Source organism: Miniopterus schreibersii (genome assembly GCF_964146895.1).
Source record: "Miniopterus schreibersii genome assembly, chromosome: X".
Lineage (NCBI taxonomy): Eukaryota > Metazoa > Chordata > Mammalia > Chiroptera > Miniopteridae > Miniopterus > Miniopterus schreibersii.
In genome coordinates this window covers 53740149-53801096 of record NC_138104.1, presented here as the reverse complement: position 1 = coordinate 53801096, position 60948 = coordinate 53740149, and the positions used below count along the sequence as shown (strand labels likewise).

At 38.6% G+C, this 60948-nt stretch overlaps 1 protein-coding gene and 1 pseudogene across 3 annotated transcripts; one reads left to right on the top strand and one right to left on the bottom strand.

Moving 5' to 3' along the window:
• Positions 1-371: 371 nt before the first annotated feature.
• LOC308550960 (ATP synthase subunit gamma, mitochondrial pseudogene) lies at positions 372-2860 on the bottom strand (annotated as a pseudogene). Its single transcript has 2 exons — positions 2851-2860; positions 372-1212 (listed from the first exon to the last, which is right to left on the bottom strand). The product of its transcript is annotated as an ATP synthase subunit gamma, mitochondrial pseudogene (transcript).
• Positions 2861-3902: 1042 nt separating this feature from the next.
• ZC4H2 (zinc finger C4H2-type containing) lies at positions 3903-49900 on the top strand. 2 transcript variants are annotated; one of them, XM_081125722.1, is made up of 5 exons: positions 3903-4135; positions 44354-44525; positions 46055-46227; positions 47073-47235; positions 48397-49900. In XM_081125722.1, the coding sequence occupies exons 1-5, from the start codon at positions 4083-4085 to the stop codon at positions 48508-48510; spliced, it is 675 nt and encodes a 224-aa protein (XP_080981848.1). In that variant the 5' UTR covers positions 3903-4082; the 3' UTR covers positions 48511-49900. The 2 variants fall into 2 exon arrangements, with proteins under 2 accessions (XP_080981848.1, XP_080981849.1); XM_081125723.1 differs by lacking the exon at positions 47073-47235 and having other exon boundaries at positions 3954-4135.
• Positions 49901-60948: the final 11048 nt, after the last annotated feature.

The following is a 60948-nucleotide window of genomic DNA, read 5'->3' as shown; positions in this document are numbered from 1 at the left end:
AATAAAGTAATGCATTAGAACTTCCTAGTAGCACAACTCTTAAATATCCTCTCATCTATTACAGATTTCTGATCAGTTGAGAGTTATTGAACACTTACTATAAGAAGGCTACCATTTTAGCTTGAAGATATTATTTTAAGCACTGCTTCAGGAGAGGGGCAGAGGCTATGGTTTCCTTTTATTCCCCTCTCTTTTTTTCTTACTGTAAGTTGTTTGGTGTAAGATAATTTACAAATATCTGTCTTCAGTAATTGAAACAATGGACCAATAATTTATTCTGACCAGGACAGCAGTAAACTAAAAATAAAATCAACTGGCTGATTCCCCCCCCCCCTTTTTATCTCTTGTGTGAGAATGACACTTGATTTTCATTAATCCAGAACTGCAGCAATGGAGATGATTTCAATCAACTATTTTGTGCTGAGAGCTTCGTGGGTGCGGTTGAAAGTCAAAGTCAATTTGTCAATCATCTCAGAAACATTCTTGCTAACATTGTCCATGGCCATCATCCTGGTGCTTTACTCACTCATGTTGTATTCCTTCAGAGAATAGTAGATGATGTTGGCCAGACTGTATTTCTGGTAATTCTGTAGCATGTCAGCATCAACGTAATTGTAGATACTCATACTCTCAGCACTTGCAATGGTATTAAGAGAAAAGATGGGCTTTTCTTCTGTTTTGTGGGAGATGACAGACCCAAACAAATTGATTAAAAATGATAGCCCCTTCCTCAAATTCATATCCAAAATTAAATAATTCCAAGACAATAATTGATGCATCTACAAAAGTAAATGGTTTTCTTCCCACTCTTTGACTCACTAGAAACTGGTCAGAATGAATCTTATGAAGTATACTCCTAATTTTATCACCAAATCCAACATCTTTCCTGGTTTCTGTGAGCATAGCCACCTCACTTTTCATCTGCTTAGCAACTGAAGAATAGATAACACCACAAAGCCTTCCATCTGAGGATACACTGATAAGGAGGTGTTTCTTATCTTCAGGCACTTTCATACAGAGCTGAAGATCCTGTTCCGTACACTCGAGCTGGTTTCAGCTTCCTCTTAGCTCATGCTGATGCTCCTATTTTCATATACTTGGTAATTTTCTGGAAGTTTTTGATTGACTTTAGTAGCCTGGTAATATCTTTCAAACTTGCCGTATTTTGAACTTATGGTTGCATAGCCCAGGCCGAGACCTCAACGATGCCCCCTTAACAAAACACAGTGGTACTGACCCTGCTGAAGGTAGGTCCCATTTATTCCCTTCTCATTATCTGTAATATTTTCCTTCCTCTCACTGTTAGCCTTGTTTCTTACAACTCAGCAAGGACAAGGTGACATCTGTTATTAAAGAGGTCAAGGAGCCAAGACAAAACCATGGAAGTTAAGAAGTTTATGAACCCTTTCCTTAATTGGACACCTTGTTACATATAGCACAAACCTTCCTTCAAGCTCTAGGTGCCTCCAAGGCCCCTTCTGCTACATCAACTGTCATCTCCCTTTAATGTCCATGGGACATAGCTTGGCCCTCAGCAGGTTCCATGTATTGGAGTGTACCATTTGGATGAAGTAACAGAGGCATTTGGATTCCATGGAGGCAGTAGCGTTCGATACAGGCTGTGTGGAGCTATGAAAACAGCAAAGGGCACTGAGTCAGAAGTCTTGTTTTTGTGTCAGACAGGCTGGATGACTTCGAATTAGTCCTTTGTTTCTTTTGGCCTGTTTCATTAACTATGAAATAGGGTTTTGATGAGGCTTGAAAGACAAGATATTTGCCAAATTACTCTTAAAATCCGACTGTAAAGCCATTAACACGTTTAAATTTAAACAGATACAAAGCCACATCTAGACCCTTACCAGACATGTGAACTTAGTGTTAGGTAAGATTCTAAAAAGAAGTAGATAGTAGAAGAGGCATCAGTTCTAAAACCTCAAAGGCCATTCCTAAATTGCTTCCCACACATCTCCATACATACCCTCTATTTCTCCTCAAACCAGAGTAAACTCATGTTGTAAAGCAATTTATGTTTGACAGAAATATATACATCTAAGGTCTCATTTTACTTTTAGAACTCCATATTTTTTTCATACATATTCCTTTCCTTAATCTGCGAGTAACTTGGTTTAATTTGAGCCCAGGCTTTAGGTTTGTAACTTACAGCATGGCCTTGGCCAAACCACTTTATGAGCCAGTTTTCTTTCTTGAAAAAAGGAATGAATCTACTTATACCCTTAAAAGTGGTTGTCAGGATAAAACGAGGGACTACACATACAGCTCTCAGCACAGTAGCTGGTACATGCCAGGCACTTACACGGACTTGTTCCCTACCCCCTCCTTTTATAGGATAGGTCTGGGGCCAGTTCTTGGCTCTAGACTCTATGGTTAGAGTAGCTCAGACTCACAGTCTTTATGACAATCCATTCAATAGTCTTCAAATGACTACTAGTAGCACTATAACACAGGGATCTTAAAGACCAACAGAAAATTGTTAGGCTAGAAACCAGGAAGAATTTCCTGGTTGTAAAAGTTATCATGTCTAAGATCTGAAGAAGAGAAGGGCTTAATTCTTCCCCTAGAGAGCTCTTAAAATCAGTGTGGATACCCAGAATGTCCTGAGACTCATGTTCCACGAATTTTTCTCCAGCTCCTAAAGTACATCAAGCCCTGTATTTAGCACCACCGAGGGCTAACTAGTTCCATTTTTCAGATGAGGGAACTGAGGACCAGAAAAAAGTGCAAGCTCAATCAGAGAGAGTTTCCACTCACCTTCAGTTGGGAGTGAGTCAGAGTCCCCCTTTTGTCCAAAACCTAGCTCTTTGGGTCTGTGTGTTCTTTCTGACCTCTTACCTGTTCTCATCTCCTCTAAATCATTCTCCACTTTGCCTGTAGAGTCACCTCCCTAATACATCCCTCCAATCTTAGCACTTCTGTGTTTGGAAACATTAAATAACGGCATTGTTTGGCATGCAGTAAGCAATTAATAAATGTGTATTGAAATGAATGTGTGCCTTATAGGATTAAGTATAAACTCTTTAGTGTGAAGTTCAAGGTCTTTTACAATCTAGCTCTAACCTACCTTTTCTAGATATATCTCCCACTTTTCTTTCCCACGGGCACACACCATATATGAGCCTTATGCTCCAGATGCCTCGGCCAGCTAGTCCTTTCCTTTCTATATGTGCTATATGGACTTCTGGGAAGTCCATCCTCCCCAATTGTCTGGCAAATTCACAGCCACCTTTTGAAACTTATTTGCATCTTCTCTACTCAAGTTACACCTTATTTGTTCCTTTATTATGGCAGCACAGTGCACTGCAGTTAATGAGTTACATTTCTGTCTCTCCTGCTTCTCAAAGGCAAGGACTTGCTTTTATTTATCTTGATCTCCCCCACTGCCTCCCGCAAAGTCTGAGCTCAGTAACTGTGGAATGGAGGTAGAGCCAAAAGAAACAAAGTCACCCTTCCAAGGCCCAGCTTTAGCAGCTGCTCCCTCCTTTCTCTCTCTCTCCGCTCCTCTACTCCCACCTCATCTCCATCTTAATGCTAAAGCCACTGGTTTCCCAAGCAGCAGCCTAAACACAACATCTCAAAGCCAGTCCGCATGAAGAGTTTCTCTCCAACCCGTGTCCACTAAGTAGCAACTTCTGATATCCTTTACTGGGTGAATAGTCGTGAGAGCCCCGGGGAGGGGGGGGTGGTGTATATCTCTCACCTTTCCAGCTGCTTTCTGGGGTAATTTTTTCTCATTTTTTTTCTACATACAGGACAGACAAATATCACCATTCTTTTGCACTCTTCACAACCTTTGACATAATCTGTGTGACAAATTGATTTAAAGTGCGGCTGCAGGAAGAAAAACAGGCGTGTCTCGCTTGGCCTTCTGGGATTTGTAGTCCTTCAGACTCCCAGGCCGCCTGTCTGGTGGTGGAGCTGCAACTACAGCTCCCAGGCCTTCTTCGAGTCCCTAACGCACAGACTCAGAGCCCCATGCCGCGAGGAGGTGGTTACATTGTGTCTATTGTATCCTTGGATTTGTGTGTTTGTACATTTCTCGGGACGTGAAATTGAGAGTGAAAAGCATGGCAGATGAGCAAGAAATAATGTGCAAATTGGAAAGCATTAAAGAGATCAGGTAAGTGGAATGTTGCAGCTCCCCAAGCCCCCTTGAAGTCCCCTTCCCAAATCCCTTGCTGAGGGAGAAGGCTGAGTTACCTTGTAAAGTGTCTATTGTTAAGCTACTTGCTTAGGGGCGTGGGAAAGGAACCCATGCACCGTGGATTTCAAGGATGGGAAGGAGTCTGGGTAGAGTTGAGACAGACTATATATAGAAAGAGAAACAGAGCCACTGACGGAGAGAAATCTCGCCAAATGTGGCTGAGAAAGGCAGATGGAGACATATGGTGTTGGGGGGAAGGTGTTGACCCCAAGACAGTTTTTTTCCTGGGGTGAGATGGCATTCTTGGACCCATTATTTTTTTCAGTGTTTGTTCGCTCCAACGTGTATTTGGCTCCTTGTGCTTTAAGTGTCGAGATTTTTTTCAGTCTCCCATTCAACTTCAGGACCTGGAGCTCGGGTGAGCGTTTTGAGAGCAGAATCTAGTGTGTTTGGGCTGGTGGCTGCTGCCAGGGACAGTTGGCTGGGAGTGCTGAGGCATCCCAGCAGGCCGGGGTTGGGAGGGTGGCGAACACTGGCTCCCGCGTGTGTATTTGTTTTCTACTCGTTCACCACTTTCTTCCCCTCCTATCCCGTGCTCCTGAAGGGGGATGGGAGCGATGGAGATTGGGGAGAAGGTTCCACATCTGTTGGTAAGATCCCAGCAGCTGCTTTTAGGCACCAGAAGTGAAGGGCTAGCAGGCAAAATGGAAGTTGCCTGGTGCTCCCCCTCCCCTTCCTTTCCTCTGGGAGTGGCTTTGGTTAGAGGATGATGTTGTCCTTGCTCAGAACACAATAGCACCTGGCAAGTGGACTGCCTGGGCTGGCACCAGGCCTTCCTTCACCTGCCCTCCTCTGCCAGAGCACCCCCCCACGAGCTTCCACCTTCATTTTGAGGGTGACATGGGCCCAGATATCTCCATTTAATGTTTTCCAGGAACCTAGAGAAAAAAAGAGGAGGATATCAAATGTGTCAATTTAAGAAATAAGACATTTACCAAAAGATTTAAATTAACCGTTAGAGTGAATGCTTAGAATGAGACTCACACTTTATGGTGGTAGTAGGGATGCACCTTGATTTTTTTGTCCTTTGGAGGGGTTATATCTTTATTTCTGCAAAAGAGTGAAAGGAAAGGAACTATTATTTATTGAACCATGGTGGGCCAAGCCCTTTGACTTTCTATCGCTCATTTCTGCAAGAAACTTGAGAGCTTCCTACACCTCTTTTACAACTGGGAAGATAAAGGCTCAGAAAATGTAACTTTTCCAGAGCCAATCATCTTGAAATGCCAGATTTTGACGGGAACCCAGTCAATCTGGATGCAGAGGCTTTAGTCTTCCCACTGTATCCCATAAAGGGTCTTAGAAAGGGTAGAGAGGGGACATGTTTCTGCAATTTTTTTCTGCAAAAGCATCAGGAGATAGGGAGTGAGATAACTTGGTGCAGGAAAAAGCCAGCTGTCATAATAACAACTTAGCTAATCAGAAGATTAGGTATGCAAGTGTAGAGCCTAAACTTTTAATCTTACTAGACTTTAAAGAAGCCCCTGCCCAAGCCCAGGAGAAGGAACACTTGGGAGCAAGGAAAAGTGATCCCTCACAGTGAAGACCAAATGGGATGTACGATTTCTACCCTCACCAGTTTTAAACCAGTCATTTCTACCACTACTAGCTGGGATGAGATCATCAAAGGCCTAGGGAGAAGGCTGAACTCCCATCCCCAACCAGCAGTAACAAGAAATCCCTACCCAATCTGGATGTCAACCAGAGACCCAGTGGAGAACCTAGACTTCTACTGGCTCCCTGCCCTTCAAAAGAACAATGTAAGAGGAAGCCTGCAAAAACAAAAGATTTAAAAGAGATCCAGAGTGTTCGAGCTTAATAAAAAAAGATCACTTGCCATACCCAGGTTATCAACTTAAATGACAAGAGAAAGTAAACATGCCAACATTGAGATAGCACAGATGTTAGAATTATCTGGCAAGAAATTAAAGCAGCCATCATTAAAAAGCTCCAATGAGCAATTGTAACACACCTGCAACAAATGATAAAATAAAAAATCACATCATATAAGTAGAAAGTCTCCACAAAGAAATAAAAACATTAAGAAGAATCATAGCCCTTGCCGGTTTGGCACAGAAGTTACAGCGTCAGCCCACAGACTGAAGGGTCCCTGGTTTCATTGTGGCCAAGGGCACATACCATGGTTGCAGGCTCGATCCTCAGCCCCAGGTCGAGGCATGTAGTGTATGGGAGGCAACCAAACATTGATGTTTCTCTTTCTCTCTCCACCCCCAACCCCCCGGTCACTTCCTCTCCTTTCCACTCTCTCTGAAAAGCAATGGGAAAAAAACATCGTATAGAAATTTGAGAACTGAAAATATATAGTAACTAAAAAAATCACCTTTAAAAACTCTAAAATCTCTTTTAAATTAAATTTATTGGGGTGACATTGGTTAATAAGATCATATAGGTTTCAAGTATACATTTCTATGATACATGATCTGTATATTGCATTGTGTGCCCACCTCCCAAAGTCAAATCATCTTCCGTCACCATATATTTGACCCCCTTTACCCTTTACTCACCCTCATTCCCATTCCCTCTGGCAACCACCATACTGTTATATATTTGGTTTTGCTTGGTTGTTTTTATTGTTTGTTTATTTGTTGCTTTCAGTTTCATATCTCATATATGAGTGAAATCATATGGTTCTTAGCTTTTTCTATCTGATGTATTTTGCTTATCATGATATTCTCAAGGTCCATCCAAGTTGTCGCAAATGGCAGTATTTCATCTTTTCTTATGGCTGAACAGTATTCCATTGTCTAAATTCTTGCTCATCAGAAAGACGGTGGAGACAGAGAAAAGAATCAAATAACTTAGCCCAGCCAGCTTGGCTCAGTGCTTGAGTGTAGACCCATGAACCAGGAGATCACAGTTGATTCCTGGTCAGGGCACATGCCAGGGTTGCAGGCTGGATCCCCAGTAGGGGGTGTGTAGAAGGCAGCCAATCAATGACTCTCTCTCATCACTGATGTTTCTATCTCTTTCCCTCTCCCTTCCTCTCTCTCTAAAATTAATAAAGTCATTTTTTTTTAAAAAAAGGATCAGACAACTTAAACATAAAACAACAGAAATAACCCAATATGAACAACAGAGGGAAATTAGATTTTTAAAAAAAGGAAAGTAAAAAGAAATCATTGAGCAGAGTTTCCAGATTTGTGGGACTATTTATATTCATGTTAATAGTTACATTTATGTTAACATTCATGTCAGCAGAGTATCAGAAAGAGAGAAGAAAGAGGTCAGGACTGAAAATACTTGAAGAAATAGTGCATAAAAACTTCCCAAATTGAGCAAAGGACATAAATCTCTAGATTCAAGAAGCTAAACAAACACCATCAGCATAAACCCAAAGAAATTCACACCAAAACATCATAGTCAACCTTCTTAAAGCAAAAGGCAAAGAAAAGATCTAGAAAGTAGCCAAAGAGAAACAAAACCTTACCTATACCTTTAGAAGGAAAAAAATAGACTAACAGCAGATGTTTCATCAGAAACTGATGAAGCTCTAGCAGGAAGAGGAACATTTTTCAAATGCTGAAGAAAAAGAATCATCAACCTAGAATCTTATGTCCAGTGATAATATCTTTCAAGAACAGAGATAGTCAAGACATTCTTAGATGAAAGGAAACGGAATTTATAGGTAGGAGGTCTACTCTATGACTAAAGTAAGTTCTTAAAACAGAAAAGAAACAATAAGATAAGGAACCTTGCAAGAAAGAACACAGTAGGCAAAAAACATGAGTAAATACAACAGAATATATCTGCCTCTTAAGTTGTCTTTTCCTGAATTATGTTTGATGATTGGGTCAAAATTTATCAGTTTCATGTTCTCATTGTATATAGAGGAAATATTTAAGACATTTATAGTGTAAACAGGGGATTGTAAAGGGATTTAAAAGGGATAAGGTTTCTATATTTCACTTGAATTAGTAAAATGATGACATCAGAAGACTATGATAAATTATGTATATATAATATAATTAATATAATATAGTATAATATAATAATATAATATATAATATAATATAATATAATATAATATAATATAATATAATATAATATAATATAATATAATATAATATATATAATATAATAAATATAATACTGACAGGAAACACTAAAAAAGCTATACAGAGAGATGTACTTAAAAGCATAGATAAACCAAAATGGAATTTGAAAAAATGTACAAGTCACCCACAGGAAAACAGGACAAAGAAGATAGAAAAACTAAAAACAGAAAGACCAAACTGGTAACAAAAAATAAAACAGCAGACATATCAAAATTATGTTGAATATAAATGGCTTAAATATACCAATTAAAAGACAGAGTAGACTTAAAAAAAATGACTTATAAACTGTCTACAATAAATTTACTTCAAATATAATGATCAAGTAGGTTGAGAGTGAAAAGAGTAGAAAAAGATGCCATACAAACAGTAATCAGAAGAAAGCAGGAACAGCTATATTAATATCAGTTATAGCAGATTTCGGATCAAAGAAAGTACCCAGGGACAAAGTCAGACATTACGTAATGAGAAAGGGTAAATCCACCAAGGAGACTTAAAAATTCTAAATGTATGTGCACCAAAAGTGATTTAAATTATCCTGCTTTTGACAATTTTACAGTAATATACAAAGTACGTCACTGGGTTTAAGAATTATTTCAAATTCCCTCATTTCAGGGGAAAGTACTACATATATGTACCTGATGTTCACACATGGACAGGTAAACGTGCATGGGAGGTAGAAAGAAGAAAGAAGCAAGAGAAGGGATAGAAGGAACTGGAGAAAGGAACTAACATTTGTTTAACAGGTACTAATTTCAAAGCTATTGGCTCATTTAATACTTAATCTTTCTAATGGAAATCTATGGTAGGAATTTTCCCCATTTTACAGATAAAGAGGTTAGGTAATCTATCTATGGTAACACATAAAGGAAAGAGAAAATATATCCTCCTATTCACATGGCATATGCATTTCAACAAATACTAATAATCTGATTAACCATTCAAAGTTCTTCAACTGTTCTACCCCTAAATACCTTCAAGGTATAAACAGAGCCACCTATTTCTGTTAAAAAAATAGTAGTAATGTTATTTCTGGGCAGAAGTAGCAGGGATAATGGCAATATCACTTAAGTACCTGATTAAGTCAAACTGAGAGCCAACCCCCCCCCCCCCCCCCAGGCACAGGCTCCGAAATGTACACATTCACACTCAGTTCTCACATACACCAATGGCAGAATTTGAAGTGGGAAATGTCTCAGGAGTGGATTCTCCCACCACAAACCATTCCCCACTCCTGACTCTGACCACATGCCCAGCCCTGTCTTTTCTCCCAATCCCAACCACACTCCAACAGTAAGCTCCAGATCTTATCCCACAAATTCCCCACTGGTCTATTTTGCCCATACATTCCTTAAGCTTTCAAGTGGTGGTGAAGGAGCATTTGGATATGTGGCAAGGGGAAGAAAAGAATGGTACAAAAAAAGGGAGATGAAAAAGTGGGAAGGAGAGGAGAAGAATCTCTGAGGCAGAGAAAGTGCAGCCACCCCTCGATGAACTAGAGCCTTCACTAGCTCCCCAAATGCATACTAATAGCTCCTCAACATGCACATCTATGCACACACATTGTACACACCCATGTCCCTATGCACATGTATTCATACCCAACGAGCTTCTCTCAGTTAAGAAAAGAAAAACTCATTTTGGAAGTAAATAATGTGGTGTTAAGTAGATCCTCTTAAGAATAAGTGTCTATCCTGGGTGCTCTCTTTTTCTCTCTACACATTCTCCTGGGTGATCTCTTGTACTTCCATGGCTTCAATTATACCCCAGGTCCCCAGTCTCTACCCCCTAACTTCCTTCCAGGCTTCAGCCCAATACATCCAATAGCCTATTGATCTTGTCCACCTTTCCACAGACACAACTCAAATTGGCTAACTCTTCAGATTTTTTCTCTCCCTGCCCCAATTCAGCTCCTCCACCTAAACCTCTGGTTTAATGCTATCCTTCTCTGCACAGTTCCCTCAGATTGAGACTTGAATGTCAATATTGATTACCCTTTCTTTTTATAACTCACCTCTTGGTCACTTAGCGGTTCCTACTGTTTCTACCTTCAACATCTGGCTCTAATTCCTGCCCCGCTCTTTGACTCCATACTCACTACCCCATTGTAGGCCTTCATCATGACTGTCCCGGATATTTGTAATTTTGTATCCATTTCTACCTACAGAATTATATTTTTGTCTTCATTCTCCTCCACCCCCACCCAGCCATCTTCCATGCCATCCATATTGCTATGAGAACAAGCTTCCTAAAGCACTGGTGTTATGTTGTTCCTTGAACACATTCATTGATTTCCATTGCCTGTAGCAGTATTTTTCAAGACACAGGTTATGAACCACTAGTATATCATGAAGTGAATTAGTCAGTTGCTAGTAGCATTTGCAAAAAAGATTATTTTGTGGTTCCTCAAAAAATTAAGAATAGAGTTACCATATGGCCCAGCAATCCTTCTTCTGAGTATCGAAAGAAAAACTTGAAAACATTTATTTGCAAAGATATATGCACCCCTATGTTCATTGCAGCATTATTCATGGTGGCCAAGACATGGAGACAACCAAAGTGTCTTTCAATAGAGGATTGGATAAAGATGTGGTACATACACACTATGGAATGCTACTCAGCCATAAGAAAAGATGAACTGCCATTTGCAACATGGATGGACCTTGAGAATATCATGCTAAGTGAAATAAGTCAGAAAAAGCTAAGAACCATGTGATTTCACTCATATGTGGGATATAAAGCTGAAACTCATAGACACAGACAACAGTGTGGTGGTTATCAGAGTGAAGAGAGTGGAGGTTAGTAAAGGGTAAAGGGGGACAAATACATGGTGAAGGAAGATGATTTGACTTTGGGTGGTGGGCACACAATGTAATATACAGATGATGTATCATAGAAATGTACTCTTAAAACCTATATAATCTTATTAACCAATGTCACTCCAATAAATTTAATAAAAAAATAAAAGAACAAGATAGAAAATATCAGCAAACATTGCATAAGAAATGGTAGGTATTCTTTGTGGAAACTTTTGTTTCTGTTTTATATCTGTGTTTGTGTGTATTGGATGACAATGTGAAATTCATTTCTCACTGTAGGTCATTTCTTGCTGTGTCTATTGGACAGGCATTTGCCTGTAATTGTTGCCATGGTATTCATGCCCTTCTTCCCCACAAGCCTGTCCCAGGTGAAACTTTCCAATCTTATCTGCTGCTACTGATTTTCATTTACCCTATCCTTTGTCCACACAGAAGTTCCTATTTCATAAATTTCCATTCTTCCAGGCCTTTGAGAATGCTGATCCTTCATTCTTGAATGCTCTTCCATCATTCCACAGCTCTAAAATTTTACTCATTCTTCCAGGAAAACCCAGAACACCCCTTCTTCTTTAAAAACCTTCCCAAATTCCACAGTCCAAATGAATCACTACCCTTTTGGGCCCTTACAGGGAGATTTATTATAGCACTCGTTATTTTGCCTTATGATAAAGTTTTGTATTGACATGTGTTTCTTTATCCTCCCTCCGTCCCTCCGTCCCTCCGTCCCTCCGTCCCTCCGTCCCTCCCTCCCTCCATCATTGTTGTAAAAGTTTCAGCAGGTTCCTCTGTCACCTGGCTTGAGTGCACACTTGAGAGCAAATCACAGGACAGCTGAGACCCCTGGGACTTAGGGATGGGCAGTTCAAGCCAAACAGTGCTGGCCACTGGATAGGGAATGGAAAAGAACTGGCATTTGGTAGTGAGCTATATAAGAAAGTCTTCAAGGTGAACTCTTCTAAGAAACCTGCTGTCTTCAAAGTAGCTGTTTTCCTAGACAAGCAAATAACTATTAAATGGAAGAACACCTGGTATTTAGGCAGTGTTCTCACCAGACTAGAGGAGGAAGGAAAAGCTGGGTTTTTCTTCATTCAGTGACATTTACAAAGCACCCGCTCTGAGCCATATACAGGGCTGGGATATTCTGTGGAAATCAGTAAGATGAATTAGGCCTGTTCTCAAGGATCTTAGAATTAAGGTGAATAGATCTGATCTCTCCTCTGAGTTCCAGACTCACATATTCAACTTCTCACTGAACTAGCCCCACTAGATGTATCACTGGAGTCTCAAACAGGCCCCAACAGAACCCTCAATTCTACCCCACCCCCAAATATTCTCCTTTTTAGTATTCCCCAACAGTAGTAAATGTACCCCCATCCCAAAATCTGGGATCATTCTTCATTCCTCCCTCTCCTGACCCCATACATCTGAAACATTAGCACAGTGGTTATCAAACTGGAGCACGCATTAGGCTTCACCTGGAGGACTGCTGAAACATAGATTGCTGGGTTTCATGTTGAGTCTGATTCAGTAGCTCTGAAGTAGCCTGAGAATTTGCATTTCTAACAAGTTCCTAGGCACTGCTGTTGCTGCTGGTCCAGGGATCACATTTGGAAAACCACTGCATTAGTAAGACCTGGCATGTTATACATACACAACGTATTCTGGATCTGTCCGCTTCTCACCATTTCCTTAGCTCATCAACAAATCTGAACAATTTTCCATCCATCTCTACTAGCCAATGTCTTCACTTGATCTGCCTATTCTCAAATCCTACATGTCCCAGCTGTCTTACCCTGCTTATTGAGTGAGTGTTGGGGCTAAGTCACCTCTGAAGCTGGGTGACAGATGATCCTGCCAAGTTTGCCCCAGGAATGAATGATCCATTGCCCCAGAACCTCTTTTCCTCTCCACTCTTCCTCCACATTAGCCAACAAAGAGCCATTAGAAAGAACTTAGCCAGTTGAGAAGCTGTGGCCTAGGGAGGTCCGAAATCCTGGATCAACACTTAAGTAAAGCTGTGGCCCCTGTGATTGTGAGAAATCCTAAGGAAATATCCTGTGGTTTTCCTGGGATTCTTTGGCCACACCAGCTGCATTTTAGCCTTTTGGGAGGATTTAATTAGGAAGTTTTCCACATAAAATCAGTCCTTTAATGACTTGGATGATTTCCTCACTTGTAGTGCCAAACATTCCACAGATTTCATCTCATGAAGTCATCCAACAACTCAGCAAGGCTACAGAGTCCCAATCCTCAGGCAGAACTTCCAAGGTTCTAAGAAATTCTATGATGTGCCCATTTACACCCTGAAATTGGTGACTGACCCAGGACAAGAATTTGCCTTATTGGTTTGTTTTCCATGGTTTGAAATGGATTATATGAGGAAAATTCCTTAGTATAGTGGAAAGATGGTTAGACTCAGCACACTGGATTTTCCACTTGGCTTTCTGATTTTGGGCAACTCATTTCACTTCTCCTAACCTGAAATTTTTCATCTGTAAAAATAAAGTTAACCACACCTTATTCATATGGTTATGATTAGGATTAAATTAGCATGTAAAGTATCTAGCACAGTTGCTGGAACATATAGACCCCCCCCCAAAATAATAATAGCTACTATTATTATTATTAAAAAAGGCTTTTAAAAAAAGTATCTTTATTGTTGAAAGTATTACAGATACCCCCTTTCTCCCCCCATTGACCCTCTCCTCCCCATCCCCTCCTCAGGTCTTCGCCACACTATTGTCTGTGTCCATGGGTTATGCATATATGCATATAAGTTCTTTGCTTAATCTCTTCCCAGCCCCCCAACCCTGTCCCTCTGAGATTCATCAGTCTGTTGCATGCTTCCATGTCTCTGCATCTATTTTGTTCATCAGTTTATTTTGTTCATTAGATTCCACATATAAGTGAGATCATGTGGTATTTGCCTTTCTCTGACTGGCTTATTTTGCTTAGCATAATAATCTCCAGGTCCCTACATGTTGTCTCAAAGGGTAATAGATCCTTCTTTTTTACCTTGTGTAAATGTACCACTTTTTCTATTTTTAAATTTTTAGTAGCTGATTTTATTTCATTTCATTTTCAGTGAGGTGTGTTTATTTATTTATTTAAAAAAAAATTTAATTGATTTCAGAGAAAGGGAGAGGGAGAGAGGGATAGAAACATCAATAATGAGAGTCATTGATCAGCTGCTTCCTGCACCCCCCCCAACTGGGGATCGAACCCAAAACCTGGGTGTGTGCCCTGACCAGGAATTGAACAGTGACATCCTGGTTCATAGGTTAACACTCAACCACTGAACCACACTGGCTGGGCTTGTGCCACTTTCCTAACACCGAATTTCTTCCCAGTTTTGGGCTCTTATAGACTCTTAATGAATGTTAACCGAATGAATAAAATCCCCCTAATGGTAATTTCTTTCTTCCTCTGAGTCTACTAAAATTACAATCAGTATCCTGGATTTACCACCTATTTGCATTTATTTTTATCCTCCAAATGTAATTTTTGATCCCCACTGATGTCCAAATCAGTGTAATAGATGACATGGAATTTTACAGAGAGAAATATGATATAGTGCCAGTCTCTAGATTACTCTTGTGTATATAATCATCTGGGTGTCAAATTGCTTTATGTGTAAGTCTGTACATTTAAGGATTCAGTTGACCATATCTGCTTGCTCTTGGGCTAGTTTCTTTCCCATTCTGGACATTTGTTTCTTCATCTCTGAAATGAAGAGGATGGGTTTGATTGATGGCTTGCAAATAATGTTCTGAGGAGCACTGGGAGTGTCAGGGAGTGCCTTGATAGTTGCACTCTGGCAGAGTCAGCCAGGGTTGGATTTGAAGAGAAAATAAGGACTCTAGGGGTCCCACTTACACTTCAACCTTAACAGTTATGATTTGGTCTCTTTTCTGTATTGAATCACAATCAATTATTTTTATTTGAAGAAAGGGGTCCTCTCATACATCACATGCAGGATCCATCACACAGTTGGGTAAACAGTACTTAGTTAATAAATTTGTTGTCTGCTTAATTGATAGAAAATGTAAAGAGAAGGAAGCTAGTGTGTCTCTGTGTGTGTGCATTTAAGCCATGTCTGGCATGATTCCCACTCTGTAGATTTCAGAAAGGAAGGGCTTTTTACTTAGATTTAATCTTAACGCAAACAACTCAGTTGCTGGACAGAGGGTAGAAGGCTGGGCATTAGATACTAAGCCTGAAGAGCACAGTAAAGACAATCAACCAAAAGGGCAATGAGTCCCCAATTTCTTTTTTTCATTATTAACCCTTTTCCCATTCCTCTTGGGGACCTCAGTTGACTAACTCAGTTAAAAATCTATTTCCTCTACACATGCCTTTTGATAAGTCATTTACTGTCCTGGGAAAACAAAGGCAGAGAAGTAGAAATGGTTTAGAATTTTAGTTCAGACAGTGGTATGGGTTTAGATTTAATTATGTGTATAGTAAGAAGCCATTAGAGGATATATTTTTAACAGCTTTATTGAGTTGTAATTTACATACCATAGAAACCACCCATTTTGCGTGTACAATACAATGACTTTTAGTAAAATTACAGTTTTACAACTATCACCACAATACAATTTTAAAACATTTCCATCATCCCCAAAAGAGCCCTTATGCCCTGTTGTCTACCCATAGCCCCAGGCAACTAGCAATATATTTTCTGTCTCTACAGATTTGTCTTTTCAGGGTATTGCATATAACCTAACATATTTTTTGAGGCTCATATACATTGTAGCATATGTCAGTATTTCTTTCCTTTTTATTTTTTAATTTTTAATTTGTATTGAATTTATTTGGGTGACATTGGTTATTAAAATTATACAAGTTTCAGGTGCACAATTCCACAACACATTATCTATACACTGTGTTGTGTATTCACCACCCAAAGTCAAATCTCCTTCGTCACCCTTTATCCCCCTTTATCTTCTTTTACCTCCTGCCACCCCCCTTTCCCTCTGGCAACCATCATACTGTTGTCTGTATCTATGAGGTTTTTGGGGTTTTTGCTTAATCCCTTCACCTTTTTCACCAAGACTCCAAAGGCCCCTCCCTTCTGATAAGTGTCAGTCTGTTTTTTCTGTATCTTTGAGTCTGTTTCTATTTTGTTTGTTCCATAGTATGGGTATACCACATATTTATTAACTCACCAGTTTACAAACATTTGGGATGTTTCCTCCTTTTGGCTCTTACAAATAATGCTGCTTTAAACATTTGCATATAAGTCTTTGCATAGAAAAATGTATTCACTTCTCCTCATTAGATTCTCAAGAGTGAAATTTCTGGGTCATATGACAAGCACACACATACCTTTTTAAGATACTGCAAAACTTCTCCAAAATGGTAGTGCCAATTTCCATCCCCAGAAATGGAATATGAAGGCATTAGTTTTTCTACATCTTCAACAAAATTTGTTGTGTGTCTAAAAAGGGCATTATAGCCACCCCAGTGGTGTGAAGTGGTACTTCTTTGTAGTTCATTGTAATTTTAACTAGTATTTCCGTAATGACTAATCTTGTTGAGCATCTTCTTTATGGGTTTATTTGCCACCTGTATATCTTCTTTGGTGAAGTGTCTATTTAAACCTTTTCCTCATTTATCAATTGGGCTGTTTTATATATTTATTGTGCATTTTGAGTGATCTTTATATATTCGGGGTATAAGTCCTTCATCAGATACATGCTTTGCCAAGATGTTCTCCCAATCTGTGATTTGTCTTTTCATTCCCTTAACAGTGCCTTTTGAAATGCAGAAGTTTTTTTAAGTATAAATGAAGAAGTCCAATTTATTGGTATTTTGTATGGAGTGATTTTGGTATCATATAAAACAAATATTTGTCCAAGCTAAAGTCACAAAGATTTTCTCTCATGTTTTCTTTAAGAAATTTTATTTTTTGCCCGGCCGGGCGTGGCTCAGCGGTTGAGCATCGACCTGGGATCTGGGTGATCAGGGTTCGATTCCCGGTCAGGGCACATACCCAGGTTGTGGGCTCGATCAATGACTCTCATCATTGATGTTTCTATCTCTCTCTCTCCCTCTCCTTTCCTCTCTCTGAAATCAATAAAGATATATTTTTTATAAAAAAAAAAAGAAAGAAATTTTATTTTTAGGTTTTACACATAGGCCTATGGTCCATTTTCACTTAATTTTGCATATGATTCAAAGTATAGGTTGAAGTTTATATATTTATTTATTTTTCCTTGTGAATATCAGTTGTTTCAAGACTGTTGAGTAAAAAGGACATTCTTTCTTTATAGCATTGCCTTTGTGTCTTTATCAAAAACCCGTTGTCTATATAACATTTGTGGGTTTAGTTCTGACCTCTATTCCTCTCTATAGGTCTATTTGTGTGTCTTTATGCCAATACTTCACTGTTTTGATTACTGCAACTGTATAACAATTCTTGAAATCTGGCAGAGTGAGTTCTCCAATTTTGTAATTCTTCTGCAGAGTTTTTTAGACTACTATAGACTATGCATTACTATATGAATTTTAGATTCCAGTATCAATTTCTACCAAAAACGGCATGTTTAGATTTTGATAGGATTGTTTTGGCTGTATAGGTTAATTTGTTGGATTCTACCAGTGTTTCAAATAATGTCCTTTTTCTGTTTTAGAATCCAATCCAAGATACCACACTGAATCTAGCCAGCTTTCTTTTGAATAGTGATAGCATGGTGTGTGTTCATCCATCCTACTACTTGTTTGTTTATTTTTAAAGTGAGATTATTATAGGTAGCCCATACCCTTGTTTTTGCTTTTCTAATCCAGTCTATCTGCTTTTTAATTGGGTGTGTTTGGACATTTTATATTTAATGTGCTTGTTGATAAGGTCAGGTCTAAATCTAACACTTTGTTGTTTTCCATTGATCTCATTTGTTTTTTGTTCCTTTTTCTATCCCTTCCATCCTTTCTTTTGGATTATGTATATTTTATGGTTCCATTTGATCTCTTTTTCTGACTTCTTAGCTATCATTCTGTTTTGTTATTTTAGTGGTTGATTTAGGGTCTATAATATATATCTTTAACTTGTCAAAATTTATCTCATACTACTGCAGATATAGTCCCCAATTTCTGCAGATATAGTGTAATAAACTTACATTATATTTTTATTTCTCCCTTTCTAGCCTCTGCTAATACTTTGATGTACTTGATTTAAACTGTTGATTCCCTTTATATTTTTTTATCATCTTTTATTTTTCAATTACAGTTTACATACAATATTGTATTAGTTTCAGGTGCACACCCCAGTGATGATTAGATAGTACAAAACTTATTAAGTGATCATCACAATAAATCTCGTACCCACCTGACACCACACATAGTTATTAGAATATTATTGACTATACTCCCTATGCTGTACTTTACATCCATCCCCATAACTATTCTGTAACAACCAATTTGTACTTCTTAATCCCTTCACCTTTTTCACCCATCTCCCCAACCCCCATCCCATCTGGCAGCCTTGAAAATGTTCTCTGTATCTATGAGGCTGTTCCTGTTCCACTTTTTCATTTATTTTTATTTTTATTCAGTTATTGATAGGTGCATACTTGTTGCCATTTTATTATTCATCTTTTTTATCTTTTTTATCTTTTTCTTCTTTCTAAAGAAGACCCTTTAACATTTCATGTAATACTGGTTTGGTGGTGATGAACTCTTTCAGCATTTTCTTCTCTGGGAAGCTATTTATATATCCTTTGATTCTAAATGATAGCTTTGCTTATTAGAGTAATCTCAGTTGTAGGTCCTTACTTTTCATCACTTTGAATATTTTTTGCCACTCCCTTCTGGCCTACAAAATTTCCATTGAGAAATCAGCTTATGGGAGTTCCCTTGCAGGTAACTAATTGCTTTTCTCTTGCTGCTTTTAGGATTCTCTCTTTGTCTTTAACTCTTTGGATTTTAATTATGTGGTGTTTTGGTGTGGCCCTCTGGATTCATCTTGTTTGGGACTCTCTGCACTTCCTGGACTTGTATGTCTACTTCCTTCACCAGGTTAAGGAACTTCTCTGTCATTTTTTCAAATAGGCCTTCAATACCTGGCTCTCTCTCTTCTTCTTCTGCCACCCCTGCGATGCAAATGTTAGTATGCTTGAAGTTATCCCTGAGGCCCCTTACACTATGTGCATTTTTAGGGATTCCTTTTTTTTCTTCTTTTTTTTTCTATTCTTATTGGGTGATTTTTGCTTCCTTATATTCCAAATCGCTGATTTTATTCTCAGCTTCATCTACCCTACTGTTGGTTCCCTGTAAATTATTCTTTATTCCAGTTAGTGTATCCTTCATTTCTGACTGGTTCTTTTTTATGATTTCTGTACTTTTTCATGCTCTTGAAGTTCTCACTAAGTTTCTTAAGGACCTTATAACCATTGTTTTGAACTCTGTATCTGCTAGTTTGCTTCTGTCGATTTCATTTAGTTCTGGGTTTTTTTTACTGTTGACACTATAGCAGACATCTCTATTTCCCCGTTTGCCTGCTTCCACCCAGCACCCACCCCTCTTCCCTCTAGCCATCACTACACAGTTGTCTGTGTCTATGGGTTAGGTATATATGTTCTTGGATTATCCCTTCACCTTCTTGCATCCAGTCCACCTCTCCCCCTTCTCCTCTGACAGCTGTCAGTCTGTTCCATGCATTCATGTCTCTGTTTCTATTTTCTTCCTCAGTTTATTTTGTTCATTAGATTCTGCATATAAGTGAAATTATATGGTATTTGTCTTTCTCTGACTGGCTTATTCAACTTAGCATAATAATCTCTAAATCTTTTCAGGCTGTCTTTTTTACAACCATGTAGTTTTCCATTGTGTAAATATACTACACCTTTTTTATCCATTCATCTATTGATGGGCATTTGGACTGCTTCAAGATCTTGGCTATTGTAAATAATGCTGCTATGAACATAGGGATACATATATTCTTTCAAATTGGTGATTTGGGATTCTTAGAATATATTCCCAGAAGTGGGATCATTGGATAAAAAGACAGTTCCATTTTTAATTTTTTGAGGAAACTCCATACTATTTTTCACAGTGGCTTCACCAGTCTGCATTCTCACCAACAGAGCGTGAGAGTTCCCTTTTCTCCACATCCTCAGCAAGTCTTGCTTTTTGTTGATTTATTGATGGTAGCCATTCTAGCAGGTGTGAGGCGATATCTCATTGTGGATTTAATTTACATTTCTCTGATGATTTGTGATGCTGAGCATTTTTTCATATGACTATTGTCCATCTGTATGTCCTCTTTAGAGAAGTGTCTATTCAGGTCCTTTGCCCATTTTTTAATTGAATTATTTGTCTTTATGATGTTGAGTTGTATAAGTTCTTTATATATTTTGGAAATTAACTCTTTATCTGATATATAATTGGGGAAAATGCTCTCCCATATTGTGGGTTGCCTTTTCATTTTGTTGATGGCTTCTTTTGCTGTGCTGAAGCTTTTTAGTTTGATATAGTCCCACTTGTTTATTTTTTTCTTACTTTCCTTTGCTTTATGAGACATATCCACAAAAACATTGCTACAAGAGATATCTGAGATTTTAGTGCCTATGTTTTCTTCTAGAATTTTTATGGTTTCATGACTTACATTTAAGTTTTTATCCATTTTGAGTTTATTCTTGTGTATGATGTAAGTTGGCGGGCTATTTTCATTTTTTGCATGTACCTGTCCAATTTTCCCAGTACCATTTATTGAAGAGACTGTCTTTACCCCATTGTATGCTTTTGCCTCCTTTGTCAAGTATTAATTGACCATATAGCCATGGTTGACTTCTGGGATCTCTACTCTGTTCCATTGATTTATATGCCTATTCTTGTGCCAGTACCAGGCTGTTTTGATTACATTGGCCTTGTAGTATAATTTGATATCAGGTATTGTGATCCTTCCTACTTTATTCTTCTTTCTCAAGATTGCTGAGGCTATTGTGGTCTTTTTTGCATCCATATCAATTTTTGAAATGTTTGTTCTAGATTTGTTAAATATGCCACATGTATTTTAATAGGGATCATATGAATCTATCAATTGCTTTGTGTAGCATAGACATTTTAATGATGTTAATTCTTCAACCCATGAACATGGTATCTTCTTCCACTTGTTTAAATCTTCCACTTATTTGTATCTTCCTCAGTTTCTTTCTTCAATGTCCTATAGTTTTCTGAGTACAGGTCTTTCACCTCTTGGTTAAATTTATTCCCAAGTACATTATTTTTTGTTGTTGTTAAAATATGTAAAAATGATTGCTTCCTTAGTTTATTTTTCTGATAGTTCATTATTGATTATTGGTTAATGGAGATGCTACAAATTTCTGAATATTAATTTGTATCCTGCTACTTTACTGAATTCAGTTATTAGATCTAGTAGGTTTTTGGTGGAGTCTGTAGGGTTTTCTACATACAATTTCATGTCATCTACAAATAATGAGTTTTATTTCCTCCTTTCCAACTTGGATGCCTTGTGTTTCTTCTTTCTTTCTGATTTCTCTGGATAAGAGTTCCAGTAACATGTTGAATAAGACTGGTAAAAGCAGACATCCCTGTCTTTTTCCTCATCTTAAGGGAAATGCTTTCAGTTTTGCCCATTGAGTATCATGTTGGCTGTGTTTTTGTCATACATGGCCTTTATTACATTGAGGTGTGTTTCCTATATTTCCACTTTGTTGAGAGTATTTTTCAAAAATGGGTGCAGGATTTTATCAAATGCTTTTTCTGCATTTATTGATATGATTATGTGGTTTTTATCCTTCATTTTCTCTATGGTGTATCACACTTATTGATTTGACAATATTGTACCAACCTTGCATGCCCAGAATAAATTCCACTTCATTATGGTGTATGATTATTTTAATATATTGCTGGATCTGGTTTGCTAATATTTTGTTGAGGAATTTAACATCTATATTCATCAGGAATATTGGCCTATAATTTTCTTTCTTTGTTCTGTCTTTATCTGGTTTGGGGTGTAGGATAATCCTGGCCTTGTAAAGTGAGCTTGGTAGTTTCCCCTCCTTTTGAATTTTTGGACTAGTTTGAGAAGAAGAGGTATTAGTTTTCTTTTAATGTTTTGTAAAATTCACCTGTGAAGCCATTCAGTCCAGGACTTTTATTTGTTGGGTGTTTTTTTATTACTGCCTTAATTTTACTGGTTGTAATCTGTCTATTCAGATCCTCTGATTCTTCCTGATTCAGATTTTGGAGACTGTTTCTAGTATTTTTTTAAATTTTTTTCAGATTGTCCAGTTTGTTGGCATACAATTGTTTGTAATATGTTCACACAATCCTTTTATTTCTGCGATGTCAGTTGTTGATTCTTTCATTACTGATTTTTTTATTTAGGTCCTTTCTCTGTTTTCTTTCTTGATGAATCTGGTTAACGGTTTGTTTATCTTCTTTATCTTTTCAAAGAAACAGCTCTTGGTTTTATTGAGCTTTTGTATTATTTTTTTAAGACTCTATTATCTTTATTTCTGCTCTGATCTTTATTATTTCCTTCCTCTTACTCAATGTGGGCTAAGTTTGTTGTTTTATCCTCGTTCCTTTAAATGTAAAGTTAGTTTATTTGTGTTGTTTGTTTGTTTCTGTTTCCTGAGGTATGCCTGTAATGCTATAAATTTCCCTTTTAGGACTGCTTTTGCTGTGTCCCATAGATTTTGGATTGTTGTGTTCTTATTTTTATTTGTTTCAAGGTAGCTTTTGATGTCTTCCTTGATCTGTTTGTTAACTCATTCATTGTTTAACAACATGTTATTTAGCTTCCATGAGTTTATATGTTTTTCAGTGTTTTTTTTCTGTGGTTGATTTCTAGTTTCATACCATTATGGTCAGAGAAGATGCCTGATATGATTTCAGTCTTCTTAAATTTATTAAGACTTGTTTTGTGTCCTAACCTGTGGTCTGTCTTAGAAAATGTTCCGTGTGTACTTGATAAGAATGTATATTCTGCTGCTTTGGGGCAAAATGCTCTGGAGATATCAATTAATCCATCTAATCTAGTGTGCCTCTTAAGGCCACCATTTCCTTGTTGATTTTCTGTCTGGAAGATATTTCCATTGATTTCAGTGGAGTACTAAAATTCCTTACTATGCCTGTGTTGCTGCTAATCTCTCCTTTATGTCCATCAAGATGTGCTTTACATATTTCAGTGCCCTTATGTTGGGTACATAAATGTTTACCAGAGTTTTATTATTTTGTTGAATTGCTCTTTTTATCATTATGTAGTGTCCTTCTTTGTATCTTACTATAGCCTTATTTTAAAGTCTATTTTGTCAGATATAAGTATGTTACCCCAGCTTTTTATTTGCATTTGCATTAAATACTTTTTTCATTCCCTTTACTTTTAGTCTGTGTGTATCTTTTGTTCTGAGGTGGGTCTCTTGTAGAAAGCATATATATGGGTCTTGCTTTCTTATCCATTCAGCTACCCTATAACTTTTGACTGGAGCATTTAAGTCATTTACATTTAAAGTGATTATTGATAATTACATATTTATTGTAATTTTATTCTTTTAACTCTGTTCCTTTTTTTCTTCTTCCTCTTCTACTTCTTAAAGTAAGCCCTTCACCGTTTCTTGTAATACTGGTTTTGTGGTAACAAACATTTTTAGCTTTTTTTTTGTCTGGGAAGCTGTTTATATCTCCTTCAATTTTAAATTTTTTCCTTGCTGGGTAAAGTAGTCTTGGTAGTAGGTTTTTGCTTTTCATCACTTTGAATATTTCATGCCAATCACCTCTGCTCTAAAATGTTTCTGTTGAGAGATCAGCTGCCAACTTTTTTTGTCATGATTATTTTTATTCCAATGTGATCAGTTTTACATTTGCTTTTAACATGATTTCAGGAGTAATTTTCTACTTGTTTCAAGTTTTGTCAGTATCCAGTTTCCAGATGCTTGTATGAAAATATGTCTGAGCTTGCACCTATATTTTCACATGAAATTAGACCATTAAACCTAACTTCAAATACCCAGCTCAGTGATTCTTTTTCTCTGAGAATATCCAAATTCCCTGCCACCAATTTAAAGTCTTCTATCAGCTGTCAATCTTATGGGAGCTCCCTTATCAGTAGTTAATTGCTTTTTGCTTGCTGCTTTTAAGATTCTCTCTTTGTCTTTAACATTTTTCATTTTAATTATGATGTGTCTTGGTGTGGGCCTCTTTGGGTTCATATTTTTTGGGACTCTCTGTGCTTCCTAGACTTGTGTATCTTTTTACTTTACCAGGTCAAGGAACTTTTTGATCATTATTTCTTTGAAAAAGTTCTTGATCCCATGCTCTTTGTCTTCTCCTTATGGTACGCTTATGATGCAGATGTTGTTCCACTTCATATTGTCCCAATATTCCCTTCAACTATCCCCATTCATTTTTAATCATTTTTTCTTTTTGCTGCTCTGATTAGGTATTTTTTTTCTACCTTCCAAATAACTGATTTGATCCTTTGCTTCATCCAACTTACTTTTTATTCCTTCCATTGTATTCTTGATATCAAAGGTGGTATTATTCATTTCCAACTGAAATTTTTCATGGTTTCAAACCTTTTCATGTTATTGTAGCTCTCACTAAGTTTCTTAAGCATCCTTATCATCATTACTTTGAACTTTATATCTAATAGATTGATTGCCTCCATTTCATTTGGCTCTTTTTCTGGACATTACTCCTCTCCTTTCATTTGGGGCCTCTGTCTTTGTCTCCATATTTTGGCTGCTTCCCTAAGTTTGTTTCTATGTGTTAGGTAGAGCTGTTATGTGTCCCAGACTTGGTAGAGTGGCCTTGTGTAATAGGTGTCCTTTAGGGCCCAGTGGCACAGCCTCCGCAGTCACTCGAGCTGGGGGCTCCTGGTGCACCCGTCTCTGGGCTGTGTCCACTGCCCTGTTGTAATGGAGCCTTTATTGTTGTTGGTGTCACTAGAGGGTTTAACTCCCAGGTTTATTGACTGCAAGGACCAGCTGCTATTACAGCAGAAGAGCTACTGTGCAGGAGCCTACTCTATGGGGCAGGACTTGCTTCAGTGGGGTTTTGGTGCTCACTAAGTCCACCCCTTGTGTGTGTCATTTGTGGGTATTGTAAGATTGTAATCTGGCGTGGTATGAAGCTGTCCACCAGGTGTACTGGCTCTAGGCTCACCAGGAGGTGCAAGGTCAGCCACTGCCTGTACCCTGCTTGGGGTCACCTGGCATGAGGTACAGAGTGATAATCAGATGTCTACTACTTGGGTTGTTCCTGGCGGTCCCAAGGAGAAACCAAGCTGTGAACTGAGGCCGACTGCCTCTGATGCCATGCCTGGCGTGACTGCAAGTGGTATAGGGTACACAGAGGCCAGATGCTGCTTATTGAGAGACTTTAGGAGAGTCTGAAGCATGAGGCAAGAGTGTCTACTTGTATGGTAAAGCCACTGAAATGGCTTGAGTGGGTCTGCAAGTTGGGTACAGTGAGATATCTTGGAATCAGCAGGGTGGGGAGAACAGTGTGAACCAGGTTATGAAGACTCAGATATGGCACTCCCCTGCTGGCTCTGTGTGTGGTGGGGTCTCAGAAAAAGAACAATGGCTTCTGTCAGCTCTTTTGTCTCTCAGAAAGCTGCTCCCTCATTCAGCTAGATTTCAGGCAGTTCTGACTGGTGCTTGTTCTGTACTTGAGTTGTAATTTTGATGTGGTTGTGGGAAGATTCGAGTACCAAATTTATCTATACAGCCATCTTGACCAGAAGCCTTGATTATCTTTTGGAAGTAATTTGAATAATGAGAAAAATGTCATTATATTTTGCCATGTTCAGTGCTCAATATTCCACTGTTGTCATTTTCCTTCTACTCAAAAGACATCCTTTAACATTTATTGTAGAGTGTTTGCTGGCAATGTAGAATTCCAGCTTTTCTATGTCTAAAAAGTCCTTATTTCACCTCTGCTTTTTCACCTTTCTTTTTGAAAATTATTTTCACCGTGTAAAGAATTCTATATCGGCCAGTTTCTTTCCCTCAGTACTTTAAATATGATGCACCACTGTTACCTTGATTTCATTGTTCTTTGTTTCTCTATGGGTAATGTGCCTTTTTTCTTCAGGCTGCTGTTAAGATTTTTCTATTTTTCACTTGTTTTTAGCAATTTGATTGTGATATTGGTATATTTTTCTTCTTGTTTGCTGTGCTTGAGGTTTGTTGAACTTTTTGATTTGGTGCACGTATAGTTTTTATCAAATTTGAAACTTTTTGGTGACTTTTTCTTTTTTCCCACATTCTTGCTCTCCAGTTACCTTTCTTTTTAGCCACTTGAAGTAGTCCCACAGTCTGCTGATGCTGATTTTCAAAAATCTTTTTTTCTCTACTTGTATCATTTGGGAGTTTTTCTATTGTTTTGTCTTCATGTTCATTAATCTATTTTTATTGTCTTAATTGGCTAATGTAGTTTTCTTTTTTTCCTTTTTTTAATATATCTTTATTGATTTCAGAGAGAGGAAAGGAGAGGGAGAGACAGAGATAGAAACATCAATGATGAGAGAGTCATTGATTGAGCCCGCAACCCGGGCATGTGCCCTGACCGGGAATTGAACCCCGATCGCCTGGATCCTAGGTCGATGCTCAACCACTGAGCCACGCCCAGCCGGGCTAGCTTTCATCTTAGATATTGTAGTTTTCATCTCTCAATATTTTATTTGCTTCTTTTTCATCTTTCCCATGTCTCTACATGATGTGGCCAATATTTTCTCAAGCTTTGTGAAACTATCAACTGCATTCATAGTAACTGCTAGTGTCCTTGGCTTCTACTTCTATCAACCATGTGACAATGTAAAAAATATCCAAGTCTGTAGAATATTTTTATGAGTTTCTTTGATCCAAACTGTCAACAATTTCTGGGAAGCAAAATCTCAAGGGATTGAGATAATGCTCTAGAGAATGGTAGTTTTGTACCTTATTTTATACATTACAATCAAAAGAGAAGATATAAGTGGATTACATAAAATCCATTCATGGTTAGGGAGGCAGGAAAAAGGAAAGTAGAGAAACCTCTGGGAATGGATAAAAAGTAAAATGGTAGACATATACATCTTTTATGTAGTTAGGTATAGGATAACCGTCAACAATTAACACTTGATAACAACAACAAGGGGATTTAGAGTCTCTGCTATGGTGTGGTGGTTGTCCCCTGCTGGGTCTGGAAAAGGGGAAGTTACTTGAAATCCCCAAGGTATGTAGATGCCAAAGACAATAGACAGGCTCAGTTAAGGTAAAAGTTGACTTTTTAAAAAATTTATCTTTATTGTTGAAAGTATTACAAATGTCCCCCATTTCCTCCCCATTTATCCCCTGTCCCCTGTGTCCCTTCCCCAGGCCTTCACCACACTATTGTCTGTGTCCATGTGTTATGCATATATGCATATTAGTTCTTATGTTAATCTTCCCCCAACCACTGATCCACTCACACCTTTCCTCTGAGATTCATCAGTCTCTTCCATGCTTCTATGTCTCTGGATGTGTTTTGTTCATCAGTTTATTTTGTTCATTAGATTACACATATAAGTAAGGTCATGTGACACTTGTCTTTCTTTGAATGGCTTATTTCACTTAGAATAATGCTCTCCAGGTCCCACCATGCCGTCTCAAAGAGTAAGGGGTCCTTTGTTTTTACAGCTGCATAGTATTCCATGGCGTAAATGTCTGGGAAGATGCATGATATGATTTCAATCTTCTTGAACTTTAAGAGACTTGTTTTGTGTCCTAACATGTTCTCTATTTTTAAGAATGTCCCACGTGCACTTGAAGAGAGTGCATATTCTGCAGCTTTGGGGTGAAATGTTCTGTAAGTGTCAATTAAACCCATATCATCTAGTGTGCCATTTAGACTCACTGTTTCCTTGATTTTTGGTCTGGAAGATCTATCCAGTAAAGTCAGTGGGGTGCTAAAGTCCCCTACTATGACTGTATTGCTGTCGACCTCTTCTTTAAAGTCCTCTAGAAGTTTGTTTTGTTTTTGTTTTTTCCAGCCTGTGTGTCTTTTTCTGTGAGGTGGGTCTTTTATAGACAGCATATGTTTGGGTCTTGTTTACTTATCCATTCAGCTACCCTATGTCTTTTGATTGGAATGTTTAATTCCTTTACATTTAAGGTTATTATTGATAGGTACTTATGCGTTGTCATTTTATTTCTTTACTCCTACGATTCTTATTCTCTCTATTTCAACTTATGACAGCAGTCCCTTTAACATTTCTTGCTATACTGGTTTGGTGCTGATATACTCCTTTAGCCTTTTTTTTTTTGTCTAGGAAGCTCTTTATTTCACCATCTATTTTGAATGAAAGCCTTGCTAGATAGAGTAGTCTAGGTTTCAAATCCATGTTTTACATTACCTTGAATACTTCATGCCATTCCCTTTTGGCCTGTAGAGTTTCTGATGAGAAATCAGATGACAGCCTTATGGGAGATACTTTGTAGGTAACAGATTGCTTTTCTCTTGGTGCTTTTATGATTCTCTCTTTGTCTTGAATTTTTGGTATTTTAATTATGATATGTCTGGGTGTGGGCCTCTTTGGGTTCTTCTTGCTTGGGACTCTCTGTGCCTTCTAAACTTGTGTAACTTTTTCCTTGACCAAGTTAGGGAAATTTTTTGTCATTACTTCCTCAAGCAGGTTCTCTGTCCCTTGCTAACTTTCTACATCTTCTGGAACTCCTATGATGGGAACGTTGTTATGTTTCATTTTGTCCTACAACTCCTTTAATCTGTACTGATTTTTAATTGTTTTTTCCTTTTTGGATCTCTGATTGAGTGATTTTTTTTTTCTGTCTTGTCCTCTAATTCGCTGATCCGATCCTCAGCTTCCACTAATCTGCAGTTTATTCCTTCCAATATTTTTTTAATTTATACTGTCATTCTTAATTTCCTTCATAGTTTTTATTTATTTTCTCATGCTGTTGAGCATCCTTATGATCAGTATTCTGAACTCTATATCTGATAGATTGCTATTGCTTATCTCCATTTCATTTAGCTCTTTTTCTGGAGAATTATTTTGTTCTTTCATTTGAGACTTGTTTTTATTTCCCTATATTGGCTGCTTTTCTGGATTTGTTTCTATATATTAGGTAGATCTGCTAGGACTCCTAGTCTTTTGGATGGCCTCTGGGGCAAGCCAGTGGCAGACTCTGTTTGTGTCTGGCCTTGAGTACCCTGTTTGAGGTTTTCCACATTCCACTGCTGGTAGTTCCCTCTGCTGAGGCTGGATGTGTTTGGACAGAACCAAGATGCACACCACAGTGGGCTCTTCCAATTCCTGGGTTCAGAAGCAAATCAGGCAAAGACTCAAAGCACCCAGAAGCTGTCATTCAATCTCTTATTGAACCTCAGGCTGTAGAATCTCCACAGGATGGAGCAAGAGGTTTTCTAGCAGGGTAGGGCAATTCCCCCTCAGGCAAAAGCTGCTTGGAAGGTAAATGTCTGCCTAAGAAAGATGTCCTTTGCTGTATGGGGGAATGACTCAGCACTGGGGTCCAGATGGGTGCCCTATGAGCTCTATTCCTCCAGACAGCTTCCCTAGATTCTCCTCACACAGCTCTAGCCCACTATGACTTCCCTCCGCTGGAGCCCAAATGAACAACTGTACATGAAACTGCGCGTTGGCCCTTAAAGAAGGTGCCTGCATTTCCAGCTGTCTCTCCCTGGCAGACAGAAACCCTGTTGCTTTTCACAGCCAGATGTTATTGAGTACCTTTCTCAGTTTTGGTGCTCTAGGCTGGGGAGCCCAGTTTGGGGTTTAGAACCCAAAGTTCTCAGTGGGAACTCCCCACAGCTGAGATATTCCTCAGTACTTTCAGCTGCTGCCTGTGGGAGCCCAGCCAGGCCTCTTGTGCCTCTGCACTTCCTACCAGTCTCTATGCAGTCTCTGCTTTTCACCCTTGGTTATGAAGGCCCTCTCCAGCTTGTCTTCAGTTGCAGTTGATTATTCAGGATATTTTTCTATATTTTAGTTGTTATTCCAGTTTGGTCCTGGGAGAGTGTCAGTGTAGCTTCCACTCAATCCATCGCCACCTTGGAAATCCAGATTGACTTTTGTCTGGAAAGAGTCTAACCTAGGACATGACTGCCCACCACGACCTCCTTTAGCTAGAAAGTTTTAATTTCAGACTATCCTATGTGGTTACTTTAGGTCTCTGAGTTTGTATGGCAGCCACCCAGACCTCCCCCGAGCTTGTCTGGTTTAGTATATGGCTCCTTTTCATCCACACAAAGCATCTCTTTGTTAGTTTTATTATTCTCCATGTTTTGGGTTGCATTTTTCCTGCTTAATTGCACACCTTACAAGGTTTGGTTGGATGCCTGACATTGTGAATTTTTCCTTGTTGATTCTTCATATTTTTACATTCTTATATATATTCTTGAGCTTTCTTCTGGCACATCATTAAGATACTTGGAACCAGTTCTCTCCTCCTGGGCCTTGTTTTTCTGCTTAGTTAATGGAACCATAGCAGCATTTTGTGTTGGGCTTATTTTCTTTAGTAGTAATGCAAAACTTTTTCTTTGTACTTTAATGCTTTCTGAATTGTGAAATTTATCCACCGTAGCTGTTTAGAACAGTCATAATTCCCAGCCTTGCGTGGGCACTGAGCACTCTTCCTTGTAATCCTTTTCAGCGGTTCTTTTTTTGGCCTTAGGTAGTTTCCTTATACATATATGCTGATTAATGCTTAACTGAATATTTGAGAAGGATCCTCTGAAGCTTGTAACATCTCTCTCCACAGGTCTCCCCTCTCGAGAACTTTTCCAGAAAACTCCAGATACCTTGGGTTCCCCAGACTCATAGCTCCATTTCCTCAGTTGAGGTAGACTGCCCGGCTGTGTGTGAGTTCCCCATCCCTGCTTTCCAACCTAGAATATTTATCTAGGCAGAAAGATAGGATAATCTTTAGGCTCATCTTAGCTTTTTCTTGTCTCAGAAATCACTGAGTTTACTTGCCTGATGTCCAGTGACGAGTATTGTTATTTCATATATTTTGTCTGACGTTTTTGTTTGTTTTGTTTTAGTTTTTTTGTATGAGAAAGTATGTCTGGCCCCTGTTACTCTGTCTTGACTAGATGTGGAAGTCAATGTTATTCCTCAAATTTGGTTTTAAAATATCAGATCTCACCATTTAAGACACACATATTTTATATTTTACAAATCTAAAGTCATGAGGTGTCTTAAATATAATGCTACTTTTCTATCATTGTTGGTCAAGTGGTAATTGTGTTGTTATCAATGCATGAGCACATATGAACTTGTCCATGGCTGTTCATATTATCATCCTTTTAACTGACTTATTTGAATTATTGCCATTGTATGTGCTTAATTTTTCATTTAAAACATCTTCAAAAATATTTCATCTTGGTTCTCTCTTGAAATGAAAAGTTATTATGTAGGAGGAATGAATCACACTATAAACTTCAGATGAAAATATCCTAAATAAGTCTATAAGAACTCTTTAAACAAGTATTAAATTGACATTTAAATAATAAGAAGACATTTTGTCATAATATAATTTGGTAACATATTTTCTTAGTAGTGCATAAAATAATGTGTACTTTATCTTCAGTAGCATCTTAAATTCAATTTAATAAAATAACCAATTACTCAGGATATTAGTAAAGCTAATCCAACTGTGTTCCAAAATAACAATGGTTAAAATAAGAAAGAAAACCTAGCCAGTTTGGCTCAGTGGTAAGAGTGTCAGCTCACAGACTGAAGGGGCTCAGGTTCAATTCCAGCCAAGGGCACGTACCTCACTTGCAGGCTTGATCCCTGGCCCCAGTCCAGGTGCATGTGGTAGGTAACCAATAGTTGTGTCTCTCTCACATCAACATTTCTCTCTCTCTCTCTCTCATCCCCCTCTCCCCTTTCCACTCTCTCTGAAAAAGCAATGGAAAAAATAACCTCGGGTAAGGATTGAAAAAAACACACCCAAGAAAGAAGATCATTTTTCACTCACGTTATCAGTCTGGAAAAAGCTACTTATGGTTTGTGTGGTTACTCAGTGTTGGGGACTCAAGCTCTTTTTATCTTGTCTCTTCACCATGTACAGGGTGTTGCCCTCATCTACATGGTTCAAGATGGCTTGACATGTACACATTTTAGGCAGCAGGAAGAAGACAAAGAGAAAGTAAATGGCATGCTTCTTTAGAGTTACAGCCTACAAATTGCACATATCACATGTGTCTTCATCCCATTGACCAGAGCATTGTCACATGGCCACAAACAGCTGCCAAGTAGATGGGGAAATATGGTCCTTATTCCAGGCCCAGAAGAAAAGCAGAGGTTCTGCTACTATCAAAAGAAGAGTGAATGAATTTTGGGGAGACAAGAAGTATTTGTGTTCTGCGTGACCCTATGGTTTTCAAACTGTTGAGTTGCCTATAGATGGAATGAACTATCTAGAGAAGTAATGAGATCTCCATGACTCAGTTGTTCAAAGAAAGCCTAATTGAATACTTGGCAGGGACGTTTTAGGAGGCACTTATGCAGTGGTTGGGGAAGGAACAGCAGATGCCTTTGAAGGTCTTTCTCAGCCCGCAGATTCACATGTGCTCAGGTCCTACCCACATTGGTCTTGGAGTCTTTGGAACAACTTGATGTGTATGAATCACTTGGCTGCTGTCAGCGTCCAGCATTGCCCCATATTTGACTTCACTGCAAACGCCCAAATAAATAGAGACCTTTAGAAATCATAGATAAGGCGGTGGGGCCATACCTGGAATACTTAGGCAAAACTCTTAATCAGATCTTGTTGCTGGTGGAGTAGAGATACGGGTGAGTTGGGCAGAGGTTATCTAAGAGAGAAATGAGACTAGCTCAGAATGCATTCTGTTACAGGTGTCCAATTGGGTAGATCCCCCAAGTTTCCCTATTGCTCCTGCTTTATGAGTACAAACACAGATACAGGAAGCCACATGATCTACTGGTAGGAGTATAAACTGGTATAGCCATTGCAGAGCAAATTGGCATTACTTAGATAAAAATATGCATTACCTGTGTTCCAGAATTTCCCCTCTTGGGACACACCTCCTTAAATTTACTCAGAAAGATACAAAGATATACATTGAAGTGTTATTTGTGGAGGAGAGAAATGAAAGCAAAGTGAGAGTCTATCTTTGAAAGAGTGAACAGGTAAAATGTGGTGGATGGCCACACTTAGAAACAAGGAATTCTGGATGTCAACAGAGTGCTACCTGAAAATATATATATTATCATTTGTCTATACTGTGTGTGTGTGTGTGTGTGTGTGTGTGTGTGTGTGTGTGTGTGTGTGTGAAATTGGGGTGCCACAATGAAATAAGTCACTGTGTCTTTAACAACAGGCATTTATTTTATCACAATCCTGGAGACTAGAAGTCTATTGTGTAGTGCCAACAATTTTGTTTTCTGGTAAGGAATATTCTTATCTTGTAGATCACTGCCTCTATCCTGTGTCCTCACATGGCATTTTCTATGTTCTAATATGGAGACAGAAAGAGCTCACATCCCTTCCTCTTCTTATAAATGCACCAATATTACCATTTTGTACCAGACTATGATGACTTATTTTATCTTTATACCTCCTAAATGTCCTCTCTCTAAAGAGAGTCACATTGGAGAATAAGACTTGGACATATGTATTTTAAGGGAACACAGTGCATTCCATAACATTCCACCATATTCCCCACCTATGCATGTCTTCTCACATACAAAATTCATTCACCATTCAACAGCCCCAAATATCTTAACCCATTACAGCATCAGTGTCCAGTTCAAAGTCCCATCTTAATATCACCTAATTAGATTGGGGTGAGATTTGAGTAATGATTCATACAGAGGCAAAATTCCTTTCCAGTTGTGAAACCAGACAAATTATCTGCTTCCCAAGTATAATGGTAAGACAGGCATAAGACAGACATTCCCTTTTTAAAAGGAAGAAATTGGAAAGAAGTTAAGGATGACAGGTCCCAGAAAGAAACTGAAAAAGACACAAATAAATGGAAGGATATATCGGGCTCATGGATACGAAGAATTAACATCATTAAATGCCCACACTACCCAAAGCAATCTACAGATTCAAAGCAATCCACAGATTCAATGCAATCCTTCTCAAAATACCAATTACATTTTTCTCATAACTAGAAAAAATAATCTTAAAATTTATAAGAAATAACAAAAGACCCCGAAATGCCAAGGCAGGCTTGAGAAAGAAGAACAATGTAGGAAGTATCAGCTAACTGATATCAAACTATACTACAAGACTGCAGTAATCAAAAGAGCATGATATCAGCATAAAACACACACAGATCAATGGAACAGATTAAATAGCTCAGAAATCAACCCTTCCCTACATGATCAATTAATCTGTGACAAAAGGAAAAATTATACAGTCTCTTCAATAAATGGTGTTGGGAAAACTGGACAAATACATGCAAAAAAAAAAAAACACAAAAAACTAGACCACTTTGTTACACCATATACAAAAAAAAAAAACCCTCAAATTGTATTAAAACTTAAATGTACGACCTGAAACCATAAAACTCCTCAGAAAAAACACACACAACATAGGCAATAAACTCTTTGGTACTGCTGTTAACAATATTCTTTTGGATATGTTTCTCAGGCAAGAGAAACAAAAGAAATGATAAACAAATGGGACTACATCAAACTAAACAGTTTTTGCATTGCAAAGGAAACCAACAGAACAAAAAGACAGCCTACTGAGTGAGAGAAGATACTCATCAATGATCCTTCTGATAAGGGGTTAATATCCAAAATATATAAGGACATCATATGACTTAAAACCCCACAAAAAATCCAATTAAAAATAGGTAGAGGAACTGAACAGACATTTCTCCAGAGAGGACATTTAGATGGACAACAGACATGAAAAGATGTTCAATGCCACTAATCACCAGGAAAATGCAAATTAAAATCACCTCACACCTGTCAGAATGGCTATCATCAATAAATCAACAAACAGCAGGTGTTGGCAAAGATGTGGAGAAAAGGGAGCCGTTATGTACAGTTGGTCGGATAATAAATTGCTGCAGCCACTGTGGAAAACAGTGTGGAGGTTCCTCAAAAACTAAAAAGCAAACTACCATTTGACCCAACAGTTCCACTGCTGGTTATTTATTAGAAGAAATACAAAACACTAATTTGAAAAGATATATTACACCCCTATATTTATTGCAGCATTATTTACAATAGCCAAATGTGGAAGCAACCTAAGTGTCCATTGATAGACCAATGGTTATAGAAGATGTGGTGCATATATACAAAGACTATTTCTCATTCATAAAAGAAAATGAAATCTTACCATTTGGGATAATATAGATGGACCTAGAGGGCATTATGCTAAGTGAAATAAGTCAAAGAGAAATATGACATTATTTCACTTACATGTGAAATCTGAAGAAGCAAAAAAATAAATGAACGAACAAAACAGAAACAAACTCATAGATAGAGAAAAATTGGTGGTTGCCAGATGGGAAGGGAATTGGGAGACTGGGTGAAAGGGTGAAGGGATTAAGAACAAGTTGGTAGTTTCAAAATAGTCACAGGGATGTAAAGTATGACATAGGGAATATAGTCAGTAGTATTATAGTAACTATGTATGGTGCCAGGTGGCACTTGAAATGATTGAGGATCACTTTGTGAAGTATATGATTGTCTAACCAATATGCTGTACACCTGAACCTAATACAAAATAATATTGAATGTAAACTGTAACTGAAAAAACAACTATAATGAAAAAAACTCCCCAAATTTGTCAAAAGATATACATCACCTGATTCAAATAACTTTATGAAATGCAAACAGGGTAAACCCATAGGAATCCATACCATAACACATCATAGTTAACGCATGAAAACTAGAGAAAAACAATTTCTTAAACCAATTAAAGAGAATTAACACTTTATATATAGGTGAAAACAATTTGAATGACAGTACTTTTCTCATCAGAAAACATAGAAACCAAAAAGAAGTGACACATGATTTTTCAAGTTCTGAAAGAACAGAACTGTATGTTGCAAAAACAACCATGAGGCAGAAATTAAGACATTCTCAGATGAAAGAAAATTAAGAGAATTTGTCACCAACAGATCTACCCTGAAATAATGGCTAAAGGAATTTCTCTCAAAGGAAAGGAAACAATAAAAGAAGCAAGCCAAGATTTGGAAGGAGCCCAAGTGTCCATCAGTAGATGAGTGGATAACAAAGTTGTGGTACATTTACACAATGGAATACTATGCAGCTGTAAAAAAAGAAAGATCTCTTACCCGTTGTGACAGTATGAATATACATGGAGAGCATTATGCTAAGTGAAATAAGCCAATCAGAGAGAGACAAGTACCATATGATTTCACTCATATGTGGAATCAAATGAACTAACAAGCAAAATAGAGGTAGACTCCTAGATAGAGTAGGCTGACTGTTGTCAGGGGTAGGGTGGGATTGAGCAAAAAAGAAAAACTCATGGTTACAGACAACAATGTCATGATTGCTGGGGGCATGAGGGAGTGGAGGAAGTGGAGGAGGGTATAAGGAGATGTATTACATAATGACAAAAGTGTCAATCCACCATGAAGACCTAGTAATCTTAAATGGGTATACACCAAACAGTAGAGCTGCAAAGTGTGAAGAAAATCTGACAGAACCAAAGGAAGAAATAGACAAATTCACAATTACAGTGGAATCTTTAACATGCTTCTATCATTTGATATAACTAGACAGAAAGTGAGTCAGGGTATAAATCTCCATAATATCATCAATGACAAGATCTAATTACCATTGATAGAACACTCCACCCAATAGCAGGATGCACATGCTTTTCAAGTCCCTATGGAACACATACCAAAATAGGTAGACCATATCCTGGAATACAAAATAATCTTCAACAAATTATAATAATGGAAATACAAGAGTGTGTTTTCTAGCATTAATAAAATCAATATTGAAATTAAGAAGTCAGGAAAAATATACAAATATTTGGCCAGTACACAAAGTATTTCAAAGATAAAGTCTCAAGGGAAATGATACATGAAACTGAGTGAAAGTGAAAATACAACATATTCAAAATTTGTGGTATACCACAAAAACAGTGGTAAGAAGGAAATTCTTAGAACTAAATGTTTACATTAGAACACAGGAAATGCCTTAAGTTAATAATCTAAGTTCACAATTCAAGAAACTAATAAAAAGATAAAATAAACCCAAAGCAAGTGCAAAACAGGAAATACTACAGATAAGTATAGAAATCAATGAAATTAAAAACAGAAAAACAATAGAGAAATCAATGAAACAAAAAGTTGACTATTTGAAAATTATATAAAACTGCAAAACCTCTAGCAACACTAAGTGTAAATAAAAGACACAGATTAGATCAGGAGTGAAACAGAGGATAATCACTAGACTTCACAGACTTCAAAAGGATAGCAAGGGAGTACTATGAATAACACTATTCATGTAAATTGGACAAGTTTCATGGAATAGACTGATTCTCAAAAAACTCAAACTACCACAATTCACCCAGCATGAAACAAGTAATTAGAATAACCCTGAAACTGTTTAGAAAATTGAGTCTGAAATTTCACAACTCCCAAAACCAGAATCTTCACTGAAGAATTCTACCAAGTGGTTAAAAATAATTAATACTAATTCTTAACAATCTCTCCAGAAAGTAGAAGTGGAAAGAACACTTCCTAGTTCATTTTATGAAGCCCTTAATACCCTGATACCAATTCCAGGCAAAGACAGTACAAGAAAACTACAACTAATATCCCTCATGAATATAACAGTAAAAATATCAAAATATTAGCAAATTGAATTCAGCAATACACACAAAAAATTATACACCATGACCAAGTGGGCTTTATTCCAGACATGCAGGGCTGGTTCATTTTTAAAAATATATTGATGTTGCCTGGTCAGCGAGGCTCAGCAGTTTAGCATCGACCTATGATCCAGGAGATCACAGTTCGATTCCTTGTCAAGGCACATGCCTGGGTTACAGGCTTAATCTCCAGTGCAGGGCGTGCAAGAGGCAGACAATCAATAACTCTCTTATCATTGATGTTCTATGTCTCTCTCTTTCCCTTCCCTTCTCTGAAATCAATAAAGACATATATATATATACACACATATACATAGTATATATATATATATATATATATATATATATATATATACATAGTATATATATATATAAACATATATATGTTTATATGTATAAAATAAAGACAAATTTTGTGTATATGTATATATAAACATAAGGCTATAGACAAAAATCACAATATTGTGTAAATTTATATAGATAGAGCATTTGACAAAGTTCAGTGCATGTTTATGATAAAATCTCTTTTAAAACTAGAAATGAGGAGAACTTTCTCAACCTGATGAAGTGCACCTAAAAACCCTCCAGTAGCTAATATTACACTTAATTGTGAAAGAATGAACGCTATCCCCATGAGATCAGGAACAAGGCAAGGATACTCATGCTCAGCACTGGATATTTTATGCAGGACAATTAGGCAGGAAAGTAAATAAAAGGCATACAAATGAAAAGGAAGAAATAAAACCATCACTGTTTGCAGATAAGTGATACTCTATGTAGGAAATCCCAATAAATCCTAAACAAAACTAAATGAACAAAAATCCCCTCCTAGATCTAATAAGTGAATCAGTAAGGTTGCAGGATATAAGATCAACACCCACACATTAAAAAATAGCAATAACTGAAAATAGGCCAAGTGCCCATCAGTGTATGAGTGGATAAAAAAGCTGTGGGACATTTACATCATGGAATACTATGCAGCTGTAAAAAAGAAGGAACTCGTACCCTTTGGGACAGTATGGATGGACCTGGAGAATATTGTGCTAAGTGAAATAAACCAGTCAGAGAAAGACAAACATCACATGATCTCACTTATATGTGGAATCTAAAGAACTTAATAAACTGGTGAACAGAATAGGTTCAATGACATGGAAGCATGGATCAGACTGATGAATCTCAGAGGGCAGGAGGGGGGTAGATGGGTGGGGGAGGAGATTAACCAAAGAATTTATATGTATATAAGCATAACCCAAGGACACAAACAATGGTGTGGTGAGGGACTGGGGAGGAGAGTGGGGTGGGGTGGAAGGGGTCAATGGGGAGAAAAAGGGACATCTGTAATATTTTGAACAATAAATAAAAAATAAGATGCAAAAAAACCCAAAGCAATAAGGTTGCTGAGAAAGAGGTTTTTTGCCTCCTGAAATGTTTCTTTTTGACTTGTTTTCCACTCCTTTTTTCCTTTATAAAAAAAAAAAAAAAGTACTGACTTAAGAATCTTTCTGCTTTTTTATATTTTACATTACTGTCTGAGAGGCCATGGGGATATGAGTGAAAATACACTTGTTACTGGCCTTATGGCCAAGGCAGTAAATCTGTAACAAAAATAGTGTCAGCATGTCAAAATCTAGACCTGAGAGATACAGCCTTCAGTGTTTAAAATAAATATGAATCTTAAAAAATATAGCAATACCATGTGAAAACTATAATTAAAAATACAAAACCATTTACAATCCCATAAAAAAACAAAATTCTTAACTGTAACAAAGATTTTTAAAAATTTATCTTTATTGACTTCAGAGAGAGGAAGGGAGAGGGAGAGAGAGATAGAAACATCAATGATGTGAGAGTCATTGATCGACTGCCTCCTGCATGCCCCCTACTGGGGATCGAGCGTGCAACCCAGGTATGTGCCTGGACCAGGAATTGAACCTGGATCTCTTGGATATTGATGCTCAACCACTGAGCCACACAGGCTGGGCAGTATAACAAAAATTTAACAAAACGTGTACAAGACTTTTATGCTGAAAACTACAAAATGCTAATACAAGAAATCAAAGGAGATCTAAATAAATAGACGTGCTATATTCATGGTTTGGAAGACTCAATATAATAAAGATGTCAATCCTCCCAAGTTGATACACAAATTTAATAAAATTTCCATCAGAATCCCAGGATTCATTTTGAAAGACATAAATAAGATTATTGTAAAATTTATATGGCAAGACAAAAGAACTAGAATAACTAAAAGAATTTGAAATACAAAAATAAATGGGAGGAATCACTCTTCCTTATTTCAAAACTTATATAGCAACAGCAATCAAGACTGTGCTGTATTGGCAAAGGGACAGACACATAGATAAGTAGAACAAATTGAGAAGCCAGAAATTAACCCACACACATATGGCCAACTGATTTTTGACAGAGCAGCAGAAGTAATCCAGTGAAGAAAGGAGAGACTTTAGAACAAATAGTGATGAAACAATTGGATATCCATAAGCAAAAAACTGAATCTCAGCTTAAACTTCATACTTTATATAGCCTCCTTTCAAAGTTTTGTGGCCCTTTCATTTAGGCATGCTTCAGATAGACTTAAAGATCCTTAAAACTGTACCCCTGCCAGTTCCTTTTCTTGTTTAGTCACATGCATGTGTTTTGAAATTGAAATGTTAGCATAGGAGATTAAAGATGGCGGTGGACTGTGTGGAAGCTACACTGACACTCTCCCAGGACCAAACTGGAATTACAATTTAAATATAGAAAAACTATCCTGAATAATCAACTGCAACTGAAAACGAGCTGGAGAGCACCCTCATAACCAAGGAGGAAAAGTGGAGACCAAATAGAGAATGGTAGGAAGTGTGGAGGTGCAAGAGGGTTGGCTGGGCTCCCAAAGTCAGCAGCTGAAGGTCCAGAGGGATGTCTCAGCTGTGGGGCGTTCTTCACTCAGAGGACCCTGGGGCCTAACCCCAGGCTGAGCTTCCCAGCCAAGAGCACCAGAACTGAGAAAGGTGCCCACATAACATCTGGCTGTGAAAAGCAGCTGGGTTTCTGTCTACCAGGGAGAGATAGCTGGAAATGCAGGCACCATCTTAAAGAGCCAATAGACAAAGTTTTGTGTGCAGCCACTCAATTGGGCTCCAGCAGAAGGACAGCAGAGTAGACTGGAGCTGTGTAAGGAGAATCTAGGGTTGTGGGCTCTGGAGATAGAGCTGAGAGAGCACCCCTCTGGATTCCTGTGCCCAATCCTTCCCCCATATTACAGAGGACGTCCTTCACAGGCATACGTTTACCTTCCAAGCAGCTTTTGCCTGAGGGGGAAGCAATTGCCCTGCCCTGCTGGAAAACCTCTTGCCCTGCCCCTTGGAGTTTGTATAGCCTGAGGCTCATTAAGAGAATCAGGTTAATCAGCTTGCAGGCAGAGGCAGACCTCAGAGTGCTTTGAGTCTTTGCCTGATCTGCTTCTGGACCTGGGCCTTGGAAAAGCAGACTTTGATGTGCATCTTGGTCCTGTCCAAATGCACCCAGCCCCAACAGAGGGGACCTCAAGCCGTGGCTTGTTGATAGCTCCAAACAGGGTACTCGGCCAGTCAGAAACAGCGTCTGATATTGGCCTGCACCAGAGACCATCCAAAATCACTTGAGAGTCCTAGTGGGCCTACCTAATATATAGGAACAAACTCAAATAGGCAGCAGAAATGGAGAGACAAAAAAACAAGCCCCAAATGAAAAAAAAATAAAAGTCTCCAGAAAAAAAGCTAAATGAATTGGAGATAAGCAATCTATCAGATAGAGTTCAGAATACTGATTGTAAGGATGCTCAAGAGCATGAGAAAAGATATGGAAACTGTGAAGGATGACATAGCAAAAATAAACAATACATTGGAAGGAATAAACAGGAGATTAGAGGAAGCTGAAGAGATTGGATCAGCAAATTAGAACACAGGGTAGAAAAAAATTAATCAGAGATCCAAAATTAAAATTAAAATTAAAATTAAAAAACAGGAGGACAGTCTAAGGGAGCTGTGGGACAACATGAAATGTAACAATATTCACATCATAAGAGTGCCTGAAGATTTCAAATGTAAGCAAGGGTTAGAGAACCTGTTTGAAGAAATAATGGCAGAAAACTTCCCTAACCTGGTGAAGGAAAAGTCACACAAGTTCAGGAGGCACAGAGAGTTCCAAGCAATAAGAATCCCAAGAGGCCCACACCCAGACACATCATAATTAAAATGCCAAAAATTCAAGACAGAGAGAATCTTAAAAGCAGCAAGAGAAAAGCAATCTGTTACCTACAAAGGAGCTCCCATGAAGCTCTCAGCTGACTTCTCAACAGAAACTCTACAGGTCAGAAGGGAATGGCATGAAGTATTCAAGGTAATGCAAAACAAGGATCTGAAACCCAGACTACTCTATCCAGCAAGGCTATCATTCAAAATAGATGGTGAAATAAAGAGCTTCCCTGGCAAAAAAGGCTAAAGGAGTTTATCACTACCAAACCAACATTGCAGGAAATGTTAAAGGGACTGCTGTAATTAGAAGAAGAAATAGAGAGAGAAACATAGGCATAAAGAATTAAAATGGCAATAAATAAGGTCCTATCACTAATAACCTTAAGGAATTTAAGGGAGAGTTCAACAGCAATACAGTCATAGTTGGAAACTTTAACATGCCACTGACTTCACTGGATAGATCTTCCCGACAAAAAGTTAACACAGAAACAGTGACTCTAAATGATATACTAGATCAGGTGGATTTAATTAATATTTACAGAACATTTCACTCCTAAGCTACAGAATATACATTCCTCTCAAGTGCACATGCTTCATTCTCAAAGATAGACCACATGTTAGGACACGAAACAGGTCTCTACAAGTTCAAGAAGATTGAAATCATATCAAATATCTCAGATCACAATGGAATGAAATTAGAAATTAACTACAGTAAAAACACTCAAAAACATTCAAAAACCTGGAGTCCGAATAGCATGTTATTAAACAATGAATGGGTTACCAATAAGATCAAGAAAGAAATAAAAAACTTCCTGGAAACAAATGAAAATGAACATATAACAACTCGAAATCTGTGAGACACAGTGAAAGCAGTCCTGAGGGGAAAGTTCATAGCACTACAAGCCTATCTCAAAAAGCAAGAAAAATTTTAGTAAACTATCTAACCTTATAACTTAAAGAATTAAAAAGCTCCCTGTGAAGCCCTCCAGACCAGGGCTTTTGTTTGCTGGGATTTTTTTTTTTTTTTAATTTCTGCTTCAATTTCATCAGTTGTTAGCCTATTACATTTTCTGATTCTTCCTTTTTCAATTTTACATCTCACTCATATGTGGACTCTAATAAACAAAACAGACTGAAGAACAAAATAGATCTAGAGACATACAAGCATGGAACAGACTGATGAATCTCAGTGGGAAGCCATGGGTGGGGAGAGATAAATCAAAGTAATTATGCATATATGCATAACCCATGGACACAGACAATCGTGTGGTGAAGGCCTGGGGTGGGGGGCAGATAAGGAGTGGTAGGGATCAATGGGGAAAAGGGGGAGATATCTGTAATACTTTCAACAATAAAGATAAATATAAAAAAAGAAATGTTAGCCTAAATACTTTTTCATTGAGTCACAGCATATTTTCAATATTTTTCAAGTCACAAGTTTTCATAATGATTCCCTTTAATGGCTGCCAAATATTCCAATTTTGCCCATAGCCCAGAAAGCACATTCCTGTGTATTAACTTTTTTGGTTCCTTGAATTATTTTCTTAGAATAAGTTCCAAGGTGTGTGGGATTACTGAGTCAGAAAGTATGCAATTGGAATATAATAATCAGAAATAGGTTTTAGTTTTCTAAGAAAAGAAATGAGCTATAGTTCTTTTTCTTTGCTCTTCTGGAACTGATGCATTGACCTTATCAAGCTGTGCTGTCCAGTTTGAGCGCCATTAACCACATGTGGCTGTTTAAAGTTTGATTAATTAAAATTAGATAAAATTCAAAATTTAGTTCCTTAGTTGCACTAGCCACATTTCAAGTGCTCAGTAACTGAATGTCTGGTGGCTACTGTATTGAAAAGTATAGATACAGAACATTTCCATCATTGTAGAAAATTTATTGAACAGTGCTGCTCTAGAGTTTCTCAAGAAGTCATTGTTGGCATCTTGAGTGGGAGCTAAAACCTGTCCCATGTTTGCAAATGCCCCATAAAGTAGCAAAATTATATCCATTTGAGACCCACCGAGCTTTTATCTCAGAAGAGAGGATCTCCTAACTTTTTTTGTAATGGCCTTAGGTTGGCTCTTCTTGGAGAGAAGGATGATTAGAAAGATTGCCCTGGCTCAGAGTCTAGCTCTATACTCCATTCTCATTTTCCTCCCTTCTTCTTGTCTGTATCCTGGTTTGGGGGAATTCCAGGAATAAGACCCTGCAGATGGAAAAGATCAAGGCCCGTTTGAAGGCTGAGTTTGAGGCCCTTGAATCAGAGGAGAGACACCTGAAGGAATACAAGCAGGAAATGGACCTCCTGTTACAAGAGAAGATGGCCCATGTGGAGGAACTTCGATTGATCCATGCTGACATCAATGTGGTATGTGGCTGGCTGCCTAAAACCTACCTCTGGGCCCTTTGAGAAATAGGTAATGGTGAGTGTTGTAGCCTCACCTTAAGGTGTAGCTGTGGCCAACTTGAGGGAGTAGGCATTGGGCTGTGGTGGAGTGGAAGAATCCAGGAATTCTGGGATCCAGCCTGACCCTGTCACTGACTGTATATCAGTGGACAAGTCCCTTCTTCTTCCTGGGCCTTATTTTCCCTCTCTGTACTATGAGAGGAATTCAGTCACATCTAAGATCTCTTTCAGCTCTGATGTGCTTGTTATTAGTCTGGGAATTAGGATCTAGCCTTGGTGAAAAGCAGAGCAGACCCTCTGGGGTCTAGCCTAATGGGCTCCAAAGCTTCTGTAACTAAGCCAAAAAAATCACCTCTGCTGGCCTTCCAAAGTGGGGCCCTTCATTAGAGTCTCTTTTTTGGAGATTCTCTGAAAATGGCAAATGAACTGTGCTAATGTGATAAGTTCCCAACTTTTCAGAGTTACTCAAGCAGAGTCTGAATCATCACCTGTCTGGACTGTGGTATTGATGATTCCTTCACCAGGAGAGATGTTGGAGGTGTTGACCTTTAAGGTCCTTTCCAAATCTTAAAGCCTATGACAACAAGAAGCCTTTTTTTTTAAAAAAAAATTACATTTGAAGGAGTTTCTGTTCTTGGGAAACTCACTTCTGTGGCAATACTTATTTTCTGAATGCAATTGGAACAGTAGGTATTTGGAATTTTTGTGTCATAAGATCACATGATTCCAGGGTCTCATGAGGAGTTGGTAGTTCTGCTGCCAGCTAAGTCAAGGATACAGAGTCAATGAAATGAAGGAGATATTAGCCACAGAGGGGCTGAGAAGCTAGGTGATATCAAACTTGAATATTCATCAGAGTCACCCCAAGGGCCCACTAAAGCAGGTTGTTGAACTCTGCCCTAAAGTTTCTGATTCTGTATGTCTGAGGTGGTGCCTGAGAATATACATTCCTAATGAGTTCCCAGATGATGCTGATGCTGCTGATCTGGTAACCACATTTTGAGAACCATTAATTTAAGAGAAAGGCCACTGGCCTGGGAGGCAAAAGCCCTGATTTTTATCTAGGCTTTGCCCCTAAAAAGTATTTCTCTGAGGAAGTTCCTTCTCTCTGAGTCAATTCCCTGATTTTTAAAATGGTGGTGAGGTATACTAAATGAGCTCTAAAGGTCATTCCAGCTCTAAGATGCTGCATTTGAATAATAACTACCATTTATTTAGTCTCTACTCTGTGTTGCCCCTGTACTGGGAGCTTTATATAAATTCATTCATTGAATCCTCACCAAGATTATATGAGTTAAGCACTAATATTATCACCATTATACAGATGAAGAAACTGAGGCTTGACAAGAGTCACATAGAATACATAGCAGATTTAAGACTGACCATATATTGGTCTGGCTCTGGAACCTGTGCTATTATTTACTCACCTATACAGCATCATCAAGAATTTTAGGGTCTTTTCTCTGTGCCTACCTCACTCTGTGTTCCAGATGGAAAATACCATCAAACAGTCTGAGAATGACCTGAACAAGCTACTGGAGTCTACCCGCCGGCTACATGATGAGTATAAGCCACTGAAGGAACATGTGGATGCCCTGCGCATGACTCTGGGCCTGCAGAGGCTCCCTGACCTATGTGAAGAGGAGGAGAAGCTCTCCTTGGAGTAAGCAGTCTTCCCCCTTTCCTACAACATACACAAACCACACCCACACCCACCCACCCACCCACCCACACACACACACACACACAAAGGCTTGGCCTGACAGTCAGTTCTGGCCTCAGGCCTGTCCATGGCTGACTCATTGCGTGACCTTGGGCATGTTCCTGTGCTGAGCTGTTACAACAAAAGAAGGATGATTAGACTAGAATTACTAGACAGTTTTTAACATTCTTTGTGCAGTTTTAACAATACAAGACTATGTCTATGATGTGTGTGTGTGTGTGTGTGTGTGTGTGTGTGTGACTCTTAAGAGGTTACTTTCCAAGTCAAGGTCGAGAAGGGTGTCCAGCAACCTTTGAAAATACAGAAAGCTGAGCTTTCATGGTCTCCAGGGGCTAGCCTGGAACTTCATCTTAAGACCCAGAGGTTTACCATACAGAGAGACACAGTTCAGTTTAGCAGAATGAATCATACTTCCTTAAGGGAGAGCAGGCTGCCTGTGTAAGTGGTCAGTTTCTTATTCTTAGAGGTATGCTAAAGACTTGAGGACACAATAGAAATACTGCAAAAGAACATGAGATGAGGATAAGTGAATGCTCTTTGAGGACTTTGCTAACCCTGGGATTTCTTTATTTTCTGGGTCTGTCAGAGCAAGTAGCAAGAGGATTACCCTTCCCAGCAGACAATGGATCTGGTACCCAGGGAGAAGAACCTTGTGCTGGGGAGGGTAAAGGAACCTTCTATAGTGAGCCACAGCCCAATCTCCTTGGTTCTGTGGCATGGATTCTTTAAGAGGGGCAAGCTTCTTGTTTTCAGAATGATCCAGCTAATATCTCTCATCTCCAAAGTTACTTTGAGAAGCAGAAAGCAGAGTGGCAGACGGAGCCTCAGGAGCCCCCCATCCCTGAGTCCCTGGCCGCTGCAGCCGCTGCTGCCCAACAACTTCAAGTGGCCAGGAAGCAGGACACCCGGCAGACAGCCACCTTCAGGCAGCAGCCCCCACCCATGAAGGTGAGTGAGCTAGGTAGGGGATGTGGAAGAAATGTTTATCCTTATGCTACCTTGTGGAAGGCTGGTTTGGAGATATTTGCTTTACATATTTGGGGCCTTTCTAAAAATGCCTTTGTTTGGGATACAGAAGAAAGTGTGTATGGGGTGTGTGCTGGAGCGGACCTGCTTGTTTTGTTACCTCACATTCCCAGAGGAGTTAGAATGCAGGGAGACTGTCAGGCTCTGCTAAACTATAATTTAAAAAAAAAAATGTTAGAAACATGACTGGTACAAATATATAGTAATCATGTATCTTTAATGATGGAGCCTACAGATTACAAAGCTGGTTCCAAGAGCATTTGAGGAACATAATTATATAGTCAGGAAAGGAAAGGAATGCTGAAGTAAATTTGTGAAGTTAAACACAACTGGTTTATGTCGTACAGGGCAATAAAACTATAACACTTGTGATTATCTTTTCTTCATTATCTTTTCTTCAGAACAGAAATAATCTGCATCTCTATTGAACAAAAACCATTTGTAGTTTATCAGCATAAGTCACAGACTTTGGGCCTTGATCAATAGTAAATAGTAAAAAAAAAAAAAAAAAGTAAATAGTCAAACAAAGAACCACTCTCCAAGAACAGGGGATAGCAAACTAGAGCCCACAGCCAAGTCTGAACTGTTTCTTGGCTTTGTAAATAAAGTTGTATTGGTCTATATGCATGCCTATTGATGTATTATCTGTAGATTCTTTCATGTAAAACAGATAGTATTGAGTAGTTACACCTAAGACTATATGACCTGAAAAGTCTAAAATATTTACTGTTTTGACCTTTACAGAAAATGTTTACTGGTACCTGTCTAAGAGAATTGATACTTGAGTGGGTCTGTTAAACCATGCTCCAGTATAATGCTAAGTAGATATACAATTCTCATTTTGTCTTATTTCCAAGTTTTGGACATTTTTCCTCAATACCCCTTTTTGACTCTTACTCCTTTATAACCTTTACATCCCTTACATCCAGCACTGATCTCTTTTCTTGGTTGTCACTCACTGATTACTGCTCCTTCCCATTAGGAAAATCACAATTGTTTTCTGGAACCCTGGGAATCAAAATGCGGAACTACAGCCTAGAAAAATCTGACCACTAACATTCTTTGTTCTGTATACCCCACCAGGCCTGCTTGTCATGTCACCAGCAAATTCATCGGAATGCACCTATATGCCCTCTGTGCAAAGCCAAGAGTCGGTCCCGGAACCCCAAAAAGCCAAAACGGAAGCAGGATGAATGAAGAGAGGGAGAACACATAGAGCTCTGCTGCTCATAACCCCTCCCCTTGGCCAGTGATCGATGTCCTGATGTGAAACAACCCTTCCCCACCTCTACCAAGTCTCCTATTTAATGTGATGGAAGCACAAACCCTCTCTCACTTTGCTGGTCTTGGGGTTTCTCGTTCAGGAAGAGATGTGGTTCAGGTGCTAATAACAGTATGTCTGATAATACCTTCTCTCCCACTCACATTTCAACCCCTGCTCTTGTTTGGAAGCTAAGGATAGGGCAGAAGGCCCAGATGTGATTCTCTGTCTCTTCTGCCTGAAGGCTGGGACCTAAGGTCTGAAGTTTGGGGGAGGCCTATATCTTGTTTCATGTAAAATGTGCCCCTTCTCTGTACTTTTGCATTAGGCTTTGAAGGAGCAACAATCTTCTTGCTGGACTTTCCAATAGGCTTGGTGCATATATCTTCCCAACCCTCATCTCATCCTCAAGGCCCAGAGGAAATTTAGACAAGCCCTCTTTTTTATATTCATTTTGGAGGCCTGGCTGTTATAGAGTTCACCATCCACCCCAGTCTTCCAGATATACAAAAGTTCTCAGGTATCAGACTATATGTCTGGGGATCCTGAGATCAGCAGGCCTTTCTCCCATAGTCCTAGTTTTTGCAAATCAGTAGTAGAAGTTCCCCACAGTGAAATCAGGGAACTGGAGCTATACTGATTTCATAAGTCCTGCCTAACTCACTGCCTAAGTCATTGGGCTAGGACTCTGCTATAGGAGCTGCCTTAGGCTTAGATGGGCCCCAGTCTGACAACTGTGTTGCCTTTTGTTCAGAACTATTACTCTGGCACGTACTCAATTGTATATCTTAGGGGTCACAGGAGTGAGTTGAGATTCAAGTGAGTGGCAATTACTTTACCCATGTGAGTTGGTGGGACTTCTCCATTCATCCCTCCTTCTCTCGAGTCTTCCCTCTTCTGTAAGGCAGCCTCAGCTCAAGTCAGCTGCTGGCTATCCTCTTTCCTGTGGATTGTGCAGGTGGCCTTCCATCCCCAAAGAAAAGTGACCAGGGTCGCCAAGCCCTACAGCTCTATACTCCACCAAAGCCTGATCTCTAATAAAGTCACTCTCAGACTTTAGGGACAGGGATGGGGGGTTGACTGACTGAAAAAGTTTGAACTCCAGGTCTCAGTCTCTGCCTGGGAAGGAGAGATATTTTCCTTCCTTCCTTCCCTATCTGCAGTTTTAAGTTTCCACAGTGTCTGTGTGTTCACAATATAAGAGATTCCTCTGCTCTTTGAAAGTAAGAGTGTTATGTCTATACAAATTCTTTTAAATAAACATGTGTTCATTGGAGTAAATACTGACTGAGTGCCTATAAGTAACAGGCAATAAAAAAAGATGTAATGGCCTTTCCTCTTCCCAGTAGCTCTTCTTGACTCTTCTTCACTCCACCCTACAAATGAGGAAACCAGGCACAGCACTGCACAGCAATTTATTTTGCTATTATAATAATTTCCATTTATTCAGTACTTACTCTGTGCCAGGTCTCTATACAAAGTGCTTTATATAATTGAATTTGATATTCAAAACAACCTTTCAAGCTAAGTATTCTTTTTTTAAAACCTAAATATTTTATTGCATGCCTCTATCACTCAAGAAGTACTTTATTTATCCTCACCTGAGGATATTTTTTCCATTGCTTTTCAGAGAGAGTGGAAGGGAGGGAGAGAGTGAAAGAGAGAAACATCAACATGAGAGAGACACATCGATTGATTGCCTCCTGCACGAGCCCAGACTGGGACTGGAGATCGAGCCTGCAATTGAGGAATTGAACCCGAGACCTTTCAGTCTGCAGTCCAATGCTCTAACCACTGAGCCAAACCAGCCTGGGCAACTGGCTAGGGCTCAAGCTAAGTATTCTTATTGCCATTTTCCAAAAAGGTAAATTGAAGTTTAGAGAGGTTAAATAATTTGTCCATAGTTAACAAACAGCTAGTAAGAGAACTTTCAAGATTTAAACCCAGGTTTGTCTGGTTTCAGAGACCATTTTTATTCTACTTTTTGTCCATAATCAATTTTTCTCCCTTTTGGGATGGCATGATGATAGGAGTAGTTGAAATAACTATGAACTAGAAATCAGGAACTAGGAATCTAGGGAATGATGCAGGAATATAAAGGCCTGGTCCCCTGTAGAGATACAATAGGGAATAACTGAAGGGCCATTCCAGCTTCAGAGATCCTCATAGGGAGGACTGAGGTTTGCATGCAGTTCAGCAGCTCCATCTGTCCAATCCTGCCTCATTCTCTTCCCTTCTCTTCTACAAGTGTTGATTCCAAGCGCTCTCTGATTAATATCCTGAACATTAAACTGCCTTAGTGCCTCCCAGAAACCCAACAGTTGATAAAAACTTCTCTATGCCTTAGTGTCCTCAAATGGAAAATGGGGAAAATAATAGTACCTACTTCTGAGACCATTGTGAGCAATGCCAGGCGCATAGTAAGCACTCAGTAAGTATGAATTTTCTTTTTCCCCTTGTGTCTCTGGCACCAGGTAGATTGGGTTACAGTCAAAAGAAATACTATTTATGTTATCTGATATTACTCTATCACCCCAGATTTTGTTCAGCTACAAGCCTGCTTTTGAGGTAGCTCAGGATCATTCTAAGCAAAGAGAGCACATTCAGCTGTGTGACTTGGAATGCACTGTATAAGCCCCAGTAGGTCTCTGTAAAGTATAGGGTTGGGGTTAGGAGTGGTCATTCATCTGCACCTGTGGAACACTGGAGGTTAGATCTGTCAATTTAGTTGTAGCACCACTAGCCAGGTCAGTCATTTCTGAGGTACACTTCTGATTGGCAAAAGAGCAATCGTGTCTTGAATACCTATACCTTCCTGTCACTGGGTGGGGTGTACTATCTCATTTATTTTTTTCTGGTTCATTTATCTACTGTGAAACAAACCACTCCAAAACATAATGTCTTAATACAGTCACCATTTGTTTGTTCATGATATTGCAATTTGATCAGGATTTTCCGGGAATGGCTTGTCATTTCATGTGGTTTTGCCTCAGACAGCTTGTCTGGAACTTGAGGATCCAAAATATCTGCACTCTCATATATGGGAACTCAGCTGGGGTGGCTGAAACTGCTGTGGGCTGACTTGGCCCCATACCTCACCTTATAGTATATTGCCCTCTCTTTCTTTATTTGGCATCTCTCTCCAAGTAGAGTAGTTAGACATTTTTTTAACCTGGTAGCAGGCTTGCAAGAAGATGAAAAATGAAAGCTGCAAGGCTTTTTGTGTCATAAGACCAGAAGTTATACAGCAACACTGTTGCTGTACTCTATTGGTCAAAGCAAGTCACAGAGCCAGCCAAAATTTAAGGAGTGAGGCAAAGAGACTCCACCTCTTGATGGGAGGAGCTACATTTATGTCAGAGATGGGAGGAATTGTTGGTCACATTTGCAGACTACATCTTTCAACAACAACCATGTAAGGAAGATATGTGTGTCCATTTTTACAGGTGGTAAAACTGAGACACAAAAAAGATAAAGTAATTGCCCAACAATATCTAGGAAGGGGCCAGGAGTAAGATTCAGATTTGTCTGCCCCTAAAACCTGTGTTTCTTCTGCCTAAGTGCAGTGCTGCAGTTAAGTCCCAAACCTGGTTAAGAAAGAATAAAGAAGAAGGGAAGAGAAAGAACAAAAACAGAGTGAAAAAAGACAAGTGGGATGAAAGAGAAAGAAGGAGGAGAGTAAATGAAGTTGTCACGTTGGTAAAGTGCTTTACACTTAAAGCACCTTCTTCAACATTCTTATTTGATGCTCACATTAATAACCTCATACTGTTAGTAAAGCATGCGTTATTATTATTATCCACACTTTATAGATGTGGAATCCTGGAAGAAAACATAGGCAATAAAATCACAGACATCTCACATAGTGGAATTTTCACTGATACATCTCCCAGTGCAAGAGAAACAAAAGAAAAAGTAAACATGTGGGACTCCATCAAACTAAAAAGCTTCTGCACAGCAAAAGAAAACAGCCTCAAAATACAAAGGAAATCCATGGTCTAGGAAAACATATTTTCCAAGGATGTATCTGATAAGGGGCTAATTTCCAAAGTGTATAAAGAACTCGTACTACTCAGCAAGAGGAAGACAAACAACCCAATTAAGAAATGGGCAAAGGACCTGAATAGACACTTCTCTAAAGAGGACATACAGATGGCCAAGAGACACATGAGAAAATGCTCAATGTCGTTAATCATCAGAGAGATGCAAATTAAAACCATAATGAGGTATCAATTCACACCTGTCAGAATGGCTACCATCAACAAGTCAACAAACGACTTGTGCTGGCAAGGATGTGGAGAAAGGGGAACCCTAGTACACTGTTGGTGGAAATGCAGACTGATGCAACCACTATGGAAAACAGTATGGATGTGCCTCAAGAAATTAAAAATGGAGCTGCCTTTTGACCCAGTGATCCCACTTCTAGGAATATATCCTAAGAATCCTGAAACACTAATCAGAAAGAATATATGCACCCCTATTTTCATATCAGCACAGTTTACAATAGCTAAGATCTGGAAACAGCCCAAGTGCCCATCAGTAGATGAGTGGATAAAAAAGCTGTGGGACATATACACCATGGAATACTATGCAGCTGTAAAGAAGAAGGATCTCATACCCTTTGGGACAACATGGATGGACCTGGAGAACATTATGCTAAGTGAAATAAGCCAGGCAGAGAAAGATAAACATCACATGGTCTCTCTTATACGTGGAATCTAAAGAACTTAATAAACTGGCGAACAATAGATTCAATGACATGGAAGCATAGATCAGACTGATGAATGTCAGAGGGATAGAGGAGGGCGAGTGAGTGGAGGGAGAGAGATTAACCAAAGAATTTATATGCATATATGCACAACCCAAGGACACAGACAGGGACTGGGGAGGGGCATGGGATGGGATGGAATGGGTCATTGGGGAGAAAAAGCGACATCTTCAATATTTTAAACAAAAATAAAATTAAATTAAAATTAAAATATATATATATTTTTTGATTTTTAGAGAGAGAGGTAGAGATAAGGATAGAGAGATAGAAACATCAATGAGAGAGAAACATCATTGATTGGTTGCCTTCTGCGCCTCCCCTAGTGGGGATTGAACCTGAAACCCAGGCATGTGCCCTGGCCAGGAATTGAATTGTGACCTCTTGGTTCCTAGGTTGACATTCAACCACGAGCCACACCAGCCAGACCCTCATTAACTTCTTGAACTTCATCTGTGCAGTGGCAGTTATAAAATAATTTACTTCATTAGATTGTTATGAAGATTAAATGAGATAATGTTTATAAAGTGTACATAGAAAGTATTACTTTGAATGTTTGATAAAGTAAACAAATCAAACCATCCTAGCAACACTTGGTGTCATCAACTTAGAGATGAGAAACTTGAGGCAGGTATAGCCTGAGGGTCAACAGCAACCAAGACTCAATTATAACAGGAGGGCTCACATAATCCACATAAGGGACATTCTTGGAGCACGAAGCTCAGGTGATCAGGGAGAATGTACTAATGAGCCCCACAGGACACCTACTACATAAGGCCACCCTACCAAAACTTGGAAGCATAGAAGATATACCTAATATACAGAAACAAACACAGAGAGACAGTCAAAATAGGGAGAAAAAGGAACATGCCCTAAATGAGAGAAGAAAAGAAATCTCCAAAAAAAGAACTAAATGAAATGGAGGCAAGCAATCTACTAGATACAGAGTTCATAAGGATGCTCAGGAGCTTAGGGAAAGAACAGATGAACTCAGAGAGAACTTCAACAAAGACCCAGTAAACTGCCCAGCCAAGCATGGCTCAGTGATTGAGTGTCGACCTAGGAGATCATGGTTCAGTTCCTGGTCAGGGCACATGTTGGGGTTGCCGGCTCTATCCCCAGTTGGGGGCATGCAGGAGGCAGCCGATCAATGACAACTCTCTCATCATTGATGTTTCTATCTCTCTCTCCCTGTCCCTTCCTCTCTCTGAAGTCAATAAAGATATATTTAAAAAATAAAAAGACATAATAAACTAAAAAAATGACATAGAAACCATAAAAAAGAACCAGTCAGAAATGAATAATACAATATCTGAAATGTATACACTAGAAGGAAAGAGGTGGATGAAGCAGGGGATCTAATCAGCAATTTGGAAGACAAGGTAGCAGAAACACCAAAACAGAGCAGCAAAAAAAAAAAAAAAAAAAGAATTTTACAAAATAAGGATAGTTTAAGGGATGCCTGGAATTACATCAAGCATAGCAACATACTCATCACAGAATTACCAGAAGGAGAAGAGATAGAGCAAGGAATTAAGAATCTATTTGAAAAAATAATGACTGAAGGCTCCCTTAACCTTGTGAAAGCAAAAGGCACACAAGTCCAGGAAATACAGAGAGTTCCAAACAAGATGAACCAAAAGAGGCCCACACCAAGTCATATCATAATTAAAATGCCAAAGGTTAAAGACAAAAAGAGAATTTTTAAAGCAGCAAGAGAAAGACAGTTACCTACAAGGTTGATCCCATAAGATTGTCAGCTGATTTTTCAACAAAAACTTTTCAGGCCAGAATGGGTTGGCACAATATATTCAGTGATGAAAAGCAAGGATGTACAACCAAAAATACTCTACCCAGCAAGGGTATCATTTAAAATTGAAAGAGAAATAAAAAAGCTTCCCAGGGGAGAAAAATGAGTTAATGACCATCAAACCAATATTATAATAAATGTTAAAGGAACTTCTTTAAAAAGAAGAAAGGAAAAAAAGGAACATAAAAGTGAATAATAAGAGCCAGGAAGATGGCGGAACTGTAAGAAGAAACAGAGAGCGCTTACTACCAGCCATGGACTTGACGTACCGCTAAAATGCTATGTAACCAGCTTGAATAAAACAGAGAAATATACCTGAGTGGACATATTTCGAGTAGGGAGCACCAAAGAAACATCATAGTCTGGTAAGAGAGGGAGCACATAGAAGGGGGGGTTCCCCCTGAAGCCTGTGTTGGGCTCCCAGCCCTGAGGGTTAGAGGCTGCAAAGCTCCCTCCTCATGGGAGTGTGGACTGGCAGCCAAAAGCTGGGATCTCAAGCCTTGAGCAGAGGAGAAGGGAAGGAGAGCACATGAGCAGAGGACAGAGGGACCCAGGGGAACAGTACACCTGTGAGGAAGGGACTACACCTCCCAATGAAACAATGCCTAATGGCATCAGAAGGCAAAGTTCTCTTTCACCCCAGTTGCTGACCATGGGAAAGGCTGTCCCACAGTGTATGGCTCCAAAATAGAAAGAGGCTGGAAGGCTGCACTGAGCAGCCACATACAGGGACTCTTTGCCTTCCTGTAAGGCATTGTGTAGAACCCCAGAGAGCATTTGATCTTTGTGGTGCAGGGAAGGAAACTCTCCTGCTGCCAGAGAGGGTACAGAGCTGCCAGAAGGGCAGATTGTGACTCCAGCTGCCAAAGCTGCTGGGTTTTGTTGACCCACTCTTTGGGGAGGCAGGATAGAGCATATGGAGCTGCTCCAGCTTTACTGCAATTAGCCCTGCAGGGGAGCAGCATGGGGCCAACTTTGTGAACCCTCCTGCTTGGTTCCAAGATATGGGAACAATGGGACCTCTCAGGGTGTGTTCTCTGCCTCTATGTTGCTTTGTGCATCTTTGAGTTTTTGACTGCTGAATGGGCATCCACCTGCTGGGCTTGCATTGGGGAGACAGACCAGTGAAAGCTGATTTGCGTCTATATTGTGGAGAGTTTGAAATAAGCTCCACATGCAACCAGCCAACCAGATCTGGGAAAGGAGAGGCAGAGCACTTCTACCTCTCCTGCAGACTAGGAGCGCCATGCCCAACAGGAAAGGGGGTGGTAAGCTCACTGAAGCCCCAGATATTCCCTGCAAGGCACAGTCCTGAGGGGGAAAGGAGAAGAGCTCATAGGACTACAATTCAAGAATAAGTCCCTCGGGGACTATTGTTTGATAACTGGAGGAAAACTTTAAAACCCCTTCTGGGGGCTGGGCAGGAAAAGTCCCCACTGGAATTTTTTTTAATCAAACCCACTGAACCCAGACTGCTGAAACTGCCCATACAGAAAAGGCAAAAGACTGAAGTCAATTTGAAACTGCAACAGGCCATTGTATGCAGAACTAGAATTGGAGGATAGGATAGATACTGAGAAGCTGGCTTTGAAGCAGACTAACTTCTCCACAGTGAGTGCCTGTACCCTAAAGACTCTTTAGAAGACTCTGGAGTAAGACCAGGCAACCACAAGGGGGAGGCAAAAATAGCTGACAAATGGAGGTGGCCCACAGAAAGCCTCAGATCAGATAACTACCAAAGGACACCACAGCCAAACCTAGACTGCTCTTGACATTGGCTGATACACAAGTACTTCCCAAGAGAACGGAAATCAGCACACAAAGCAATGAGTCATAGGCAACATAAGATGCCCAGATGAAACTCACCTAATTGACATTTTCTTTTTTACAAAAAAAGAGAAAATAAAAAAAGTTTTCTTTTAAAATTTTTACATTACTTTTGTACTTTTTAATTTATTATTTTTTAAAATTTGTTTAGCTTTGCATGTTGTTTGTTGTTGTTGTTGTTGTTTTGCTTTGTCTTGTCTTTTGTTATATTTAAAGATATTTTTTATATCCTTTGCTTAATTGCTGGGACATTATCATTATAACCAAAAAGTTTACTGATTTTCTCTATTGTTTCCCCATATCTCTTATTGGACTCCCTCCATGGCCTTGCTTTATGTCTCTCTCTCTTCTGGACCCATTGGCATAGCTTTATTTTCTTTCTTTCTTCTTTCTTTCTTTCTTTCTTTCTTTCTTTCTTTCTTTCTTTCTTTTTTTTCTCCTTTCTGTCTTCCTCTCTTTTTGTTTGTTAGTTTGTTTCTGTTTGTCTCTTTATTGTATTTTTTATTTTTCAAATATTTTCCTATTCCTATGCTATAACCTTAATTTTTTGCTCACCCTTCTTTCAGAATCTTTTCTCTGCCCCTTTTATCTCCCAGTGACTTCTCTATTTTTTGCTTTTTATTTTATTTTATTTACTATTATAGTTCATTGTTTGATACTATTAGCAATAATATCCTTTTCTCTCTCATTTTACTTTTTCATTTTCTTTCTATAACATTTGTGTTCTCCCTTCACTCTCTCAATTCTACTTTCACTTGGGATGTTTTCATTGTGATTGTCAGGATATTTTGTAAGACACTGCTTGTTTCCTGGTAGTTTGGTTGTGTATTGTCTTGCCTTGCTAGCACTCATACAACAGCTCACAAGACGTGGTTGGGGCTGAGCCACACAGTTAGCCAACCTCAGAGGAGATTCCCTCCAAGGATGGGTCAACAACAATTTAGACCCAATCACAGCAGGGACACCTAAAAAAGGGACATGCCTAGAGCAAAGAGCTCAGAAGTATAAGGAAAACACACCTCTGGGATCCATTGGACATACACTACAAAGCCCCACCCCACAAGACTGGGAGACAGCTAAAATATCTAATATGCAGATACAAACACTAAGAACCACCAAAATGGGGAGACAAAGAAAAAAATATTCAAACTAAAGAAAAGGAAAAATTGCCAGAAAAAGACCTTGATGATATGGAGTTAAGCAAGTTATCAGAAACAGAGTTCAGAAAAATGGTTATAAAGATGGTCAAGGAAATTAGTGACAACAACAAAATACTTAATGGAAAAGTCAGGGAACTTAGTGAAAACATGAAAAAAAGAGCTAAATATCATAAATAAGAACTGAGTATAAATGGAAAACACCATATCTGAGATCAAAAATATGCTGGAAGGTATTAAAAGTAGGCTCAATAAAGCAGAGGGTAGAATAAGTGACTTAGAAGGTAAGGTAGAAAAAAAACAATCAGAGCAGCAAAAAGAAAAAATACTTAAAAAGCATGAAGACAGTCTAAGGGAGCTTTGGGACAATAGAAGTGAATCAACATTTGCATCATAAGGGTGGAAGAGGTGGAGGAAAGAGAGCAAGGACTAGAGAACTTGGTGGAGGAAATCATGACAGAAAACTTTCCTACATTGGCGAGGGAGAAAGCCACACAAGTTCAGGAAGCACAGAGGGTTCCAAACAAGAGAGACTCAAAGAGACCCATTCCAAGACACATCATAATTAAAATGGTAAATGTTAAGGACAAAAGAGAGTATTAAGGCCTGCAAGAGAGAGATAAACAGTGACATACATGGGAACTCCCATAAGGCTGGCAGCAGATTTCTCAACAGAAACGCTCAAGCCAGAAGGGAGCGGCATGAAGTTCTCAAAATAATGAGAAGCAAGAACATGCAACCAAGTCTGTTTTATCCAGCAAGGCTATCATTTAAAATTGAAGATGAAATAAAGAGCTTCTCAGACAAAAAAAAAAAAAAAAAAAAAAAAAAAGGCTAAAGGAGTTCAGTACCACCAAACCAGCATTTTGAGAAATGTTAAAAGAATTGCATTAAGAAAAAAAAAAGAAATATTGAGAGAAAAGTACATCAGCATAAAGGGAAAAATGGTGTTAAATAAGTATATATCAATAGTAACCATAAATGTAAATGGAATAAATCAAAAGACATAGGATAGCTGACTGGACATGTAAACATGACCCAAGTATGTGCTGTCTATACGAGACCCATTTGAGAGCAAAAGACTCATGCAGGCTGAAAGTGAAGGGATGGGAAAAAATATTCCATGGAAATGGAAAAAAAGTTAGAGTAGCAATACTTATTTCTGACAAAATAGACTTCAAAATAAAGACCATAACAAATGACAAAGATGGTCTCTACATAATACTAAGGGGATCAATCCAACAGGAGGAAATAACCCTGATAAATATATATGCACCCAATATAAGAGCACCAAAATATATATAAAAATTTTCTTGGTGGACTTTAAGGGGGAGATCCACAACAACAGAATCATAGTGGAGGACTTTAACACCCCACTGTCATCATTGGAAAGATCATCAAGACAAAAAATCAACAAGGAAACACAGACCCTAAATGACACACTAGATCTAATAAATTTAACTGATATTTACAGAACATTTCATCCCAAAGCAGCAGAATATACATTCTTTCCAAGTGCAAGTGGAACATTTTCAAAAATACACCACATGTTAGGGTACAAGGCAAGTATCTACATATTCAAGAAGATTGAAGTCATATTAAGCATCTTCCCTGATCACAATGCCATGAAACTAGAAATCAACCAGTATAAAAAATCTCAAAAGCATTCAAACACATGGAGGCTAAATAGCATGTTATTAAACAATGAATGGTTTACCAATGAGATCAAGAAATAAAACAAACACTTCCTGGAGAAAAACAAAAATGAACAGACAACAACCCAGAATGTATGGGACACAGTGAAGCATTTCTGAAAGGAAAGTTCATAGCAGTACAGGCATACATCAAGAAGCAAGAAAAGGCTCTAATAAATCATCTAACACAACAGCTAAAAGAACTAGAATGAGAAGAGCAAGAAAAGCCCTGAGAAAGTAGAAGGAAGGAAATAATAAAGATCAAAGCAGAAATTACTGACCTAGAGACTAAAAAACAATACAAAAAATCAATGTAACCAAGAACTGATTCTTTGAAAGGATAAATAAGATTGATGCACCTTTAGCCAGACTCACTAAGAAACAAAGAAAGAGGGCCTATTAAATAAAATAAAAAATGAAAGAGGAGATAAAACAACTGACCCAACAGAAATACAAAAAATTGTAAGAAAATACGATGAGCAACTATATGCCAACAAACTGGTCAACATGGGTGAAACGGACAAATTCCTAGAAGCTACAGTCTTCCAACCCTGAGTTTGAAAGAGGCAGAAAATCTGAATAGGCTGATAACAACTAATGAAATTGAAGCACTAATCAAAAAACTCCCAGCAAACAAACTCCTGGACCAGAAGCATTTACAGGCGAGTTTTACCAAACATTTAAAGAAGAATTAACACTTATTCTACTCAAACTATTCCAGAAAATTCAAGAGGAAGGAAAACTCCCAAACTTTTTTTTTTTTTTTTTTATGAGGGCCAGCATTATCCTAATCCCAAAACCAGATACAGTAGAAAGAAAGAAAATTACAGGTCACTATCCCAGATTAACAAAATACTAGCAAACCGGATCCAGCAATACATTAAAAGGATCATACACGATGACCAAGTGGGATTTATTCCAGGGATGCAAGGCTTGTACAATATCCGCAAATCAATAAGTGTGATACATCACATTAACAAAATGAAGGACAAAAATCATAGGATCATATCAATAGATGAAGAAAAAGCATTTGACAAAAATCGGTCCTGATTTTGATAAAAACTCTCAGCAAAGTGGGAATAGAAGGATCATACCTCAACATAATAAAGACCATATAAGAC

Bases quoted from the DNA above. Each gene is read 5' to 3' on its own strand.
- ZC4H2 (XM_081125722.1), top strand. From the start codon at position 4,083: ATGGCAGATGAGCAAGAAATAATGTGCAAATTGGAAAGCATTAAAGAG. The intron at 44,526-46,054 runs GTATGTGGCTGG...TCTGTGTTCCAG, and splicing joins TCCATGCTGACATCAATGTG to ATGGAAAATACCATCAAACA. The intron at 47,236-48,396 runs GTGAGTGAGCTA...ATACCCCACCAG, and splicing joins AGCAGCCCCCACCCATGAAG to GCCTGCTTGTCATGTCACCA.